General features: G+C 36.7%; 1 protein-coding gene across 1 annotated transcript; it reads right to left on the bottom strand.

The window, feature by feature from the left end:
* Window positions 1-44840: 44840 nt before the first annotated feature.
* On the bottom strand, window positions 44841-58573 carry LOC129754688 (WD repeat-containing protein on Y chromosome). Its single transcript, XM_055750889.1, has 5 exons — window positions 58149-58573; window positions 57981-58092; window positions 56037-57927; window positions 55776-55976; window positions 44841-45400 (listed from the first exon to the last, which is right to left on the bottom strand). The coding sequence occupies exons 1-5, from the start codon at window positions 58533-58535 to the stop codon at window positions 44878-44880; spliced, it is 3114 nt and encodes a 1037-aa protein (XP_055606864.1). The 5' UTR covers window positions 58536-58573; the 3' UTR covers window positions 44841-44877.
* Between the last annotated feature and the right edge of the window lie 13516 nt (window positions 58574-72089).

Here is a 72089-nt window from a genome sequence, read left to right as displayed (position 1 = left end):
CTCAGGATAACATTTTCTTGATGTTGTTTGTAGCACCGTGTGCATATATAATCATGGGTTTTGCTTGCAATGATCGCGGTTTTTGATTTGACCATCTCGAGGAAGTGGCCGCTCGATTTTTGGGAACATCATGCGGATGTCGGTTTTTTTTGCTGCCGCTGCACTATCGGCTGATATAGATTCGCACTGCTGCAGGTGTTGTTTCCCGCTGCTTTCGGTAGCAGGGTTCTTCCTCCAAACCTAGAACAATGTGCGGTAAAATCATTAAATTCTTCGTGGAACAAAATAAATTAGGTCTGATTTAACTTACCTTTACGCTTACGTTCGGCTTGAATTTGGAAAATTTACACGAACAACACTCCCCGAAGAACTTTTTTTCTCAAAATAATCTGACCGCGTGTTCCCTGACAGCAGATACATTGGAGCGTGTTGCAAAAATGCGCAACTTATTTTGAATACCATTAATTGTATCTTTCAGAAATAATTTTTTATCATTTCGGCACGTTGCAAAAATTATCAATTTGTGTTTCAGAATATCAATCGTATCTTCCAGAAATACTATTTTATCCTGTCTAGCAACGGCACGTCTAGTCAAGACGCCTCAGTGAACGTTACTATTAATGTAATCAGAAAGGAATAATTCAAAGGATTTAGAGTATCGTATCAACCTATGCGGGTAGTCCGACTAACTCCGTTACACGAGAATTTTATGTAATAGATTTATTAAAAACTACCCTTGCATAAATTTATGAAGCTTACCCATTATAAAACTTATCATGAAGGCAAAATATGTCTGAATGAAACTATTACTGTCTTTTTGATTTCAAAAATTGATTTCCAATGTTATTAATATTCAAACATTATAGATTGCAATTGTAATTCGATTGACATTATGATCACTATATGTCACAAACAGAAACCATCTTCAGCCATTTCTGGCAGAACAAAGTGGAAAATGTCTGTTGAAGAATCGATACACTGCTGCTTGTCACCAAGGTTGCCGAAATCACAGAAAAATCTGTAATTTCACAGAATTTTCAGCAAATTTTCATCACAGAATCTGTGTCACAGAACACAGAATTTTGAAATATTCACAAATTTCACAGAATTTTTGAATTTTGGGGAAAGTATGATGAGATTGATGATTTGAATTGATCTTTCCCAACTAAAATGTTAAAAATACCCAATTTATCATGAATTTTCAATGAAATTAAAGGAAATAGCATCGCAGAAAACCGTCACAGAATTTTTGGATTAAATCACAGAAAGTCAGAATTTTTTTTCCTAAAAACACAGAATTTTTTTCGGCAACCTTGCTTGTCACCCGCAGGAGTAACTATGGTACCATCATTCATTTTGTTGCTTTTGTAAAACCCACTCTGCTGGGAGTCTTCTGTGTCGATGTTGCGAATTCAATAAACTCGGATTGGATTTTGTTCGACTGCATTGTGTCGAATCGCGCGTGTAAGCTATCCCAGCCAGGTAAATCCCAAAGAAGAAGGTGGAATTCAATTTTCTAGAGCAACTTCGCAGCTACCAGAAACATACAATCCTAGTATAAGGCAGCATGAATCATGATATGATGGTGACTGCTCTACGGTTTGTGTATGTAATTTCACAGAATTATAGATGTGAAGAAAAAACCTCGATGCCAACCGTTGATGCCAATAACATCAGCTTCAAGTTGACATTTTTTTTCTGATCACCCCACAAAAGTACACGTATGTATGTATGTATGTAGTAGGACTGCAGCAGCGAATTTACACCGAGGAATATTTCCCTGACATCTATCGGTGGTGGGTTCTTGAAAAGAAAAGTGCTGGTGCATTTATAGACGGTACGTGTTTGTATCAAGTAGCTAGCTGGAGCTGTTTTCTTTATAACTTTTCATCCGGGCGTCCTCAAATGGAGTTATCTCGGCATGTTCTACTCTTCCTCTTTACTTCCTTGTGCAGGATTCTTCGAAAAGAAAGAAAGCACTTTGAGTCACTACATACTGGCAGACATTTAACTATCGTTCCTTTTACTCCTGTTTTTTATTCCACTTCTGACGGTCGTTGGAACATTCAACAAATTACAAGCATCTGAATGAAATTGAACAGACAACATTCTTGAGATTTTTTTCACATTGAAATATTTTTTTGTTTTTTTTTTTTAAATTAAGTATTTCGAGTTAAAATTAAAAATTGTAATCCTAAACGTCCTAAATATTTTTACAATACTTCTGTAACACCTTTTGAAAACTCAAACGTATTTTCAATGTTTGAAGGCACTCACTTCATTTTCCAAACGCTTAAAATGGCTGAATTCTGATGCAGTTCCCATTTGCTGCACATTGTACTTTTTACCTTCTCAGTTGGGTGCATATACTTTTTGCTCACTTAGTCACTTGCTGCAACTCTGCACAATGTCATTGTGAACATATGAAAGAACGGCACAAAAAGGGCGAAATGAATAACAATGTTGTGGCAAGCCTTTGTAGTTTTTTTCCCCCATTTTCTTTCATTTGGTGTGTTGTGAGGAATGGCTGCTTTCCCGTTTTATGTTGATCCTGGCACATATGTGGAGCATGGGGCCGGACAAATCCTTCCGGTCCTGTTCTGTTTTAGTCCCGGTCTTTGGATAAACATAAAAATATTCAAAACTCATTCGAACCAAATCGAAGAGAAAAAACGTTGCTATTTTTCCGGTGCAAGTTGTCCTGGTAGTCCACTAATAAGTGGTGCAGCTAGCAAACTGGGAGATGATTTATTTCTTTCATGTATTCATGCATGAAAAGTGTTTCGTTGATGCGATACAAAAAGCTGTGGAAAAAAAACTTAAATTTTCCAGTTCATTATTTCGTGTTTGTGATGCAAAGGTTTTTGTGAGATTTGTCTGAAAATATTATGTCAATTATATTTTTTGTACTTCATAATGGAGACAACAATTCGATATGTACATTAGACTGAGTCGATTTGGGGTCATTTTGGAATTTCTCAAACCCTGGGAATTTCTCAAACGTCTTGGTCCAAAACTCATCCATGATTTTTTGCAAAATTTTTAAGTAACGTTTACATGAGTAAATTTGAACTTTTAGGTTTGTTTGGGAAAATCGAATATTTTGTACTGAAAAATCAACACCATTTTTGTTTCGTCACGCAATACCTCGCTAGGCTCCCTGCAGGGATGTCAATTGCATTTAATGTTTATCAGTGCAAAAAGACATACCCCTGTTAAACAGCTCATAACTTTTTTTTAAAATAAGATACGAAGTTACGGTCTTCGACAAAGTTGTTCAGCGGAAAATTTCCTTTAGGAATTTTATAAATTGGCACAAAAGCCATCAGCTGGCTCGGATCCACACACGAAACAAAAATAGTGTTGATTTTTCAGTACAAAATTTTTAATTTTCTCATACAAACCTAAAAGTTCAAATTTACTCATGTAAACGTTACTTAAAAATTTTGCAAAAAATCATGGATGAGTTTTGGGCCAAGACGTTTGAGAAATTCCCAGGGTTTGAGAAATTCCAAAATGACCCCAAATCGACTCAGTCTAATGTACATACATTAGACTGGTTTTAAAAAGACGAAAAAGGTATCAAACGGGTTCGAGTCCCTTTTGGACCATTAACATCTGTGCAAATGTTCATGGCTCTTGAATTTGACAAGGGCTGTATAAAACAAATTCATTTTTTTTGAGAATTTGTGGGAAAAAAAGATTATTTTATTACAAAAATCTATGAAATAAGGAAACTCCTATTTCTACCTTTCAGGCTCCGGTAAAAAGCTCTAGAGCTGTCTGAAACTAAGTCGAAAGCTAACTTATTTCCCTAGCTGTTATTCCTGTTGTATTAATATATTCCCAAGAACGACTTTTCTGAATAAAGAGACAGATGTCAGATGTGATTATTGAAGAGGTTCGTTTTTGGAAATTCATTAATGCAATTCTATACTTTGCCTCATATTGATTTCAATATATCAATATCTAAAACGGTTTTCAAAAACAAACTAAGTGTTTACATTAAGCTTACCAGATTGCCCGTTTTTTTCCGGGTTTGCCCGGATATTTGATGCAAAATTTCGATAAAGTCAGGTTCGGCCCGGTTGCCCGGATATCGTGAAAAAAGACCGGATATTGCCCGGATTTTTTCACAATTTTTACAAAGAAACCAAATAAGAACAAAGTTTTTGAGTAAGTTTCAGCAAAATCGATTAACGGTATGGAAATTTTCAACGATTGTTTCAAATAATTTCGCCGATTTACTTTTACAAACCTTTGAATATTTAAGTGTTCCAAAAAGTTTTTGAAAGTCTGCAATTACATTAATTAAATATTAATTTATTTTTTTTTGCATTTTTTCTTTGCTTTTATGTATTTACACCTAAATTTTGCCCGGTTTTTGCCCGATTTTTGGATATGAAAAATTGAAATCCATGCCTGGTTTTTGCCAGGTTTTTTTGAAAAAATGACCGGAATTGCTAGGCCCGGATGGGAGTGGAAAAAATTCTGGCAACGTTGGTTTAGATGATTCGTAAGTACAAAGAATAACAATCATAGAAGTAATTTTTATTTTCAAACATCGAAACCATTAAAGGATTGAACACGATGTAAATAAATGTCACCTCTATTGTAACGCTCAAATTGAGATGAAAAAAAAATATTTTGGCGCATATGAAGAACATATCAGCACCAACACGTGAAAAGGGTCTATGTTCATTTATGACGTTTTGAGAAAAAAGCGTTTGAAAATTTTACATCCTTTTTAAAATCGCTAATTAAAATTCACGATGAATTTTCCAAGTCTATATGTTCAAAACGGTGCGTGATATCATTCTAAATATGTTTTTATCGATATGAGGGTTTATCATGCAAGAATAGCTCGCAATTGTTTATAGAACCTAGTAGGAGTATGAATTTCGTCTGAATGTTTTATATACCCTTTGCTTTAAACTGAATGTCTTATAGGTGTGAGTGAGATCGAGATAAGGCTTCCCCTATTTTTGACAAACGCTTATGGTTATTTATATAGGAATGAGTGAATAGCTTTCCGCATTCTTCCCCTTTTAATGTTTTGCATCTAGACCGTTTGCTTTGTTACAGAGTAAAGGGTGTATAAAACAATTGGTTTGAGGATAATGTCATCTTATGGCTCTAAATTTTTTAGATCCTTTGCTCAAACTGCATTATTAATCTTACAAAAACTGGTAAACTAAAAACGGTTTTTTTTTGTTAAGTTGAGCTCATATTGAGCTTTTTGTATCCACTGAAAACGGGTTTTGTTTACTTTGTCTTTTATACTCATTTCACATGTTGGTGCTGATATCATTTGAAATCCTGGAATTCTGCGTCGCAACTGAAACAGTTTGGTTTTAAACGTAGTTATTCTATTTTAATAATCCTCAATCTTAACTAAAGAGTGATTTGGTTAAAATTTGGTCAAGGGAAAACGCGTGTAAATCGGTGAAATCGTTTATTTAAAAAATCAAATTAAACTTCTTTTTCAAGTTTAATTAGTATAAAATTCAGGAAAAATATTCAGTTAGGTTTCCGCTTTTCCAAATCCGAATTGCCGGGCCTTACGCTTAAACCCTGCCATCAGATTTTGTACAGCCACCTTGTCCATCTTCTTCGCCGGAGAAAGCCAGTTTGCCTTGAACTGCTGCTCGTCCTTAGCGGTTTTTTTTGTTCTTTTTTAGGTTCCGCTTGACAATAGCCCAGTATTTCTCAATTGGGCGGAGCTCTGGCGTGTTGGGAGTGTTCTTGTCCTTGGGAACCACCTGCACGATGTTGGTGGCGTACCACTCCATGGCCTTTTAACCGTAATGGCAAGATGCCAAAATCTGCAAAAACAGTACGTAACAACAGTGTTTCTTCAGGAAAGGCAGCAGACGTTTATTCAAACACTCTTTCACGTAAATTTCTTGGTTGACAGTCCCGGAAGCTATGTATATGCTGCTTTTCAAGCCACAGGTACAGATGGCTTGCCAAACCAGATATTTCTTCGCGAGCTTTAACAGTTTCATGTGCTAGAAAATATCTGCTACCTTTCCCCTTCCTTTTGCCGTATGAAACTCCCTTCCCGGAAGCTGCTTCTAGTCGGCTTTGACGTAGGTTTCGTCGTCCATTACCACGCAGTCAAACTTCGTCAGCATCGTCGTGTACAGCCTCCGGGATCGCGCCTTGGCCGTCGTATTTCTTCTTCTTCTTCACTACCTTCTTGTAAGTCGATAGTCCGGCTCGTTTTTTTGGCTCGATGCACGGTTGCAGACGATACACCCAGCTTATTTGCGGCATCTCGGAGAGAGAGGTTAGGGTTTCGCTTGAAACTACCGGCAACTCTCTTTGTCGTCTCAGCGGCTTCCGGTTTTCGATTTCCCCTCGATCCAAACTTCCTGGCTGTCGACGAACGTTCCCCAAACACTTTAATTACATTTGTAACGGTTGATTTGGCAACTTTTAGCGATTTTGTCAGCTTTGCGTGCGAGTAGCTCGGATTTTCGCGATGCGCGAGCAAATTTTGATACGCTGCTCTTCTTCCTTGGACGGCATTTAGACAACTGAAGAGTGAATTCCAAAATCAAAATAGGAGCAACATTCTACACACACACCTTCAAAATAAGGGGTGTTCAGGTCTCAAGTTGATATTGACCAAATTTTGACCGTATCACTCTGTAATTTTTGCAAGATGCGAAAAATGGATTCAAGAGCACCAATTCAAATAGTTTGGCTATCGCACATAAGGCAGAGATTTCACGGTAGTTGTTGACATCTCTCCTATCTCCTTTTATCTGTTCCGGGCTTCCTTCCATAGTAAAGGGAAGTAGTTTTATCAAGCGAATCTTAAAAAATGAGCCGCATAGGATTCACCAAATTAGGCATGAAACATTTCGAAAAAGAAGCAGCTGGTGTCCCGCCCAGGTCCGTAGAAACGGAATTCTTGCTCTGCTTTAGAGACCTCCTCGCTTTTAATAGCATTTATTGAAAAGCCCAATGGCAAAATGTTCATGACAGGGCTAGCTAAATGTTCTGGGGATGTTGAAGCTGAATTAAAGATACTAGAAAATATTTGGGCGAAGAGATCGCAGATTCCACGACCAGAGTTCACCGTAACGCCATCCAGACACATGTTCGAAGGTACACTGCAAAAAAAAAAAATGTAACGATGGACAATGTAAAATCTGGAGACGATGTTGTACTACGGATTTCTGTTCCAATAATACATCTAAATGATGTACACAACGCGAATACGTCGTGAAGTGTAATATCACAACTTTTTATGTGATATCGAATCAAGTAGTCAATGTTTTCTCTGTTGACGTTCAAATTTAATTTCATTTCGACAATTAAGAAACGCATTACGGACCTCAGCTGTATTTGTTTGAATTGTAAGTACTATCAAAACTAATTAAAAATATAAACAAACCCATAGCTTCAAAAATAATTTCATTATTTTTCATTTTTTAGGAAATTCGGCCCATATTGATCAGCGGTACGAAACACATTCTTTGACTCCAAACAGCAGGATACATCAAGACAATGTAAAATTAGGTACCATTTGCGACTCAAGTTATGTGCGGGTATTTGATGTAATATCGCAATACTTTTTTCGCTGTGTATACTAGGTTCTTTCCGCTGCTTGTCTTTGTATTACCAAAACGATTTTGGGCAAGACTATAGGTTACGTTGTACGCGATATTGATAGATATGGAAACAATGTTTATTTATTTATTTATTCATTTATTTATTTATTTGGTAACAAACCAACGGATCACATGTTGATCCCAATGATCAAAAGTATATAAAACAAGTCTATTAAAATTAAATATAAAAACACTACACAAACTACACAGTTCTAAACGTAATTAAAAATTTTTCTTCAAAATAAATCCCTCGATGCATCGAATTCAAAATGCTCAGAAAATCGGTTGAACGTCCTGATAACGCCGATTAAGTGCACTATAAGCGCCGTAGATGTTCTGACGAAGAGAAGCGTAGAGCAGTAGATTCCGGTTTCGTAGTCCTTGGGGTCGAACACTCAGATTAACTAATTCCAAAAGCGAAGGACAGTCAATTCTCGACGCCATGATATCGGGGATAAGTAAGGCCCGTGTAGCTGCTCGGTGGGCTTGTAGCGTGCCTAGGCTAATGAGGTTGCAGCGGTTCTCGTAGCTTGGAAGGTGGAACGGGTCAGACCAGTTCAAATGGCGAAGAGCATATCGCATAAACCGTCGTTGCAAAGCTTCGATCCGATCAGCGCCATTCTGATAGAAGGGGCTCCAAACAGCCGACGCGTACTCCAGAATGGAGCGAACTAAGCTGCAGTAGAGGCTTTTCAGGCAGTACACGTCTCTAAAATCCTTCGTCTCGCGGAATATAAAGCCCAAACATTGGGAAGCTTTATCAACTATGTAGTTAGTATGCGTCTTGAAGTCAAGTTTCTGGTCAAGAACCACACCTAAATGTTTTAAGTGGTCCACACGAGTGATTAAATGGTCTGAAAGGAAATAATCGGCGAGGATGAGATGCCGTTTGCGCGAAAATGTCATGATAGAACATTTACTGCGGTTCAACGCCAGGCAGTTGTTGTTGCACCAGGTAGCAAAAAGGTTGAATTGTCTTTGCAGAGAAACAGTGTCTTCAGGACCTTTGATTGCGTTAAACAATTTCAAATCATCGACGTAGGCAAGTTTTGGTCCATCAAGCAATAGGAGAGCGTCATTGAAATAAATAAAAAAAATAATCGGTCCTGGGTGGCTCCCTTGCGGAACTCCGGATGTGGCAGGGAACTGTCTGGATAACGGATCCGCAAATGTTCACTGGCTTATATTCACGATATATATTCTCAGTGCATGATGATTTTTGCTCTATTTAGTTTCGAAGGGCACACCTTTTTGCCGACTTCAGTTTTCGCAGTTCAGTCGTGACCGAGGGAATTCGTATATTTTCACCGCTAGAGCCTTTTGGAACGTGGCGATCGATGGCATAATTCGAAGCATGTGAGAAGGTTTCAGCGGCAGCGTTGGGATTAGATAAATCAAGCTCAGATACCCAGTTGCCAGGATGCGAGAGATGTCGTTGTAGTTAGCGTTCTTGAAGTCGAGGTAGTTTTTCTACGTTCAGCCTTGTTACTTCAAGCGATACCAATAGAGCAGCCCAGACAACCATTTGGTGGGTATATCAAATTTGCAACACAAATATTCGTGCAAATATACGTGTAAACATTAATGTACATAATGCGGCAAAACCAGTATATACGTATCATTTTGGAGGCCATATAGGTACATTAGCACACATATTCTTGATTTGGATTGTTATGTCGTAACAAAATCATGCAATGTATTTAAATACGATAAATAATATGCATGGGACGCACATTGTAGGTGCATATATACGAATTGTCGTAATAAAAACATGCAATGCATTTAAATACGATAAAGGATGTGCATATGCCGCACATTGTTGGTGCAGATATACGAAAATGAGTTTAAATAACATTCATACGATATAATCTGTAAAATAATAAACGTCTTCTGGTTGTCTGGGAGGGTGTCCCAGTTAACAAGCGGTACAGGAGCGAATTCGATGGTCGGTAAACGAGATCCAACGTTGACAATGCTGAGATCTAGCGTACGACCGTATACGTTCCCCATGCCGTTAATCTGGCCCAAGGTCGCTGCATTCAGGGAGTCTAATGTTATGTTTGAAGGCGCCAGAAAAATAAAGCGTGCTGGGACCGGGTACATGGTACATGGGTACATGGTTGGATCACCATTTCAAACTGGGCAAATTGAAGTCGTCAATGACAGAACTTCGAAGATGTAGCGTGAAAACGACCCAGCGAGGGCAATATCTCTTGAGCGATTGGGTGGCTGGTACAGTACGCATACGTACTGTTTTCGGTCTACATGATCAATGCGAGTCCATAAAAGTCCTAGATTGCACCAGAAATTATCGTTGATGAGCTGCTCTGGGAGATTCGACTTTACTGCAAGTAACACTCCGCCTCCGCTGGACTATGGTCATAGTGGAAAACTGCTTTAATCGGGCTGAGGATCTGACTCGATAGTGTGCGGTCATACAGCCATGTTTCCGTGAAGGCGATGGCGACATAGCAGAAACATGAAGATGCGGTCAAGCAAGAATTTATACCCCCGACATTCTGGTATGGAATCTTAAGGTCCCGTAGCAGAGGAAGGGAGAATATCATCAGGCGCGGGAATGCAATAATGAGTACCATACTTGCCTGAATTCACAGGTGGAAGAACCTTCGCTGTTGAACGCGTAGGGTGAAGAGTATTTACTCCACGAAATACTCTCGGGTAGAGTGACTTCACGTCGTCGGCCGGTGAGTCACTCGAGTCGATGTAGGATGTCTCCGCCGGGAATCATCCGAGTAGCTTTTCGTAAAGCCCCGGACGTGTACTGTGACAGGCGCCAGTCTAGGATAAGCCACTCTCGATTCGGCACACGGACGGGCAAAGAAGAGAGGGCCTCGAGTCAAACCAAGCGGAACCAAGATCTCAAGTCGTTAGAGGAGAGGTCATTGGTCTCTTGCAGTGGTCTCGAACAGAGGCGGAGCGCACGATAGCCGTGCAGACCAAGCGAGCCTCGAGTTAGGCTGGACCTCGAGTCGTCAGAGGAGAGGTCCTTAGTCTTGAATCGTAACAAGAGGCAGGGTATATATTAGAGTGCCCCAAATGACCCGACTTTTGAAAAAGTTATGCGCTGCAGGCTAAAATTGATCCTTGGCCTAGTACAAGATCTCATGCCAAATTTGGGCCAGATCGGATCACGGGAAGGGGTCGCTCAACGAGCCTGAAGTTTGTATGGGATTTCGAGACATTTTGTTCGGGAGAAACATGGAAAACCAGTTTTTCATTAATAACTTTGGTTCCCGTCTGCCGATTTCTTTCCAAAACGGGTTTTCTTAAAGCCTAAATTATGAAAAATATTTCATCCCAAGACTGCATTTCGATAAGAGTTAAGATAAAAAAGTTATTAGGCTTCAAAAATGGGCTAACTTTTTTAACGGTGGTATTCAGCACTGTTAATGAGGCGTCAATATGTTCGACCGCCTCGACTCATTAACAGTGATGAATACCATCCTTAAAAAAGTTAGCTTTTTTGAAAGAAATCGGCCGACGAGAACCAAAGTTATTGATGAAAAATTGGTTTTTCATGTTTCTCCCAAACAAAATGTCTCGAAATCCCATACAAACTTCAGGCTCGTTGAAAGACCCCTTCCCGTGATCCGATCTGGCCCAAATTTGGCATGAGATCTTGTACTAGGACTAGGAACAATTTCAGCGTGCAGCGCATAACATTTAACAGGTTTTGAATTTCCCATACAAATTTGGGGCAGTCTAGTATATATGCTGGAGTTTTGACTTGAAATTGAGTTAGCTGATGAGCGCTTAAGCGCGGACTTGGTCTCCCATCACGGGTACAGCCTTCGATGCAGGTCTGGATGGGAATTATGACCAGAGGCCCCAGGTGGACTTTATGGCGTCGTCGGGAATCATCTGAGAAGTTGCGTTAAGTCTCGCTCGTGTGCTGTGACAGGCACGAGTCTAGTAATAGCTACTCTCGGTCGGCACACGACGGGCATAAAGGTGGCAAACCTCGAATCCTGGAGATAAGAGGTAAGGCTTCGAGTCTTAGAGGAGAGATCAGTCCTCGAACCTTCAGGAGTCTCAGGTTTGTGTGGTCAACCCCGAGTCTTTACGATAATATGTCGGCTCTCGAGTCGCAAGATGAAGGATCATGCCTTTAATCCACAAGAGGAGAGGTGTAAGTGGTTACCTCGAGTCATTACGAGGAGAGGTCAGATCTCAAGTCGCTAAAGGAGAAATTGGGCCTTAAATCGTGCAGGGAAGAGGTCAACCTCGAGTCGATGCGTGAAAGGGTCGGATCTCGAGTCGTTAGAAGAGAGATGAGGCCTCGAGTTTATATGGGTTTAGAGATTTATATGGGAATCCCGAGTCATTGCGAGGAAATGTCGGTTCTCAAGTCGTTAGAGGAGAGTTCTGATGTCAAGTCGTAAGGATAAGAGGTTTTGCTGAAAGTGGTCTCGTTAATGAGTATTGCCTTAGAGCGCACTAGCGTGAATAGACCTCCCGCTATTGAAGGATAGTGTGTTAAGCAGTTCAAGGTGGGAACTAGTTCTGTGGTCCCAGGTTTAGGTTTAGTTTAGGGAGTAGGAGGTATAAACGGAGTATATCATGAGTCTGCCTATTGTACCCATGGAACCAGAGTTGTAAACTGAGGAGGTGCAGTGGTTCGCCGTGCCTTGAAATGCAATCCATAAACCGGGATCTACTACCTGGGTAATCAACTAAAAAAAGGCTGGATAACCCCTTCACTGCAGCCGAACTTGGGGTCGGGACGACTGATGGCGATTGCTGGAATCAGCGTGACTGAGTTGAAGGGCTCTGAGGTCTCCGAAAAACCTGAACTATACAAATACTAGATACATTTCTCGTATCCAAATAACCACTCATGTCTAATTTGGTTCCATTCGCTAGATTAGTTCGCGAATAGTTCTCGAAATATTGTATGGGAGCCCCTCCTCCTACTCTATCTCGCCACTGAAATGGCGGAGGGGTCTCTTACCATCCTGAAAATATTCACCCAACTCAAATACCCTCACATGCCACATTTGGATCCATTTCCTTTATTAGTTATTAAGATATTCAAACATGTTTATTTTGTTTGTGAGACCCTCATCAGCTTCCAGAGAGGAGGACTTTTGTCAAAATGAATTAGGGATCTTCCCTGGCCTTCAATGTGACCTCCAATTCAGACAGACAATAATGGTTGAAATTTATCTTGGTTAGGCACCTACCTACTAACTTTTGTCACTAGACTGTATAGAAAACCATAACCTTATCAGAGATCTTAATTTATAAATATTTCCTTACATAGTTCAAGGTTGAACCCTCGTTTCGGGTCTCTGCTATTATTGCATACGCGATGGGATATCTCACAAATTATTCTAAAATTAACTTTTTTCACGAAATAACGACTTTATTGTTAATCTCCAGATTCATTGAATTGCTTGATCTATTAGACTTGAAATTTTAGAGCAAAAAATTAAATATTTGTTTCTTTAATAGGTTAATATGAAATAAACTTTCTGAAGTTCCACAATGAATCGAAAGTCTACATTGGATTTATCATAAAAAAAAAACTCAATGAATCACTACCTTGTTATTCGCAGAGCAGGCATTCCCGACCTGATTTATTTCCCTCCAAATTTACATATTTTGTTGCAAAGTTGGAAAAACAATTTCGTCCACGAAAACTGTGTGGGGTCTCACAATTCACAATCCGAACAGGAGTGAGTGGGTCCACCCACATTGATGGCACTGCCTGTCGCACACAAAGTCTCATCCAATATTCAGCGCAAGGAATCGATAAGCGTGTGAAATGGGCGAGCTCAGCTCAGGTTTTTTTCTCTCTCCGTCGTCACCATAATGCTAAGGAACTTTACGAAATCTAGATGTTCGGCGGGCGTGGTTCCTTAAGGCTAGAAGAAAAGAGGAAGTAACCCCAAGCAAAGCGGAACCGGAACAACGAACGATACGGAAACGTTCGAACCCCGGGTACGTGTACATGTTAATTTCGAACTGCCACCAAGATGTCGTACTTTGTAGTCAGTTGTGCTGCTGCTGCTTCTGGTGTAACTTATACCAGGAACGCTGGAAATGAGGATAAATTGTGGGAACACATTACAGGAGCACACATACAGGAACATGCACTCCCACACACACAGACTAACATGCTAATGCTGCACACATTATGGTGCTGAAGCTGGTCCAGAACGTTCGGTGCTGGTTCCAGATATAAAGACATTACATGTTGACATGCGAAAACATAAACTGTTTAAAGATTGCGGAATTTTGGGCAGCTTGTTATTAAATAAGACATTGAAAAATTAATGCTTATTTAATTCCCATCAAGACTTGATATTCAGAATCAAGATTCAGATTTAAAATTTGGATTCCAGATTCAGATTCAAGATTCAGATTCAATATTCAGATTCAAGATTTGGATTCAAGATTCAGATTCAAGATTCAGATTCAAGATTCATATTCCAGATTCAGATTCAAGATTCAGATTCAAGACTCAGATTCAAGATTCAGATTCAAGATTCAGACTCAAGATTCAGATTCACGATTAAGAATCAAGATTCAGATTCAAGATTCAGATTCGAGATTCAGATTCGAGATTCAGATTCAAGATTCAGATTCGAGATTCAGATTCAAGATTCAGATTCAAGATTCAGATTCAAGATTCATATTCAAGATTCAGATTCAAGATTCAGATTCAAGATTCAGATTCAAGATTCAGATTCAAGATTCAGATTCAAGATTCAGATTCAAGATTCAGATTCAAGATTCAGATTCAAGATTCAGATTCAAGATTCAGATTCAAGATTCAGATTCAAGATTCAGATTCAAGATTCAGATTCAAGATTCAGATTCAAGATTCAGATTCAAGATTCAGATTCAAGATTCAGATTCAAGATTCAGATTCAAGATTCAGATTCAAGATTCAGATTCAAGATTCAGATTCAAGATTCAGATTCAAGATTCAGATTCAAGATTCAGATTCAAGATTCAGATTCAAGATTCAGATTCAAGATTCAGATTCAAGATTCAGATTCAAGATTCAGATTCATGATTCAGATTCAAGATTCAGATTCAAGATTCAGATTCAAGATTCAGATTCAAGATTCAGATTCAAGATTCAGATTCAAGATTCAGATTCAAGATTCAGATTCAAGATTCAGATTCAAGATTCATATTCAAGATTCAGATTCAAGATTCAGATTCAAGATTCAGATTCAAGATTCAGATTCAAGATTCAGATTCAAGATTCAGATTCAAGATTCAGATTCAAGATTCAGATTCAAGATTCAGATTCAAGATTCAGATTCAAGATTCAGATTCAAGATTCAGATTCAAGATTCAGATTCAAGATTCAGATTCAAGATTCAGATTCAAGATTCAGATTCAAGATTCAGATTCAAGATTCAGATTCAAGATTCAGATTCAAGATTCAGATTCAAGATTCAGATTCAAGATTCAGATTCAAGATTCAGATTCAAGATTCAGATTCAAGATTCAGATTCAAGATTCAGATTCAAGATTCAGATTCAAGATTCAGATTCAAGATTCAGATTCATGATTCAGATTCAAGATTCAGATTCAAGATTCAGATTCAAGATTCAGATTCAAGATTCAGATTCAAGATTCAGATTCAAGATTCAGATTCAAGATTCATATTCAAGATTCAGATTCAAGATTCAGATTCAAGATTCAGATTCAAGATTCAGATTCAAGATTCAGATTCAAGATTCAGATTCAAGATTCAGATTCAAGATTCAGATTCAAGATTCAGATTCAAGATTCAGATTCAAGATTCAGATTCAAGATTCAGATTCAAGATTCAGATTCAAGATTCAGATTCAAGATTCAGATTCAAGATTCAGATTCAAGATTCAGATTCAAGATTCAGATTCAAGATTCAGATTCATGATTCAGATTCAAGATTCAGATTCAAGATTCAGATTCAAGATTCAGATTCAAGATTCAGATTCATGATTCAGATTCAAGATTCAGATTCAAGATTCAGATTCAAGATTCAGATTCAAGATTCAGATTCAAGATTCAGATTCAAGATTCAGATTCAAGATTCAGATTCAAGATTCAGATTCAAGATTCAGATTCAAGATTCAGATTCAAGATTCAGATTCAAGATTCAGATTCAAGATTCAGATTCAAGATTCAGATTCAAGATTCAGATTCAAGATTCAGATTCAAGATTCAGATTCAAGATTCAGATTCAAGATTCAGATTCAAGATTCAGATTCAAGATTCAGATTCAAGATTCAGATTCAAGATTCAGATTCAAGATTCAGATTCAAGATTCAGATTCAAGATTCAGATTCAAGATTCAGATTCAAGATTCAGATTCAAGACTCAGATTCAAGATTCAGATTCAAGACTCAGATTCAAGATTCAAGATTCAAGATTCAAGATTCAAGATTCAAGATTCAAGATTCAAGATTCAAGATTCAAGATTCAAGATTCAAGATTCAAGATTCAAGATTCAAGATTCAAGATTCAAGATTCAAGATTCAAGATTCAAGATTCAAGATTCAAGATTCAAGATTCAAAATTCAAAATTCAAGATTCAAAATTCAAGATTCAAGATTCAAGATTCAAGATTCAAGATTCAAGATTCAAGATTCAAGATTCAAGATTCAAGATTCAAGATTCAAGATTCAAGATTCAAGATTCAAGATTCAAGATTCAAGATTCAAGATTCAGATTCAAGATTCAGATTCAAGATTCAGATTCGAAATTCTTTAAACACGAACACAAACACATACTGGATCTCAATGAAACATGAATTTCCTCGAAGAGATAGATACCTTTTTTCTTAACTCTAAGCGTACATCTTTCGAGGATATGATGGCTAGCAGATTACAAATGCTAAAACCACCCACCGAAAGTTTACTATGTATGCCGTGACCGGGATTCAATCTCATACCCCCTGGCTTAGAAGACTTGAAGGCTATCCTCTACGCCACGGGCGGCGGCAAATTCAAGATTCAGAATCAAGATTGTTACTTTCGTTGTTTTTCTCATTTTTGTAATTTTTTGTGTTTCTTGTGATTTTTAAATTTTTTTTTTTATTTTTGTGATTCTTAAAATTTTTGTGATTTTTGTAATTTTCAATTTTTTTTCCATTTTTGTCATTTCTGTCATTTTTGTCATTATTGTCATTTTTGTCATTTTTGTCATTTTTGTCATTTTTGTCATTTTTGTCATTTTTGTCATTTTTGTCATTTTTGTCATTTTTGTCATTTTTGTTATTTTTGTCATTTTTGTCATTTTTGTCATTTTTGTCATTTTTGACATTTTTGTCATTTTTGTCATTTTTGTCATTTTTGTAATTTTTGTAATTTTTGTAAATTTTGTAATTTTTGTAATTTTTGTAATTTTTGTAATTTTTGAAATTTTTGTCATTTTTGTTATTTTGGTCATTTTCGTCATTTTTGTGATTTTTGTCATTTTTGTCATTTTTGTCATTTTTGTCATTTTTGTCATTTTTGTCATTTTTGTCATTTTTGTCATTTTTGTCATTTTTGTCATTTTTGTCATTTTTGTCATTTTTGTCAGTTTTGTCATTTTTGTCATTTTTGTCATTTTTGTCATTTTTGTCATTTTTGTCATTTTTGTCATTTTTGTCATTTTTGTCATTTTTGTCATTTTTGTCATTTTTGTCATTTTTGTCATTTTTGTCATTTTTGTCATTTTTGTCATTTTTGTCATTTTTGTCATTTTTGTCATTTTTGTCATTTTTGTCATTTTTGTCATTTTTGTCGTTTTTGTCATTTTTGTCATTTTTGTCATTTTTGTCATTTTTGTCATTTTTGTCATTTTTGTCATTTTTGTCATTTTTGTCATTTTTGTCATTTTTGTCATTTTTGTCATTTTTGTCATTTTTGTCATTTTTGTCATTTTTGTCATTTTTGTCATTTTTGTCATTTTTGTCATTTTTGTCATTTTTGTCATTTTTGTCATTTTTGTCATTTTTGTCATTTTTGTCATTTTTGTCATTTTTGTCATTTTTGTCATTTTTGTCATTTTTGTCATTTTTGTCGTTTTTGTCATTTTTGTCATTTTTGTCATTTTTGTCATTTTTGTCATTTTTGTCATTTTTGTCATTTTTGTCATTTTTGTCATTTTTGTCATTTTTATCATTTTTATCATTTTTGTCATTTTTGTCATTTTTGTCATTTTTGTCATTTTTGTCATTTTTGTCATTTTTGTCATTTTTGTCATTTTTGTCATTTTTGTCATTTTTGTCATTTTTGTCATTTTTGTCATTTTTGTCATTTTTGTCATTTTTGTCATTTTTGTCATTTTTGTCATTTTTGTCATTTTTGTCATTTTTGTCATTTTTGTCATTTTTGTCATTTTTGTCATTTTTGTCATTTTTGTCATTTTTGTCATTTTTGTCATTTTTGTCATTTTTGTCATTTTTGTCATTTTTGTCATTTTTGTCATTTTTGTCATTTTTGTCATTTTTGTCATTTTTGTCATTTTTGTCATTTTTGTCATTTTTGTCATTTTTGTCATTTTTGTCATTTTTGTCATTTTTGTCATTTTTGTCATTTATGTCATTTTTGTCATTTTTGTCATTTTTGTCATTTATGTCATTTTTGTCATTTTTGTCATTTTTGTCATATTTTTAAATATTGTATTTTTTGTAATAATTGTACTTTTTGTCATTTTTGTCATTTTTGTAATTTTTGTCATTTTTTTTCATTTATGTAATTTTTGTCATTTTTGTCATATTTGTCATTTTTGTCGTTTTTGTCGTTTTTGTCATTTTTGTCATTTTTTGTCATTTTTATCATTTTTTTCATTTTTGTCATTTTTGTCATTTTTGTCATTTTTGTCATTTTTGTCATTTTTGTCATTTTTGTCATTTTTGTCATTTTTGTCATTTTTGTCATTTTTGTCATTTTTGTCATTTTTGTCATTTTTGTCAATTTTGTCATTTTTGTCATTTTTGTCATTTTTGTCATTTTTGTCATTTTTGTCATTTTTGTCATTTTTGTCATTTTTGTCATTTTTGTCATTTTTGTCATTTTTGTCATTTTTGTCATTTTTGTCATTTTTGTCATTTTTGTCATTTTTGTCATTTTTGTCATTTTTGTCATTTTTGTCATTTTTGTCATTTTTGTCATTTTTGTCATTTTTGTCATTTTTGTCATTTTTGTCATTTTTGTCATTTTTGTCATTTTTGTCATTTTTGTCATTTTTGTCATTTTTGTCATTTTTGTCATTTTTGTCATTTTTGTCATTTTTGTCATTTTTGTCGTTTTTGTCATTTTTGTCATTTTTGTCATTTTTGTCATTTTTGTCATTTTTGTCATTTTTGTCATTTTTGTCATTTTTGTCATTTTTGTCATTTTTGTCATTTTTGTCATTTTTGTCATTCTTGTCATTTTTGTCATTTTTGTCATTTTTGTCATTTTTGTCATTTTTGTCATTTTTGTCATTTTTGTCATTTTTGTCATTTTTGTCATTTTTGTCATTTTTGTCATTTTTGTCATTTTTGTCATTTTTGTCATTTTTGTCATTTTTGTCATTTTTGTCATTTTTGTCATTTTTGTCATTTTTGTCATTTTTGTCATTTTTGTCATTTTTGTCATTTTTGTCATTTTTGTCATTTTTGTCATTTTTGTCATTTTTGTCATTTTTGTCATTTTTGTCATTTTTGTCATTTTTGTCATTTTTGTCATTTTTGTCATTTTTGTCATTTTTGTCATTTTTGTCATTTTTGTCATTTTTGTCATTTTTGTCATTTTTGTCATTTTTGTCATTTTTGTCATTTTTGTCATTTTTGTCATTTTTGTCATTTTTGTCATTTTTGTCATTTTTGTCATTTTTGTCATTTTTGTCATTTTTGTCATTTTTGTCATTTTTGTCATTTTTTAATTATTGTATTTTTTGTAATAATTGTATTTTTTGTAATTTTTGTAATTTTTGTCATTTTTGTCATTTCTGTCATTTTTGTCATTTTTGTCATTTTTGTCATTTTTGTCATTTTTGTCATTTTTGTCATTTTTGTCATTTTTGTCATTTTTGTCATTTTTGTCATTTTTGTCATTTTTGTCATTTTTGTCATTTTTGTCATTTTTGTCATTTTTGTCATTTTTGTCATTTTTGTCATTTTTGTCATTTTTGTCATTTTTGTCATTTTTGTCATTTTTGTCATTTTTGTCATTTTTGTCATTTTTGTCATTTTTGTCATTTTTGTCATTTTTGTCATTTTTGTCATTTTTGTCATTTTTGTCATTTTTGTCATTTTTGTCATTTTTGTCATTTTTGTCATTTTTGTCATTTTTGTCATTTTTGTCATTTTTGTCATTTTTGTCATTTTTGTCATTTTTGTCATTTTTGTCATTTTTGTCATTTTTGTCATTTTTGTCATTTTTGTCATTTTTGTCATTTTTGTCATTTTTGTCATTTTTGTCATTTTTGTCATTTTTGTCATTTTTGTCATTTTTGTCATTTTTGTCATTTTTGTCATTTTTGTCATTTTTGTCATTTTTGTCATTTTTGTCATTTTTGTCATTTTTGTCATTTTTGTCATTTTTGTAATTTTTGTAATTTTTGTCATTTTTGTCATTTTTGTCATTTTTGTCATTTTTGTCATTTTTGTCATTTTTGTCATTCTTGTCATTTTTGTCATTTTTGTCATTTTTGTCATTTTTGTCATTTTTGTCATTTTTGTCATTTTTGTCATTTTTGTCATTTTTGTCATTTTTGTCATTTTTGTCATTTTTGTCATTTTTGTAATTTTTGTCATTTTTGTCATTTTTGTCATTTTTGTCATTTTTGTCATTTTTGTCATTTTTGTCATTTTTGTCATTTTTGTCATTTTTGTCATTTTTGTCATTTTTGTCATTTTTGTCATTTTTGTCAATTTTGTCAATTTTTTTTCTTGTTAGTTTTTTTATATTTTTGCTGGGTGTTTATTGATTTATCTCTTTTGTTTCAAATTTCGATTTTTTGAGTTTTATTTGTGTGATTCATTTTGTGTGATTTTTCCAAATTAATGTTATTAGCTGTTCCATTTTCATTTCACGTTGCTTATCACATCCCTTTTAAGCCCGTAGGAATGTGTTAATTTTGTAAATACTTCTGCATTTTTCAAAAATTTCAAAACAGAAAATTTCGACTCAATTTAAGAGAAATTTAATCAAGACATCCCAATCAAATTGAAATATATCGCCAGCTCGCCATCCTTGTCTACCTGAACACATTTTTCAGTGTCAAACGGTGTTACGTGACACTTCAAGGTTTTCTGGAAAAGGGCGCACCGGAACATTCTCTCTCTCTAGTCGCCATGACAAACCTTGCTTCACCTTTCTTGCGAGAAAACTCATTTGTAACCAGCAGCAGCAGAACTCGGCAAGGCGAGGCAAAAATAACGACGACTCGGCAAATGTGTCCTCGTTGCCACCACTATATTTCGATGAAAGCTGCCGGCCATCATCCGCCGGAAGTCCGCCACCGCTGCCAGAAAAACATGTTTTCTTCCTGCTGTTGCTGCTGCTTCTGAAAATCTATCGATAACCTTTTTCTGAGCTTTATATTTTTTTTTCTCTAAAGGATAAACCGGAAGTTCAGTTTTTAAAATATCATTTGGATCAATATTTGATCTGTTGATTTAATAATAAATAAATAACCGGAACACACCTAGCTGAGCACTGTATAGTTGTCCCATGCAGGAAACCGAAAGATTGAACACCTCGAAAATTAACCTCTATCCTTGGGTGGATAAAGATATTGATTTTAAATTATTATACCTAATGAAATATTTTTACCAATCATGGCTAAAGGCAAATTGTGTCAATATTTTAATTTAATTTTTATACAGGTTTTAACGATATTACAATTTTTTTAAAACTCTTTTCAATTTGGTGGTCTACGATTTAGGAACCGGTATTTTGAAACTTAAAATAATTTGATATAATTTTTTAACATTGATTGTAGACTTCTCGTAAAAGTTTTTACAAGTGAATGGAAACACTTATCAGAAGCTGTCTGTTCAAGTTATCACTGGAACCGAGTTAATTATCAATTATAATGCGATCACGTTTCAGTACAAATGTGCAATTGCTTCGGACATTTGATATCCAACCAACGACCACAGCTTATCTCGAGAGCAGAGAACATAAAAATCCAACCGAAATCAGCTGAGCTCATATGGGTTAACCCTTTCGTGCCCGTTGTTGTAAAATGAACTTTTTAACTTTTCTTTGAAGAAAGTCTTTCTTCAACTTCCTGAACAAAAGTGTTATCTTAAAAAAAAAATGTTTCACACCTTTTCTGAAAACCCTCCGAAATCCCCAAGGGCACTAAATGGTTAGCATCAGATAAAACACTTCTCATTACTGCACTTTGTCGAAACAGCGCGCGTAAATTCTCTTCCCAAAGTTCCACCCAACCAGCTTCCGGAACCACCGCCCCGGCCGATGAATATTTGATCCGGACAGATTAAGACGAAGAACAGAAGGCGGCAGTAAAATCGATTCCATTTGATGGACGGACACAGGCAGACGCTCTTTGACAAAGTGCTACTACCCACTGACTGCTACTATGCTGGTCGGAGCGATTTGGATGGTTCGTTACACTGTCGGTCGTAAGTTTTAACACAAAATCAGATCCTATGAGCGAATTGGAAATTTGGCTCTAAATATCATAAATATTTTTTTTATTATTTAATTATATATTTCTTTTTTTAAATCTTGTAAATCGCAACTGTTGAATTAACTCCGGAAGTTCATGTAGTACAACAAGAGTGTCTCTATAAAATATAACATGATAAATATGTCACGAAGCAGGATAACATAATTATTGCTCGGTACGACCCTGCTCGTCTCATTCCTACCGGATTGACAGCGAACACCTGTTTTGCAGGACAGTTCTCGCAACATGTCCTATCCAGCGTATCCGTCCAGCTTTCATCACCTTCTGGATACCGGGTTCGCCGTAGAGTCGCGTGAGCTCGTGGTTCATCCTTCGCCTCCACACTCCATTCTCCTGCACGCCACCGAAGATGGATTTTTACACTCGTCGCTCGAATACTCCGAAAACTGTTTGCTTCTGGCTTTCAGCGGCGGAGTAGGATTAGGGACAGCACTAAATAGGAGACATTGAGGACAGTGATCGCTAAATAGTTCTCACAGGCCAGGCACAGGCATATTACCCCCTCTTTCTACTACTTCGGTAGCTGTTTTTTGTGTCCTGGATCCGGTCTATCAACCGGTGTAGGCAATAGACCAACTTGCTCGGGCCAATTTTGATGAGTTAAGCTGCAATGCCATCCTTCCCAGCCAACTTGTTGCTATTCAGCTAAAGAATGGTTTCTAGACTGAGTCGATTTGGGGCCATTTTTGAATTTCTCAAACCCTGGGGTCTTAAAAGCTTCGTCTTGGTCCAAAACTCATCCACGATTTTTTGCAGAACTTTTAAGTAACGTTTACATGAGTAAATTTGAACTTTTAGGTTTGTATGAGAAAATTGAATATTTTGTACTGAAAAATCAACATCGTTTCTGTTTCTTTTGTGGAGCCGAGCCAGCTGATGGTTTCTGTGCCAATTTATAAAATTCCTAAAGGAAATTTTCCGCTGAACAACTTTGTCGAAGACCGGAACTTCGTATCTTTTTAGGCAAAAAAGTTATTAGCAGTTTAATAGGGGTATGTCTTTTCGCATTGATAAACATGAAATTCAATTGACATCACTGCAGGGTGCCTATCGAGATATTGCATGATTAATTTCCATGCTATACTTCGCGAGGCTCCAGCAGTGATGTCAATTGAATTAATGGTTCATCAATGCCAAAAGACATTACCCTGTTAAACAGCTTATAACTTTTTTGCCTAATCTATATATATAAAAATGAATTTCTGTCTGTCTGTCTGTCCGTCTGTCTGTCTGTCTGTCTGTCTGTCTGTCTGTTCCCTATAGACTCGGAAACTACTGAACCGATTTACGTGAAACTTGGCTGGTGGGGGTATTGGAGGCCGGGGAAGGTTCCTATTATGGTTTGAGACCCCTCCCTCTCTCAATAAGGGAGGGAGGGGCCTCCCAAACAAAAGACAATTTTTTGCATAACTCGAGCACCCATCAAGAAAATGGTATCAAAATTGGCATGGGGGTGTATTTGGGTACGAAGAATATTCCTATGAATATTAGGTACCCCTCCCTCCTCTCAGTGGGTTGATAGGAAGGGGGGGGAGGGGGGCTACCTTTCAATTTTTCATATAACTCGAAAACTAATCAAGATATTGGAACCAAATTTGGCACGGGATGGTATTGGGATACGAAAAATATTGCAATGATTATTTGAGACCCATCCCCCTTTTTGTAGAAAGGGGGAGGGGGCCTCTTTCATATTTTTTACATAACTCAAAAACTAATAAAGCAAATGGAATTAAATTTGGTATGGGAGGGTATTTGGATACGAAAAATATTTTTATGATTATTTGAGACCCATCCCTCTTCCAGTAGGGAGAAGTAAATGGGGGAGGGGCCTCTTTCATATTTTTTACATAACTCAAAAACTAATAAAGCAAATGGAACCAAATTTGGCATGGGCGGGTATTTGGGAACGTGACATGTTCTAATGATTGTTTGAGAACCCTTCCTTCTTCCAGTAGGGAGAAAGGAAAGAGGGAGGGGAGTTTCATACAATTTTTACATCATAACTCAAAAACTACAACAGCAAATGGAACCAAATTTGGCATGGAACGATATTTGGGTACGAGAAATGCTTCTATGAATATTTGGTATCCCTCACTCCTTAAAAAAGGTGAATGAAAAGGGGGAGGAAAGTTTTCCCTTACAATTTTCAGTATAACTGGAGAGTTAATCGAGCAAATTGAACCATTTTTGGCATATGAGGGTATTTGGATTCGAGAAATGTTTCTATCAAAAATTGAAGCCCCACCCTTTTTTCAGCAGAAAGATATCAAGAGGGAAAGGGGAGCTTCCATATAATTTTTTTTTGCATAACTCGAGAATTTATCGAGCAAATAAAACCAAATTTGGCATCAAAAGTATTTGAGTACGAAAAATACTTTTTCTATGTGCAACAATCCCTTTCTGGCAGTAAGAGAATAGAATTAAACTTTTTTTTACAAAATCCGAGGAATGGACCAAACTTAACATGGAAAATCATTTTGATATGATTTTATGATTATCTGCCATCCCACCATCCTCCTTTCAGTGAGTAGGTACATAGGACGAGGGAGGTGAGCCCAATACAATTTTGTTAGCATAAGTTTTTAATCAATGCTAACGAAGCCATCAAATGGAAACAAATATGGCATGGAAAGGTACTTAGTTACACGCTTTACAGTGTAGAGAGGGAAAGAAAGGATTTAAGTAATATTTGTGTTTCAATTCGAAACTCCAGCTGCAGCTCTCATTGTATAACTGTTGCTTTTGAATTATGTAATAATTTGGTTTAAAATAATACTAACAAAACAATAAAAATTTGAATTATTTCTGAAAATATCATTTATTGTTGAAGGGTGTAGCAAAGCACACCGGGTCAGCTAGTCTATATATATAAAAATGAATTTCTGTCTGTCTGTCTGTCTGTCTGTCTGTCTGTTCCCTATAGACTCGGAAACTACTGAACCGATTTGAGTGAAACTTGGTAGGGTGGGGTATTGGAGGCAGGGGAAGGTTCCTATTATGGTTTGAGACCCCTCCCTCTTTCATGAAGGGGGGGAGGGGCCTCCCGAATAAAAGACAATTTTTTGCATAACCGGAAAACCAATCAAGCAAATGGTATCAAATTTGGCATGGGGTGGTATTTGGGAACGAGGAATATTTCCATGAATGTAAGGTACCCTTCCCTCCTCTCAGTGGGGTGATATAAAGGGGGGAGGGGGCCTACCTTACAATTTTTCAAATAACGGGAGAAATAATCAAGCTAATGGAACCAAATTTGGCATGGAAGGGGAACGGAATACGAGAAATGGTTCTATGATTATTTCAGACCCCTTCCTCTTTCCAGTGGAGATACATGAAGAAGGGAGAGGAGGGCTAAACCTTTTTTTATTGCATAACTTGAAAACTATTCAAGCAAATGAATCCAAATTTGACTTGGAAGGGTATTTGGGAACGATAAATAGTTCTATGAATATTTGTGTACCCCTCCCTCCTTCCAGTGAGGAGATAGAAAGTGGGGAGGGGGCTTCGTTACAATTTTCAGAATTACTGGAAAACTAATCAAGCAAATTAAACCAAATTTGGCATTGGAAGGTATTTGATTACTATGAATGTTTCTATGATATTTTGTGAACCCTCCGTTCTTCAATTTGGAAAATCTTAAGGGAGGAGGGTGCTTTTTACGCCACTCGGGAACTTACCCAGCAAATAGAATGAAATTTGGCTTGGGAGGATATTTGAACACAAGTAATGTTATTGTGAATATTTGGTATGACTGCCTCCTTCCAGTGGGGTGATAGGAAGGAGAGAGGGTGGCTCCTTGACAATTTTTCGCATTATTCGAGAACTAATAGGGCTAATGGAAATAATTTTGGCATAGGTAAGCATTTGGAAACGTAAAATAGTTATTTGCTTATTTCAGACTTCTTTCTCCTTCAATTGGGGATACAGTTAGGAAAGACGGAAGCTCACATACGATTGTTTTGCATAAACCATGAACTTTTCTTACAAATGGAACGATCCACTCCTTCCAGGTAGGAGATAGGTAGGAAAAGGGGCTTTGATATAAATTTTATAGCATAACTCGACAACTAATAAAGCAAAGAAACCAATTTTCGAATGAGAGAGTATTCGAGCACAAGAAATGTTTTTTCCTGTGCTTTAGCAACCTTTCCCTCCATTCAGTGGAACGATACAAAGTGGGAAGAGGGTCTCTCATACACTTTTTTTTAATATTTCGATAACTAATCGAAAAAAAGGAATCAAATTTGTATGTATGGAGCATATTTGTGTACGGGAAATGTTTCTTCGATGGGTTGAGACACCCTTCTCTTGCCAAAGGGGAGATATAAAGTGGGGAGAGGGTCACCCATTTTTTGAATAACTCGAGAACTTATCGAAAATGGAGCCGTATATGACATGGGATTTATTTGTATACAAGAAGTGTTTTTCAGATGATATAAGACTTCCCTTCCTTTCATTAGGGATAAAGGAATGGGGGAAATGGTCACTCTAACAATTTGTATAACAATTCGATAACAAATAGGTAAAATAAGTGCCCCGTTACGTTATTTGGTTAAAAAAATGTTTCTGTGATAGTTTGAAACCCTCTGCACATTATAAAGGGACAACGAAGATTTCATATACAAAAAAATATTTTGGCATAAGCTATAAACTTATGAAGCAAAGAAATCCAGAGTCATAAAAAGGATTAAAACACTGATTAAAAAAAATTAATAAAGATTTCAAAATAAAAAAAATGCATTTTTTTTAGAAAAAACATTTCAACAATTTTGAAATTGAATTTTAAAATTTTGTGCAAATAAATGAAAAGTTAATAACTAAGTACCAAAAATTTCAACAACTTCTGGAAGGTGTAGCAAAGCGCACCGGGTCAGCTAGTGAGATATAAAGTTGAGGTCTTGGACAAAGTTGTTCAGCGGAAAATTTCCCTTAGGAATTTTATAAATTGGCATAAAAACCATCAGCTGGCTCGGCTCCACAAAAGAAACAGAAACGATGTTGATTTTTCAGTACAAAATATTCAATTTTCCCATACAAACCTAAAAGTTCAAATTTACTCATGTAAACGTTACTCAAAAATTCTGCAAAAAATCGTGGATGAGTTTTGGACCAAGACAAAGCTTTTAAGACCCCAGGGTTTGGGAAATTCAAAAATGACCCCAAATCGACTCAGTCTAATGGTTACCTCAACTTCACTCATCGTTGGTAATGGCTCCACCTCGTCGTTGGCTACGCCGGCGATGTACTTTCCCTCACCGTCTTACTCTCCTGCATGTACGCCGTTCAGGTGTTCATCGAAGTGCTGCTTCAATCTTTTGATCACCCCACGATTGTACTTCAGGATGCCTCCATACTTATCACGGCACATTCCGGCTTGCGGCACGAAGCCTTTGCGGGATGCGTTGAGTTGAACAATGCTGCTGCTCCAGCTCCTCGAGCTCCTCCTCCTCCAGCCGGCGATTTTTCGCATGGAAGATTCAGACTCGCTGCCCCTTCCGCTGGCGGTGATTTTCCACGTTTCAACGGGTGCTTCTTTGCACTACTGCCGTCCGCGCGACGTTTTCTTAGTCCATTACTCTCCTACACTCCTAATCAAGTCACCAGTCGTTCTGTCGAGTTCGTTCCACATACCCTATGGCGATCTCCGCAACGCTGTTTATGGCTGTCTTGATGGTATCCCATCAGTTCTCGAGAGGTGCTTCTTAAAGCTCGTCGGCAGACAGCGTTTCTTCGAGCGATTGCGTGTAATCTGCCGCGATCTCCGGTTTCTTCAGTCATGCGATATTTAACCGAGACGGTCGTAGGTTTCGTATTTTGTTCACTACAGAGAATTTTGGGCGCATATTCACCATCACCAGAAGTAGTTTGACTCGATGTTGGCACCTCGACAGGATCTGACGTTGATGATGTTCGAGAAGTGCCGGTGTACTCCAGGTGTAGGCGGTATAGGAAAAAGATAGTACGTACTGCCATTCGTTTGGAGGCGGCGAAGTCTGAGGCCGTTTTCATTGGTCAGTCGGTGCGTGTTAAACCTTCCAATAGTCGGTTTGAATTCCTCCTCCTGGCCGATCTGAGTTTTAAAATCCCCGATGCCATCCTGATATCATGTTTTGGACAGCGTACGTTCACACGTTCCAGCTGCGCGTAGAATTCTTCGTCACCGGTACTTTCAAGGTGAGGTTTGTGCACGTTGATGATGCTGATGTTGAATAACGCGTTTTCTCATCTTCCTCACCACTATAACAGCTGTTCCAAATTCGTGTGTGTTGCTGCAGCACGTGTAGCCCTTACAGCATACCTCCTGCAGCGCTATGATGTTGAATTTGCGGCTCTTCAATTCGTTGGAGAGCACGTGGGTACTGCCCTTGAAATTAAGAGTACGGCAGTTTCATGTTTCTATTTGCTGGTCTCTTTTTGTTGCGTGGGTCTTTGCCGGTTTCCATCCGAAATTTGTTCGCTGCTTGTGTTTTTGTGTAGTCACGGGCTCGCAAAGCCCGCAGTTAACTCCACTATCTCATAGGAGAACCATCGTGATGTTGCTGTTTTCGGTTCCGAACAGCACCAGGACGTTGTTGCACTCCGCACGCCACCCCTGACATAGAGAACAGACGCGTTTGGAGCACCTATCTTAGTCAGCATGCGACCAAAGCATCCACCGGGGTTGGGTACCCGATCTTTGCTAAGGTTTCTCGCATCTCAGCTAGCACCACGAGGAGGTAAAGAATCAGAGTTGTAGTTGTAAGACAAGAGGTGGTATGACCATTACCCGAAAGTTGGGTGTATAGCGTCACAAGTTGCAGATTGTCTATCGTTCGCTATCCACAGCGAACGAATTGGTGTCGAAAATTTTCCGGCTTTTTTATGGTATAGGTTAAAACTGTTTTCATAAGCATCCTTTCTGTTGTTTTTTGAGCGTAACTTTTAAGATAAATACTGCAAAGGTGTCAGCAAAGCTTAAAAATTCATCATCTACCGGTCCAGACGGGATACCAGCTATCTTCTTGAAACGTTTCACGCATCATTTGCTGACTCCCATCAGACATATTTGCTGGACTTTGCAATCTTTCCCTCGCTCTGGAAAGAAGCTAACATGTTCCCTGTTCACAAAAAAGGAGATAGATGTGAGAGATGCGAACAACTACAGCGGAATATCAGCTCTGTGTTCGATAGCCAAACAGTTCGAAATGGTTGTTCTGGATCCGATTTTCTTGTCCTCCAAGCAACGATCAGCACGGATTTTTGCCGAAACGATCCACGACAACGAGTTTGCTGACTTTAACATCGTTCGTGCAAGATAGCTTCACTATGAAGTTCCAAACTGACGCCATCTATACTGATCTGTCTGCTGCTTTCGATAAAGTAAATCACGGTATTTCTATCGCTAAACTCGAACGCTTAGGATTCTGTGGATCCCCCTTCGATTACCTATGCTAGCGGACTGTAGAAAACTAGCTTTGATCACAAAATCACTCCACTTGTTACTGTCAGATCCAGAAGGGATCCAGCCTAAGCCCTCGAGTCCCTGGTCGTTCCTCTGGAGACTCAGTGGAGGGTGGGCACACAAGGCCTTCTTTTGGTTGGCTGAGCTCGAGCGTGTGATGACGGAGATCCCAAGGTCGGCTCCTGGATCTATTGGGCAAATCGGAGTTCCTTTCCAAAATGAATGAGCAAAGCTTATTTACATTTTTAATTTTATTTTCCCTAACCTTACAAAATTTGCTTGTGTATGTGTGTCAGTGTGTTTTGTATGTGTGTTTTTATTCACAGGTACCTGTTTTGTTGCTGCTGGCTGCTGGTCTCGATGGCTCAACGGGAATTGACTGGTGAAGATGATTGGTTCAACAAGGATTCCACTTGTTAGACCGCATGTGCTCTAAATATATGGGAGGAGCAGTTCGACGGAATTTTCGGCTACAAGGGTGGCAGATCTTGTCGGATGGTGTCAGATCTCGGCAGATGGTGCAGGTTGTGATAACTCGTGAGGGGCGGATTAAGGATGCGAGATAATCAAGCCGGAAATGGTTGTCTAGGCTATCATTTGATTCTCGGGCTGAGACTGGTTTCGATCACCCAGCTAAGGCAGGCCAATATTTTCGGGTCCTGATCCTTCCTTTAAACACTTTATCACGCTCGACTTTCACTTTAGTTCGATTAGGAAACGCCTCGAACTCTGCTGCACTGAAGTCCGCCAACAAGAGATCGACTAGCCGTGTTCGATATCTTATCGAACCCCCTATTTTCCCTCCTAAACTTTCCATCTCTCTCTTTCCGTTATCTTTCTCGTTCATATTTTCCTTAGACCAGTGTTTTATACAACTTAAGTGTTATACTGTCTGTAGTGAGGGGTTTGTCTGTAGTGTTGTATAAATTTAAATATAATTCAAATTAAGTCTACCTTAAGTTTAGTGGGAAACGAGCACAAACTCAAGACTCCATAAATACGAACGGTAACACACAGTAGAACACTTTGCTTCACTAAAATTTTCCCACCCTGGGGAACAACTTATTTTCACCCGATGGTGGATTTTCGGATCGATTATAAATTCGCGTACGCGCTCGTGTGTGGTTGGATCAGACTTGATAAGTTTATTTTCCGTTTGCTTTCCTTCCAGTTCGGCTCTCTGGATCTCTCTCAAACATAAGAACGGTGTAACAGTGAGACGTGAGAAATTGAGCAAATCTATGAACGTTAGCACGTCTCACTTGGGGCTTCTACAAATTACGGAATCTAACTACCATTTCTAAACAGTACTGGTTTCGAAGCTACTTAACGGGACGAAAGTTATCAGTACAAACTGGAAATTACTTTTCAAGACAATGCTCTGCTTGTTCCCCAGGGAAGCCACTTGGGACCGATAATTTTTGTCATCTATTTAATGGATGTATTCACTCTTTTGGACGGCCCAAAACTTGCGTATGCCGACAATCTCAAACTTTTCCACACCATCATTGGCCAAGACGATATTGATCTCTTGCAAAGGCAGTTCTACATCTTCGCTCACTGGGGCTTGTGATATAGCTCAGTTGGCAAGTCAGTTGTCTCCTGAGCCGATGTCCACGAGCTCGAGCCCAAAAGTAAACATTGAACACAGTTGTACCGGATAAGCTTTTCAATAACGATCCGCCAATTGCAACGTTAATAAAGTCGCAAATGCCATAAAGATGGTAAAACGACTATAATCGAAACAAAAAAACAAAAAAAAAACCTTTGCTTCCTTGTTTGACACCAACTGCTTGCCTCTGAACCACAGCAAATGTGTGGTCATTTCATTTTCTTGCAAGCGGAACCCTCTTTACGCAGAGTACACTCTCGGGAACAAAACCATCGCCCGGGTGAACCACATCAACGATCCGGGCGTAATCTTCGCCTGGAGTTTAAGACTCATACGAATTATTTACATCGTTGATAAAGTATCTAGATGCCTTGGCTTCTTATTTCGCGTAACAAAAGAATTTAAAGATGTGTGTGTACTGCCTAAAAAGCCTATATTGCAGCATAGTTCGCTCAACTCTTGAATATGCACCTGAAGTTTGGTGCCTATTTTACCAGAACGGAGCTGAAAAAATAGAAGCTATCCAGCGGTGCTTCATGCGGTATTAGACTGGCCCATAACAAAAAATATCCTTATATTCCACGCGGCACCCCCTAGGTTGGCGCCTTTAGGGGAAAAAATTACTTTCTGAAAGTTTCAGGTCATTTGGCAGAAGCACGAGCTGGCGCAAAGGACTTGAAATTTGTATGGAGGTTTTGGCAAAATATGTATGTATGTATGTATAATCCATCCAACGACCCCCTGAGCTGGCAGGTATGTTATGCAAAAGAGCCAATGTTAATCTATTTGATTAACATTGTTCAATCGCGGGTGCTGGTGGTGTTAGCTCTATTGAAATTCCAGTAGCCCATTTCAGAATGGCAGCTGCACATCCCGAGGCTACTTTCATTGCCAATAAGCCCCGCCCAATCATAGCTGCATGACCAATTGGGTCATGTAATTATGATTAGACTTTCCATCTTTTATTGTTGACATATCCAGATACAAATTAAATATAGTTGTCTAACTATATAGAATTGGCACCCTAATAAGTCCAATAAAAGATTGACACGTATTTAGTTGATGGTTTTATTCATTTATGATTTTCATAAAGATATAAAAAATATTGAAAAATAAATTTATGAAGAAAATACGTGAGTGCTGATCAGACCTGTAATAAAAGTATCGTTAGTTATTTTGAAAATGGTTGGAAATATAGTATCGCTTGCGAAGACCATCCATGCTCCGACACTACCTGATGGAATAAAAGGTAAATATTCATGTTACCTGTTATGTTATTGTTATGTTTATTTATTTTATAATTATATAATTTAATTATATATTTAAATTATGCTATGTTTGTTAGCCACCTTGGGTGCACGGTTGTAGCGCAGTTGCGGCTAAGGCTTCAGCAACAAGTCATCATAGGAAATATAATTGTTTAATAAACGTATGCATAGTTGTAACATTTTTTATGAAATATCGATGAATATTCCGTAGAAAGTGTATGAATTAAACATTTTATAAAATCGAAGATATGATACTGAAAACTGGAACCGAAACTGCAAAAAAAAAAATTCAAGTCAAAATAACTATTCGATATCGAATTTTGAAAAAGAGCTATACAAACAACAAAACAAAAACAATACATACAAACAGAGTTACCCACTTTGTGAAAAAGTTAGTTTGCAGATCAATATTTTGAACGTTCAAAGTTATTCGTAAGATATTTGGTTTTTGAGAAATAACAATCAAAACAAACTAATACTTTCGCTGGAAAGACATAGAGCCGAACGGGTTTTTATTTGGTGTCGCATTCGCCGTATTCAAAATTCGATACAGATTTGACATATAATGTTATGACATGATCTGATTTTCTATTAGTATGTTACAGCATTTTAAAACTACAAACGGAAACAAAAATAATACAGAACAATCTTCGAAAGTCTGAATGAATGATAAGCTGTAAGTAAAAAATTGTGTTTGTACATAAAAATGTTGTTGAAAATTATTAATGGCGAGTTCGTCCGTGATGGGCTGTTTTTCATAATTTGTGACCGTACAAGATAAATAAGCGCTTTTCTTTTATCATCGTAGTTGTGTGTCAATAAACTTCACTTCTAGGAATGAAATAATGCGGTTTATTAAGAAACTATGATTAAAAATATGAGTGGATGAAACCTAAAATGAGGAAATTTCATGGAATAATGAGATTTTTTCAATTAAGAATATAACAAATAAAACTATTTCCAGTTAAATTACAATGAGCTGAAAATAAATATCACATTAGTAAAATTAAATTGAAATATATAAGTCTTGGTTATCAGAGGCTTCTTGTAGTTTAAATGATTATGTATTCACAATTGTAAACTTTGACCATATGACACTACGGCTGAAAGATTTATTAGATTGGTCCAACTTACATTACTTATTCACACGACGAACAGACACATCGAAATTTTCCTGACTGCAATCCGCAGAGTTTATTTTGAAATCCGCAGAATAATTCTAACAACTTGTTTCTCAAAAAGCACCTAAAATAACATAAACACACCATCAATGGTTCAATGAATTGCAGTATCGATGCACATAATAAAAACCAATAACAATTTAAATTATATTGTTATCAAATAAAAGGAAATATCTAGTAATGTACAACAATATCACAGAGTATAATGGTATCAAAGTTGTTACAAGGTTGTAATTTATCAATAAACATATTTGTGTCCGGATGGCTCTTCCTCATGCCCGTCAAAAAATTCAATAAAAAAAACTTTATAAGAACAGAGAGACTTTTTGGTAAAGATGGTCAAATAAAAACTATGGAAATTAAATTTATTAATTACTTCCTGTAGATAATTCCTATGGCTGAAATTTAAATATTGCTTGGTTTCACTAAATATTATCATTCATTCCGCAATATTCTTTATTATAATATATTTGTTGTTACGATATGACGAGACTAGCGACCTTAAAATATCTGCTGATAGTTATTTATGCATAATAACCGTGACAAACGCTTAGCTTGTAGGGGTTGCCTTCGAAACAAACGCTTGGTCTCGAATGTGTTAAAGCAAAAAGCAAGTATGAATATTAATAAACTAACAGCCGCACGCACACCTAGATGATAATCAGAGAAAAAAGAGAAAATAATTGGAAATTTCTCACCAAATTATGAATTGCAATGCCTGCTATGATGAAATTCGCCTTCTTCCAGTAACTGCCAAGCTGTTCTAGCAAACGCTTCGGGAACAGATGTATCCCACAATTCTCAGCCAACACAAAAAAAAATGATTAAGGAGCATCTACACCATCCAAACCAAACTTTCACTCTATCAATGCTTTCAAAGTTTTGTCTAACAGACTCGCCGTGTATAAGCACTCTTCGAGCAATTAATGCTGCTTATGTCGCTGCATAGGCACTCACACAATCACAGGAGAACAGTAGAGGTACGCCAGTCCTCAGAAAATTAACTTCGATGAGAAGATTTCCCTTTCACCGTAGGAAATTGATTTAAAATCACACGAATAATCGCGGTTGCGTAACAAAAACAAAACCCCTTAAGCACTAAAATTCACTTTTTTCCCTCCTCCACCTTCCATCCTGCTCAAATTTCTTCCTCAGCCATGCCAAGTCGAGAAAATTCACTTCCATCTTTCGAGCACACATTGATGAAAATTGCTTCTTCTAAGAATGTCCGCTTTCATAACTATTTCACACCAATTCTCTCACTAGTTCTATCATGTTAAATTGATGAAACCAGGCAATTTATTCAGCATCACTTAATCATCCAACAATTCGGATAAATTTTTAGAATAGAAACATATATTCAACACTTTTTACGACCAAATTCATAGCGTAAATGAGAATCAAACCGAACCGCACGGCACACAATGCAGCAGTTCATAGATTTTCAACCTGTCTTTCAACTTTTTGCAAAGATATTTGTTATAAAATAAGCTACAACTTTTCTGAGGACACAAACTTTCTATCTGTTATTCTCATTGTGAGACAATGCGATCAAGTTAGTACTAATAATCCACCTATAGATACACCGTTCACGATACATCGATGAAATGCGAAAAAAATCACACATTCAATTGCTGATAACTCATCACAGTCAACTGGTATCGCGTCACAATCTTCTACAAACTTGTTTGTCATTGTTTGAACTACAATTCCTGAAATTCTGAGCTTTCTAGCATACTGGAAGCATATTTTAGAACACAAAGAGTGAAAGTATGTCGATTTTTCATACATTTTGCCGAAAATCTCCATACAAATTTCAAGTCCTTTGCGCCAGCTCGCGCTTCTGCCAAATGACCTGAAACTTTCAGAAAGTCATTTTTTAACCTAAATGCACCAATCTAGGGGGTGCCGCATTGAAAAAAATGTTGTAAAAATCTTCCCATATAAATTTGGGCCAGTCTAATGCTGTATTTAACCCGGTTTCGTTAACCCAGTTACGAAAACCCGTTGCCGCCAAATTGAGTTAGACACGCTTCAATTTTGTCGAGCCGCTGCACGTGATTTCGTCGTAGCGTATCTCCCGAGGATTAAGGAACCAAAAACTGCAGCTCAATGTTTCCATCTGGCTGGATAACTATGGAGCCAACAGCGTTCTAGTTGGAATTTTCTACCTTGCACCTGGCAACGATACCACGCCAATGATGTCAATTGTTGACTCTGTATTCCTGGTTTTGCCTATCCCCGATGTTGTTGACTGATGTGTTCCCGTATTCGATCTTGCTGACCACGCAACCTGAGTGTTAGCGTGTACAGGCCCGTCTGGTTCAGGTGACACGATATTCGATGGTGCCGGACATCTTGCTGACCACGCTGTCTGGGTGTTAGCATGTGCAGGTCTAACTGGTTCGGGTAACACCGTATTCCCTTCGAATACGTCGAGCTGTTCGTGTCCTTAACTTATGTAGTTTTAAATATCGCAGTGAAGTAAAATGATGGGTGATGGTTTTCCCCAAATAATGTAGGCTTCAAAGCCGACGACAGCGCCACAAGCCACCGGTATGCAGCCAGGAAGCTTCAACACGTCACAACCAGAGGGCCATCCACGGTAACCCGCGCTGTTTGCTAACCACCCGATCGGTAGCGACGCCCGACGAGTTGACGAAGGCGAAGCGATCGTGTCCGCCATAATGAGGGAGCAACGACATGTTACTCGCGATTCAAGGCCGCTCAAAGGTGACTTCCTGGTGCTGGCTGACTTCTAATTCTACCACGACATTGTGAAGTTTAAAGTGCATGATACATCCAGCACACAAAACCCTTCTAAGTGATAAAAGCCAGACAACAGGTAAGCCATGCGACGCCGAACCGCCATTTTGTTCCCGCTGAAATACATTAGCCTGATTCCTCAACAGGACCCCTGAGTATTGGCCATAATAAATCATTTGGCGGGACAAAATCCAACCTTCGTCCTTGATTCCTGGTCCCTGAATCAGCCTTAGTATGGTCACAATCGCCACGGATAGCCGTTACCATCCGGTGATCATTGGTTGAAGGTTGTGGTCGATTCCAAACTAGGAACCTTTGGATCGACCAATCAAGCTCTTCAATCTGTTCCTCCGTCCTCGTAGCCGAGATTCCCGGAACGAACATTCCGGTTTCCGGTTGGGATTGGCCGACAGAGCAGTTGGTCAGCAGCAGCAGCGTCGCTCTCATAGAAGCTCCGCCATCTTCACACCCAACAACCGGGGTGTGGCCCTTAGAAGGTACCGTAACCATTTTGTTGAAGTGAGCATTTGTTGTGGCAGTTTGTGAAAAAAAATTCGAGAAGTGCATATTTGAGGTTTTCCCTGATCTTAGAGTTCGAATTCGCTGCGATTTCCTTTGGTTAAGCGAGTCGCCCTGAGGCCTATTAAAGGGAGTCCCTGTAACGCCGATGGGTTGGTAGGTTTTAAACTTATAGTTACGAGAACTTAGCAGATTTAAGTAGTTTAAAATCTTTATTCTATAAAGTTATCATTATGATCAAAATGTGTTCCATTGATGTTTTTACACAAATCAACAAAGCTTTCAACTACCGGTCCTTAGTAACGTGCTGAATTCGTACTTTACAGATCACTTTTGCTCAGGAGGATTCACAGCTTCATCCATAAAGAGTAGTTTTGGGGGAGAGAGTAGAGAGAGAGAGAGAGAGAGAGAGAGAGAGAGAGAGAGAGAGAGAGCATGCTGTGCTTGGTTGCTTAATAGGTACTAAAGGACGAACACGAAATTATTGCGACACATTCAACAGGGCATAACTTTTTTTTAACATTGGGTAACAATCAACCCAATTTTGCACACTTTCTCATTGATGAGTATGGTTTACATGTTGTCAAACTCGAAGTCGTGTATCTCGTTTCAACGTAAATGAAGGTGAACCAACGCGAGTCGAGAGAACAAATTTTTTCCCAAGACCTGGAATTTTTGTCGCACCGGCAGTTGGTAAAAATATTGAACACTTACCATTCAACCGTCTCCAGAGTGTTGAAGCGGTTCCAGAAGCGGTTGACGTTTGACAAGGGCAAAGGAGCTGGAAGGAAACCAAGACCGGAGAACAAAAAGACGGAGGGAAAGGTGAAGCGGATAATTAGAGCAAATCTCAACGTCTCTAGCCATGATTTGGTTCAAAAGATCGGCATGTCGCAGTGCTTCTTCCAGAATGCAAAGAAGAGAACTGGACTACATACATACGAGGTACAGAACTTCTTAAACCGCGATGAGCGGCAACAATCGACGGCTAAACCTCGGACACGGAAGCTCTACGAGAAGATGCTGACAAAATATGGCTGCTGTATGATGGACGACGAAACGTATATGAAAGCCGATTTTAAGCAAAATCTGGGGTTGAAGGTTTTTACCGACAAGAGCATGTTCGATATGGACGACAAATTTAAGATGAAGAAAATGTCAAAGTTCGTCTCCTAATATCTCGTTTGGCAGCCCTCTGCTCTCACGAACTGAGGAGTGAGCCTTTCGTGATGAAGGGCATTGTGAATGGCGAGATCTACTAATCTGAGTGCCTCGAGATGCGCCTTTTGCCGTTCTTGTAGCAGCACGACGAAGCTCCACTATTTTGGGCAGATTTGGCATCATGCCACTATTCTAAAAGTATTTTGGAGCGGTATGAGGCCAAGTTTATTTATTTTTTTTTCTAAACGACATGAAACCCACCAAACTGTCCGGAGTTGCGCCCGGTGGAGCAGTATTGGGCAATAATGAAGCGGGAACTTCGGAAGAGCAAGAAGATAGTCAAAGACGAGAAGGACATAGAAAATGGGGGAACAAACTGAGAAACTGGTACCGGATAGCACTGTAAAGACTTTGATGGAGGGCATCCAGCGATAATGTGTTCAACTTTACACTCAAGGCTCCATCGATTAACTTTTCTTTTGATCTTTGAAGTAAATATATGTATAAAACAACCATAAAACTTTGATTTGACTCTAAACATTATAAGAAAATCGGCATAACATTTTCGGTGTCACAATTATTTCGTGTTCACCATTTAGAGCATGGGTGGCCAACGTTTTCAACAGGCGGGCCATATTTTGGAGATGAAATGGGTAGGCGGGCCACATCACCATCTTTTTTTGAAAATTCGGAGCGAATAAATGAATAACTGATTTAAAATGATGATATAATAAAATAATTTTTGTATTCAGGTTTCAGGTTCAGGTTTCTGATGTTTCTATTTACATGGATTGATTTGAGAAATAATTTGAAAAATTACTGAGAGCTTGTTTCTCAGACCAAATTATTGTCTTCATTACTAAATTAGAAACATTTTACGACTTTAATAGCGTATGTGTTCATCCAGACCAAATTTAATATAGATAGGGGAGATGAGGGCATAATGGGCACCTTAAGGAAAATGCTTATTTAACCATAGAGAACAGCTGTAATATGTGAATTACATCATTGTTTCGTGTTCCGACACTCAAATAGTCTATTGTCTAATTGGATGAAACTTGAAAAAGTAGATAAAAACGTTTAAAGATGCATTTTAAAAAAAATTGCCGAAAGCTGAAAACCAGTCACTGTAGAGGCATAATGAGAAACCCCCCGAGGCAGTATGAGCACCATTAATGAAGGCATAATGAGCATTTTCTGCCGGGGAATCTAGCAGCGAATTCGACTCGATGAAGTCAATTGAGTAATAGAGCTACAGCTCAACTTGTATCGTCTGACGATTTGGCCTATTGGTTAGATGTCGGAGAGATAATCAGTAGGCTCGAGTTCGATTCCTGGTGGAGGTGATTTTTTTTTCTTCTTTTATCATTTATGATCATGATTGCACTAAACGGTGAGGCGTAGATTCATCAAACAAAGCAAAAACAAAATAATCTAGGTCTGTTTGTAGAATTCAAAGAATTAACACATGTTCATACATTATGTTTCTGGTGTTTTGTTTGACGGATGATGCTTTGATGCTATTAGCCGTATAATGTAACAATAAAAAAAAATCAATCATGAATGGTATGTGCAAAAAAAAATCCCCTCGAACTGGAATCGAACTCGAGTCTACTGATTACCACTCCGACATCTTACCAATAGGCCAAATCGTCAGACGATACAAGTTAAGCTGTAGCTCTATTACTCAATTGACTTCATCGAGTCGAATTCGCTGCTAGATTCCCCGGCAGAAAATGCTCAATATGCCTTCATTGAAAGTGCTCTGTTCGCCTCTAGTGAACAAATTAAAGTAAAAACGCGTTTTACAATTGATTAAAGTGAAAAATCAAAAATTTTATGATGCTGAAAATTGAAAAACAATGTGTAGATCATGTTGCAGTGCGTACATTTCAGATCAAGATGATTTAAAGGTCATAAAAGCTTATTTGGTGGTGCTCAAAAATTATAATATTTTCTTCACTTGAGAACCTTGCTGGTTATTATTCAATATTTCTGTAAATATGAAAAGGATATTTCTTTTTTGGTGAAAAATTAATACTATAGGTAGTACGAAACAAGTCCTCATGAAAATTTGTTTAAGAAAATACGTACTTATGTAGAAAAATGGACTTCTCATTATGCCTCGGGTGCTCGTTATGCCCTCATCTCCCCTAGGTACATATATGTGTATGGAGCAATACTGCCGCTGGAAGCATAAATGTCACATGTTACATTTTGATACGTGAGGTATTTTGGTATCTACCGCCTCGTAGCGATGAATATTTTTATTTTATTTAATAAAAACATGTTTTCCAGAGTGAACTTGATGTTTCTATCAAAAAAACGGCAAACTAAAATTTTGAAATAAGTCCTCTAGACACCAAAAAGTAGGAAATTTCAGAATGTAACATGTGACAACTATGCTTCCAACGGCAGAATAGTTATGTCAAATATATTAGTTTTGAATTTCTGTTGGGTTCATTTGTTGCAAAAATGTCTGATAGTATCGGAATTTCTGAGTATGTACATTAAATTTTGTTGACGGTCTTACAATTTTTCAAAACTCGATTTCACGGCTATTGAACCATCTTCTCCATAGATAGTAGATCTTCAAATGTATTCAAGATGAACTAATTCCTTTTTCATTAGAATTTCTCGCTGAACTCTGAGACTCTCAAGATTTGCTTGACATGAAATATATCTTGCTTGGCAAAAAATATCGTTATACTTAAAAAAAATGATAATTTTAAACTAAGAGATGTCAAAAACAGAACAGATCTGGACCATTTTTTTATTTAAGTTTTTGAGAGCGGTGTTTTAATTTTTTTTCAACAATTTGCACAAGTTAATAATCATGGTTTAAAAACAATTAAAAAAAAGTAATCAAATATATAATTTTGATCATGACGGCGCGTTTTTAACAAAATATAATAAAATAATCGTTTTAACAGAATAATAATAACAAAGGTTTTCAGTGGTTTCGAACTTTTGCGAATCATTGACAATTTTAAAATCTGACGGATTTGTGACAAGATTTTTCCGTAAAAAAAAAGAACTTTATTTGAAATCCACAGAACTTTGTAATTTTCAACAGATATTAAAACATGGCACATCATTTTCAAAGGAAAACATTTATAACAGTTAGTAGTGTAAATATATTTGAAAAATTATAAATAAGCTGCAAAAACTGTTGAATGCTACCGTCTGCAAAAATGAGCAAATTTTAAATTGGGTCAAAATCTGAAGAAATCTTTCGAAAATTGTCATATAATGTATCTATTTTCCCATGATATTTACAGTGAAAATTTCGTTAGTTTCAATGGAAGCTGATAAATGAACTTCGCCCTGAAATACTTAAAATACTACAATTTGGCAAATTAATTGTTTAATTCGTAAATAAATGTGTTTTGATATACGGTATAACATCGTACTGAATTTAACCGAGTTTTTTTTTAAATATCATATTATTCTCTCCGTGAACCCTTAAAGCCAGTCAAAATTCAAACTGGTGTCATGCATCCATTTAGGATAAGATTGTCAGAAATTTTTCAGCATTACTCAGTTATTACTTATCAAAACTCAGCACTCAACAAAAGATTTTTAATCGTTTTCTAGCCTTCAAAAGTACCTTTAATGTTAATTATTTTATAAAAAAATCATTTAGGACGCATAAATTAAATATTTCAACAATCAGAGGCGAACCAGCCTGCGGCTGAAAACCTCTTGAATAAAGACAAAAAAAAAATATTTCAACAACACAATTTGTATTTTTTTTTTGTTCAAATTGAAAATCCGGATAAAATCTGGGTTTCTTTTCATTGAAATTCGGACTTTTCCCTAATTTTGTAATAAATTTCCGGGCAAACCCGGATAAAACCAGGAAATCTGTCAACCTTAAAATAGGAGCTCTTATCACTTTAATTATAATGGTACAAGCAATCAAACAAGAAAAATTCATCGTTATACACATTTGTTATTCGAAGGTATGTTCATGTGTCAAATATTAGAAAATTTAAAAAGTATACAGGTTTGTTCTCCAACTTTTGTTTCGAACTCTTTAATGATTGATACAGATTTTGAATAACTTAATCTCAAAATGGTACAAATCTAAAGATTTAAGATTTAAATGTTGTCATTCTGGAAAAGGCTTAGCGGACCACAAAAAGACAGCCACGGGCCACATGTGGCCCGCGGGCCATGGTTTGGCCACCCATGATTTAGAGTATCTACGGTTAGAAATAAAAAAAACGACTATTTTGGAAGTAATTTGTCTGTCTTATCGAATTTTAAAAAATCGGCATAAAATCGGTATGATATGCAAAAAATCGTTTTACGGACGTATCGATTCTTGGTCGAAAATTTCCTCAAAAATCGGTATCAATACCGCTAAATCCGTACATGTGGCATCGCTAATGAAAATGTTACTAAATTTCACAATTCGCACAGTTTCTCTCTCTCTGAGCACAGGTTTTTCTCATTTTTACTCAAACTTACTCAATTGGGCGCAATCCAACAAGATTCCTATCCAGTGATGTCAACCTTCCAGATTTTTTCTGGACCTTCCAGACTTTTTGGACTTTTGTCAGAATTTTTTTTTAGGTTTCCAGACTTTTGTCATTTCTTCCAGATATTTCCAGACTTTTGAGTTTCGACAGGAATTTTCTGGCAAAACAGTAAAAATTCAAAATGTTCGTTGCAAAATGATAGGAAATGATTCGAATTAGTAATTGAAAAGTGAGGAATACCACGAAGATGATAGTTTAACAGGAAGTAAAGCATAAATGTAGTATTTACCACCGACATCACCACCAGGGTTGCCAACTGTTTTTCGAAAAAGTCTGGAAGATTTTGAAAAAATGTCTGGAAATATCTGAAAAAAGTCTGGATAGCTTACTTTTGGGAAGGTGGTGACCTTTTTTTTTGGTCGCCAGATCCCAATGTTGCAGATAGCCACAAATCGTTTGTCGTTTTCTGTTTGACTCTCAATTTTACGTTCAAGCAATCGTCATTATTCCTAGCTTTCAACCACTTCTGCATTCAAAATTCATTAAATCTAATCATTTACTGCCATATTTTACCATGACCATTTTGAATTTTCATAGTTTCTTAGAAAAATTTATGTACGTCCTAAGCCAAAAGTCTGGAATTGTCTGGAAGAAATGTCAAAAGTCTGGAAGGCTGGAAACCTGAAAAAACGTCTGGCAAAAGTCCAAAAAGTCTGGAAGATCCAGACAAAATCTGGAAGGTTGACATCACTGATCACCACAATAGTCTCAGGTATTTAAAGTGCATAGAATGTATGACTATGGATGAAGTAATAAGTGCTATTCCCTAGACTTGCAATATTACAATGTAGCGACCAAAAAAAAAGGGTCATCATCTATAAACTTCCATCCATCCAGTCTTTTCCAGACATTTTTCAAAATCGTCCAGACATTTCTGAAAAAACAGTTGACATCACTGTCTCTATCACTCATTGGCAACACATTTGTAATCATTTGGACACACCATTTTTCATACTTCTCCCAACTTTCGGTCAGCGATGTTCCCACCGAAACACTTTCGCTCACTGGGCCAAAAAGCGTTCTATAAATAATTAACTCGCTTTATCGTGATGTTTTTGTTGTATGTAAGATCCGTCGCTCGTCCGCTGTCTGATGTTCATCAATGGATCGTACCGAAAATGTGTCTTGGAAGATGTTTTTCTCGCTATCACTTACAAATGGCAGAGGCACATGATGGCAGCAGCGGTAGCTCATTATTGGTACCGTGATGTTGCTGCCAGTTATTTTCCGAAGGGGTGAAGTATTTATCTTTTGCTAAGCGGATTGGATGCTTTTACTGAAATTGACTTAGATTAGCGGCGTTTTATGTTCTCTTTCCGGCAAGCTTCTTACTAAAGGAAGAAAATGTGAATGGTAATTTTGATGTTCTTTTGATTTGTCATCACGGAGGACTACCATAAACCATCTTATCGGAAAGGTAAATAAAAGTACTGTTTCTTGTTACCTTTGTTCCAAATTTAACAGTTCAAATTAACGATGAATCCTTGCAAGTCACTGTTAGAATATGCTTTTACACTTAAAATTACGTTTCAATGTGTCAAATAGCTCAACATTTTTTAAAGGTTGTGGGATCGTCAAGTGCCTTTTTCAATATTTAAATCAAATAATTATAATTGGTAAAATATGTGCGTGCATAACTTAAAAACTCATACGCCATGATCAAATTTTATCAGCTTACTTTCAACATCTTTCTACATTCTTTAACATCATTATGTGGTGAGAGACGATTTTCCTGTTTTGGTTTCCTCACATAATCCTGGGTCAATAATCACTAATCATTTATTTTAATAATCTTTTCACCATCCCAAACGGATGCGAACGTTGATTGGATGATGTGGTGAAATTGGGAAAATCGTATTAAAGGAAAAACGAAAAAAAAGCGCAACATCATTCATCGAAAATCGACTGCAGAAATGGACCGAACGCTTCCCCCAGCACAGAATCAATGTGTTCTGTAATCGATGGAGTGGCGATGGGAAAACTTGAAAAATAACTTTGCTGTGTGGTAATTCGATTTATAAGTTTTCCATAGAACTGGAACGTTTATTTGTGTTCTGACAGCGGATTTGTTGTGGGCTAAATTATCTTTAAAACTACTTGAAAACTCTATCTTTTCTTTCCCGATAGCAATTGATTCTGTCCCCGTCTCTTGAGAAGTCAATTTTCTTAATTTTGTTAAGTGCTGCCTTCGAGTCGACAATCTTAAACCTAGTGAGGTTCGGAGTGCTGAGATGCTCGAAAATGGGAGTGTCTCGGAATGTGTAATCCAGCTTAGGATCCGGAACATATCCGGTCCTTTGGGCAAACGGAAATTTCCTCTCATCCAGGAAGGGCGGCGCCAGAGGTTTGCCGTAGGTTTCGATGACTTCTCCGCGCCGCCTCTCGTTGGCATCCTGTAGGATTCGACTTTTGACGTTCATCATCCTGGTGCCTCCTCGCAGCACCTGGGCGGTCGTGAAGCTAACTTCTCGCTGCAGATCCGGAGGGATGCGGAATCGATAGTTTTGAGGCAGCGGCAGGTCCGGTCGAATTTCTGGCCATTTAATTGGACTTCCTAGCAGACCAATGTAGCAGCCTGAGAGGCTCCACATCCGGATGGTGCGGTCGCTGCTGGACCTGAAAGATTAAGGGAACATTATATTTGTTGAATATTGTAATGCAGGAATTCAGTACAATTATTTGAATCGCTTTGAAACAACACTGGATGCTTTAAGTGTGAATATTCATAAAGTACATGTTGTTCAGTCATCAAGATAGTTTAAAAACTATGAACACTGTTTACCTACAGTTTTTCGTGGATGGTCTAGCACAACACGAGCGAGATCGGATCACATTTAAAAGTCATATAACGAGCCTAATATTTAGAAGGTATTTTTAAAGATCCAAATCGGGTAAAAAACCTTGTTTTCAATAGAAGCCTCTTTTTTTTACTTTTCGATATTTTTTTTTTAATATTTAGCAGTTTTGAAGTTAAGCTGATTGTAGAATCTAATTTTTTTTTTTATTTTCGTTCTGTTCGGTTATTGATGCAATTCAACGCTGAAGAGTCTAATTTTTGACACTGAGAACAGTATCAAAATGTGTTATTTTTCTTCACTGTATTTTTGCTTTCAAATGTACAGTCCACGATCTACTTGATCTTATATTTTCAGTAATTGGCATGGTCGGTGTCATACGATTATTCATTGAAATTTGCTTTAAATTTAAAATACCGTAATCCGAGATAATATTGATCACTTTTTGCAATATTTTTTGATAATTTTTCTATAAAGGGGAATGTGGCATGTTTCATATTTTTAATACCAGTACTGGACTCCTATGAACGTAAAACATGGTTGCAGAAATTCATTAGACTACTTTAAATTTGATTTAAAAATCGATTTCGTTTCTGTTTAGAATTTGATGCTTTGGGGTTACATTGATCAGTCTCTATTTTAGACGAACCAGCCAAAGGCTGAAAGTCTCTCTAATAAAGACAAAAAAAAGTCTCTATTCTGACGATTTTAACGAGTTTTCGTGGCCATAAAGGATACAAAACAACTTCATACTATTTACAGATAGTTTATGAATTATACCTTGCTTTTTAACGTTTTATTTTAGGCAAAAATTTAGGGGCAAAAATTAAAATAATCGTTAAATACTTTGAGCTACAAAATACAGATGAAATTTTACCCTCACACATTCCTCTAGGCCATCCCACAATTTCCATTTGATTTTGAAATTACATTTTAATTATCTGAAAAAAAAAAATCAAATACAAACCAAATTCTGCCTTTTTGATACTCAATAAATAGGCTTTTAAACGTAAAAAAACAGTTTTCAAAAATTCAAACTATAGACTGATGTATTGATGATAATGTGCAAAAATTTATTGTAGGTCAAAGTTACCCTTGTGATCAATGTTACCTCGTTTTACGGTACATGAAACTTAAACTGTATCGGTTCAACGTCCTAATCCCTGCGGAGAGGTTTTTCAAGAAAATCCGTCTGCATTCGGTAAGAAGTATTTTAGCACACAAAGTAATTCTCATGCTTTTCCGAATTCAATGCTTGTATCTCACAGATTTATAGTTCTTCTTATTCGTCTTAAGAAATGCCCCACTTCGTTGACTCCCCAGCAGTTGACTCCCACTCTTAGTAGTCCCGTTCTTCTATTCAATCTATTTGCCATTATGTGGAAATGAAACGCACTCTACGCCTCGAAACGTCGTCTCCCAACACGAAGTGATCTCAAATATTTCGAGTTGGCTGCAATTCAAACAAGATCTGCATATGTCTTCGAATCAGTAACCCTTTTTTATTGTTATACCTGTCTAATAGTGTTTTCGTTTATTAGCAGTGGCAACCTAGTTATCCACGAGTTTTGCCCTAACTGCTGTTTTTGTGTTCGTTTATTAATTCAGAAGTCCACTAGAATTGCCCGAGGTTTGAACCTCAAGCAGGCAGTTGCAACCCGTAAAATTTGTCAGTGTTGTGGGTAAGCATAAGGTTGACTATAGCAACCATATATTTGCATCGTCCCGGGTGACGATTCTGTTTGTTTATTCAGAGAAAGTTTTGCCCCGCGCCAGTGGAGAAAAACGAAAACGGCATAAGTAAGCATAGCTGCCACCACACAGCTAGCTGTGGAAGCTTAGCCACAGCCCGCAACCCGTGGCGTAGAGGAAAGCCTTCAAGTCTTCTAAGTCAGCGGGAATGAGATCGAATCCACGGCATACATAGGCATACATAGTACACTTTCTGTGGGTTGGTGGTTTTAGCATTTGTAATCTGCTAGCCATCATATCCTCGAAAGATGTACGCTTAGAGTTAAGAAAAAGGAATCTCTTCGAGGAAACATCAAGTTTCATTGAGATATATAAAAAGAAATAAAAAAAGTGGAAGAGGTTGTAATTAAACTACGACCGCTAAACGTAGAATTACGCAATTCTTTTCTTCAATAATAGAACTTATGGTGTTTTTTCCGAAATGACCAACATATGACAGTGTAAAAATGGCAATATATGACTGACAAATTTCAAACATAAAACAGAATTTAACCATGTGACATAAACTTATCACCAGAAATAATCTGAGCAAGCAGTCCATGTGACATAATCGGACCATGCAACACAATCTGAATATGCAATATAATCTCGACCATGTGACATAATCCGATCATGTGACACAATCCGATCATGCAACGTAATCGACCATGTGACAATCCGACCATGCAACACAATCGACCATGTGAAATAATCCGGTCATGCACCATGGATAATCAGACCAAGTGAACTAGTCCGTCCATGTAACATAATCCGACCATGTGACATAATCCGACCATGCAACATAATCAGACCATGTGACAATCCGACCATGCAACATAATTGGACTATGTTACATAATCGACCATGTGACATAAATCGACCATGTGACATAATCCGATCATGCAACATAATCGGACCATGCGACATAATCCGATCATGCAACATAATCGGACCATGTGACATAATCCAGTCATGCTACATATTCGGACCATGTGACATAATCCGGTCATGCTACATAATCCGACCATGTGACATAATCCGACCATGCAACATAATCAGACCATGTGACAATCCGACCATGCAACATAATCGGACTATGTTACATAATCGACCATGTGATATAATCCGATCATGCAACATAATCGGACCATATGACATAATCGGATCATTCAACATAATCGGACCATGCGACATAATCCGATCATGTGTAAATCGACCATGCAACATAATCAACTATGTGACATAATCGGATCATGCAACATAACCGGACCATGTGACATAATCCGGCCATGCAACATAATCGGACTATGTGACATAATCCGACCATGCGACATAATCCGATCATGCAACATTATCGGGCCATGTGACATAATCCGATCATGCATTAAATCGGACCATGTGACATAATCCGATCATGCTACATAATCGGACTATGTGACATAATCCAACCATGCAACATAATCGGACCATGTGACATAATCGTATCATGCAACATAACCGGACCATGTGACATAATCCGGCCATGCAACATATTCGAAATATGTGACATAAACCGAACATGCAACATAATCGACCATGTGACATAATCCGAACATGCAACATAATCGACCATGTGAAATAAATCGACCATGTGACATAATCCGATCATGCAACATAATCGGACCATGTGACATAATCGGGTCATGCAACATAATCGGAACATGTGACATAATCGTGTCATGCAACATAATCGACCATGTGACATAATCCGACCATGCAACATAATCCGGTCATGCAACATACTCGGACCGTGTGACATAATAGGATCATGCAACATAATCCGAACATGCAACATAATCGGACCATGTTACATAATTTGACCATGCAACATAATCGAACCATGTGACATAATCCGACCATGCAACATAATCGGACCATGTGACATAATTTGATTATGCAACATTATTCGACTATGTGAAAGAATTTGAAAAACAACGCCACTTGCGATGACCTGTAGGATCCACTGGACGCCTCCGCCGCTGGCTGTCAACGCTGCTGCCCGTCATCACTGCTGCCCGTCATCGCTGCTGCCCGTCATCGCTGCTAACCGTCAACGCTGCTCACTGGTCCACGGTTGCCACTGAACTACTGCAAATCGATATCTTAGTCGGATTACCACTGGTGGGGTCCACACTCAGATTGAAGCGCAGCAAACGTCTCTCAGTTCGAAGGCACCAAAGAGCCCTTTGTTTTATACCTTTCGCAGGTAGGGAAAAACAAAACCCATCAAAGCAGGCGTCGGTGATGACGTCATAATCCTTTAGATAGGATGTCCGTGAAATGGAAAGTTTTCGTGACGCGAGATCTGTTCGCAAATTTCAATTTGCCCCCCTATAGTGTTGCCGTAAAACGTAAATCTACGTCAAAAAACGTAATTACCTTCATCAAAGCATGGTAAACATCCATCCATGAAGGTCCTCTTCAGAGAAGAAAGGGTAAAGGAACAGTTTTTTTTTTAAAGAAACTGCGTGGCCCATTGAATGCTGCTGAACATGCCAAGTTGGCATTCCGTATACTAAATCAATTGGTAGTGTGGTAATACGCGACTAAATTGCACGCACACACAACGACAAAACTTGCTGCGGAAAGTACGGGAAGCCCAGAAACAACTTGGTCTGTAGTATGTCCCCCGGTCGAACCCCCCAACAAGCGTCGATAAAAAAAATTCTGTAGCAAAATAGGTAGTTTCTTTTTCTCACTAGTAGGGTAGATATTCTAGATTTCGACAGGAGCTAGTTTTCGACAATTTTTTAATGAAGGGCTTATTTTTCTATTAGAAGGGTCAACCTATCTATGTTCATATTTTTCTATTTTTGCTCTCCCACTTTAGTATGGGAGAGTGGGGAATCATGGGCCACTTTTTTACGATGTTCCATAACTTCTTTATTATAAAAGATAAAATGATTATAAAAAATGGTATGGTTTTCTATATTTTCAAGGTATCATAAGGTGTTTTTTAAAAATTTTTAAAAAGTTATTTTGCCCAAATTCTGACTTTTTGAAAAAAAAAGCAATATTTTTTGAATTTTGAAAAATGGTGGGGAATCGTGGGCCACCAAATCCAAATTGACCAAATAACATGCAAAGTTTATGAGTTGACCCAAAACTGTGATTTCCTAATTCATTTCGTTATTTTAAAGCAATTTCAGATGATGAAATGAAAAAGAGTGCTGTGTATGATCGCATAGATTCCGAAATCTGGCTCGCGAACGTTTTGGCAAAATTTCTTATATGGGATGGACAAAATATTTTTCATAACTCTTCATTTGGCATAAGAAAACTTTACAGATAGGTAAAACGTATTTTCAGTTCTGAATGTGTATAAAATCATAAAAATATAGGTGAATCAAGATGTGTGGCCCACGATTCCCCACAAGGTATGATTTGCAAATTGGTTGCGTTTGTGTGACTTATTGAAGTTTCATCAAAAATTCCTTTTCCATGTGAAAGATCATGACAAAACTAAGATCATAAGCGTATGAGCATATTTTTGTTATGCACTTTAGGTTCCCCATCGATGAAATTAGCGGGTGTTTTTTTAATTATGTAAGCAAATTTTTCTAACTTTTTTTAGCTTGATAAATAAAAGAAGCATATGATACGTATTTCAGTCAACAACATATAGGAACATATGCTCACGCAAAGCGACGACGATGACAATTGGTTTGAGATTTTTATCTCAACACACATCTGAGATATTAAAAGTGGCCCACGTTTCCCCATGGCCCACGATACCCCACTCTCCCCTATACGATGAATATAGAAATTCTTCTAAATAAATTGTTGAAAAGTAGTAAATTAATAACTTAATAGTAACATTCTAAATCACCTGTGAAATTCAATGCCATCGACCAAATAAGAATGATTTTGGATCATGAAAAAAACTCCCATTTTATTCGATTAACAGCAACATAAAGGAATCAATGGATGGATAAGGTTCTGAAATCAATCTTTTCGGTAATTTATTTTATATTTTTGCTAACATTTAATGAAATTTCAACTGTTTTTGAGCTGTCGAAAACTAGCGCCGAAAATTCACCTAAAAATCTATTTTTCGACACCCATCTTCTTGGGTATGTTTATACTGTTTCCATGGTGTAAAAAACGCCGTGAAGTAGACAAGCAAATATTCATACTCCTGAGCTAATAAAGGAGGTGGAAATATGCTTGTCGAAAACTAAAACTTTTTGTGTCGAAAACTAGACCAAGATGAAAAACTTTAGTCAATTAATTTATTTACATGGTTTTTCTGACAAAACAAGCAAAAACTGTCGAATTCTAGGTATTTTACCCTTTATACAAGACCAGAGAACAGACGTACAAGCTCGAGCAAAAAATCTTCAAAAAAGTGTGTAAAATTTAAATGTAGACATCCAAAAAACATGTTGAAAATTGACTTTAAACAGTGGCACCTATTGCACCGTTCAAAAGTTAATCAAATCAATCGAAATCAAATTTTCAAGTGTACAGTTTTCGAAAAGGCGTAATCGTACATATGAACTCATAATTAAACTAATGTCGCTGGAAATTTTACACAAGTTTCGTGGGCTAGCTTGTACGTCTGTTCTCTGTGATACAAGTGCGAATAATAATAACCTTCTATACGAGTGTTTTCATGATTCTCTGAAAATGAATATTTCTTGTTTCGATTATAGTCGTTTTACAATCTTTATGGCATTCGCGACTTTATCAACGGTGCAGTTGGCGGATTGTTATTGAAAAACTCATCCGGTACTACTGTGTTCGATGTTTACTCTTGGGCTCGAACTCGAGGACATCGGCTCAGGAGACAACAGACTTGCCAACTGAGCTTTATCGCAAGCACAGAAAATGAATATAATGTAGTATTTGATAAAGGTTTGAAAATACTTCAATGGAATATTCGTGGATTTAAAAACACTGAGAAGTTCGACACACCCAAAGACCTCTTAGATATGTACTCGAAGAATATCGACATAATTGTGATGGGCGACGTACAAATTCACTATAAATATATTCGATGCAATATTTTTCTGTCACGAGAAATCACATGAGGCATCGGCCGTATACACACGTAGCGATTTGAACGCTGACATCGAGAAAATAGAGGAGGTTGATGGTTTTCACTACATACGAATACTTATTCCCTTGGGTAAAAGCTCGTCACTTCTACACGCTGTATATCGTCCAGAGTATCATCGCATAGACAATGAATGAAACCATTTGCATGGATACAAGCGACGATAGTATGATCGTTACTACTCATTGTCAACCAGTTCCGATAAAAAAAAAACCAATCCCTGAGCAAAAGCATCGTCAACCACCAGCAGCTAAACACGGAATTTGCGGAAGCCGTAATGTCCTGGAACGAACGGGTCACCATGAACCACCCTAAGAGACGAAATGACCCAGAAGCAACATTGTGATGCTGCGCGCATTAACAGCTGAGATACGCGCCAAAATCATCGGCTTTTCCTCGGCCAAGAAGGGGTTTTCCGAATGGTCCAGCCAAAATCACCCCAAGGCTCGGCCTCTTTTCCCAGCCAACCACCATCAGAGACGGATCACGGTAACAAGTCAACATCCCACAAAACTTATTACTTAACGAAAAAATCATTTTTATAGCTGACAAATATAACGACATTCTAAATTGCGCCAAAAACAGTAACAGTGAAAACAAAGGTGAAAAGGAACTGCCTTGGATGACCTTCGACGTTTGGGAACTGATATCAACTAAAGACAAGATGAAAGCACTGTAAACGGAATCCTGCGGACGAACATTCAAAAGCTGCTCTGAAACGTACCTATTACTTTCGACTACTGCAAACGGAAATCCCGAAGCAATCCTGAAAATTCCTAAATAAAACCCTGGGTCGTAAGTTCAAAGACCACAACCTCATCACGCTCAAGTTTGGTTAAGAAGTACAAACCGACCCAGCCCAAGAATCGAACAGTATCAAGAGTACTTTTGCAACGTGGATACCGGCATCCGTGAGTCCGGCATCCTCAAGTCAGGAGATAGATCAAATGTATCAAACTACCGTCCAATCTCAACGCTCTCTGCCTTGAACAAAGTAATCGAAAAACTACTTGTCTTTCGAATAAATGAATATTTAACAAGATATGAACTTATAAGCCCATGCCAGTATGGTTTCAGAAAGGGATGCAGCACTCTAACCTCAACTACCGAACTTTTGGAGGTCGTGTACGATGACCTGGATAACCGTAGGTATGCTGGTGTCTTATTTTTGGACCTGAGAGAAGCGTTTGACACCATTAATCTTGCCTTGCTGTTACAGTAATTGGAATGGTATGGATTAGATGGACAACTCCTTGGGTAATCGAAAGCTACTTAACAGCTCGACAACAATTTGTTTTCTTAAAAGAAGCCTCAAATACTAAAAGATTCATTTCAACGGGAGTATCACAGGGAAAAAGCTTGGGTCCGCTGTTTTTCGCGGTATTCATCAGCTATATCTCCCCATTCGAAGCGCACAGGGGGCTTCGACACAAGGTGATGGTCTATCCTGCATGATGTTCAACGTGGCGCTAGAAGGTGTTATTCAACGAGTGGTGGGCAAAATGCGGGGCAAGATTTTCAACAGATCCAGTCAACTTATCTGCTTTGCCGATGACATTGATACAGTCGGCAGATCAACTGCGGCGATGGAAAAGATCTACCGCAAACTGAAACGCGAAGCAGGAAGGATTGGGTTGATGGTTAATACGTCCATGCCGAAGTACATGCTGGCCTGCGAATCCGAGACCGACCGAACCCGCTTGTCCAGCAATAACATGGTCACAGTCAACGGCGACGAGCTGGAGATAGTCAAAGACTTTGTCTATCTCAGCTCACTGGTGACCGCAGATAATGACACAAGCCGTGAGATCCGGCGGCAAATTATCAGCGGAAGTCGTGTCTACTATGGCCTCCACAAGCAACTGCGGTCGAGAAGAAGCACTCGCACGAAGTGTAACCTGTATATGACGCTTATTAGACCGGTTGTTCTCTGCGGGCACGAGACATGGATATTGCTCGAGGAGGACCTGCATACACTCGGAGTATTCGAGCGACGAGTGTTAAGAACCATCTTTGGCGGCGTACAGGAGAACGGAGTGTGGAGGCGAAGGATGAACCACGAGCTCGCGCGGCTCTACGGCGAACCCAGTATCCAGAAGGTGGTGAAGGCTGGCCGGATGCGCTGTTCGGTACATGTTGCAAGAATGCCGGACGACTCTCCTGCAAAACAGGTATTCGCTACAAATCCGGTAGGAACAAGACGAGCGGGGGCACAACGAGCGAGGTGGTAAGACCAAGTGGAGCGTGATCTGGCGAACGTGGGGTGCCCGAGAAATTGGAGAACGGTTGGCATGGACCGAGTGAATTAAAGGAATTATGTTCGTCAAGTTATGTCGTGAGACGGTATACTATGTAAAATAAATTCGGTGGAAGGGATACTTGTTCCAAAAAACTGCCGTATATCAGTGTACTATTTTGATCAGTCCAGAAGTTTAAGACCTAATAAATGACACACAGATTTACGTCTGTGAGTCGTTTGCATCGACTAAGCTTTTGAAAACAGATCGTCATTACATATAACTAAGCTAAATTTTTTTAATTCGATTCTTTTTTTCATTTGTTGAATCAATTGAAAGAGAATATATTTCAATATACGTCCTTCCGACATGTTAAGTCGCTTGATTTTCGATTTGACAGAACCAGAAAAAACTGGCACACGCGATTTGTATGGGAAACGTCAAGTTGCCAGGGGATTGATAAAAAGCGACTTTCAATCGTAATGTCTCTGGATAGGTGAAGATTGGACCTCCCAGTTGTCGTGAGTAACACTCAAGGATCATAGTGAGTGAGTATTCGCGATGCCAGGTAAATGTTTGACGTTTTGTAGTTAGGAAAAAAGGTAAACAAAAGGGTGTAAATTTTCGATTAATTTAAAACTAATTTTACTAAGGCTTTTTACTTCAGAGCAACTTCTAGGTCTTCTTCTACTGTTTTAAATATTTTTTGAAAAAATATTGATAGCTACTAAGCGATAAGTTGAGTTTCAAAAACGGGTGTTTTTCTTGCGATTGAAAACACACCTCAGTATTATAAAAGTTTTTGAATGAAAAAGTGATATTTTCACAAAAACATTCATTCAAAAAAAATTGTTGGAGATATTTGTAAGCTAAATTTACGAAATTTCTGTTTTGGAAAGCATTCTAACAAGGAAAAACCTGGTTGAAAAAACTGAAAATGTATGAACGGCAATCAAGATCAATGATCCCAGGTGGATTTTAAGGCGTAGGGACCTTATCGAAGTTCATTATTTTTATTTAGTGAGATTTTGATTAGGCTAATCTCTACAACAACAGAACCCCAATCTTCGGTTTGGTCAGTATGTTGGTAGGTAGCACGCACAGCATAGGAATACACAAGAAATACTTACGAAAGCAAAATTTTGGTGGCTTCAATATACTCCAAATCGGTGATACAGTTCCGGTGCGCCTGGTACGAACTCAAAAGCCACGGTTTCGGTTGTTTGGCTACCGATCGCTTTGCACGACCTGGTACGATATCATCCAGCAGAAACGAGAACATCAAGCGCATAGCGGGCTTATTGACCGGCTCATACTTTCCCTCGGGGATTCTAGATATAAAAATGAAGTCAATTTCAGATTTTGTCAAAATTCTGTGGTGAAAAACTCACAGGTAATCTTGCAAAAGCCATATTTTAATGTACCCCAGATACGTCCCAGTGAAGAGAAATTGATTTTTAGAGTCGGTAGTCATGGTTATAACGCGATCTCCAGCCATGTGGACAGCATTAAATTGTCCAATGTAACCACCGTCCAGATGATGAGAATAAACCTGAATCACTCCGGTATCCAGTGATGCCAGCAACGTCCCATAATCGGGGTGCATAGGTCTCGATTGCAGGAACAGCAAATCGTGGATGGTGAGCTGCCGGAGCTCTTCCGCACGTTTTGGTAGAAATATTCTAGAAAGTCGTCGCTGCTTCCAGTGTTCGTGTGGTTGGAAAATGGAAACCCTTGCTGGTCTGATGTTTGACGGAGTGCCTTTTTTGCGTCGAAAATTGATAGGGATTTTGATCAGTGGCTTGGCAGCATCGAACCTTCGATACGGTTGACCTGTTTCCATCATCCAGAATATGAGCTCACCGGTGTAGCTGCAGGTGGCCATAGCATGGGGATGTTGATGAGTCATTGAGGCACATAAAATATCGTCCGAGTGAAGATGCATCCACTTGACCCCGGCCGAGAAGTCTATGCTGTGAGTTCCGATTGGATACTCTACGATCACATGGTTCCAACCCATTGCCAATATGCTAGTGGGGCCCCAAAAAACTTCTGTTACCTCACAGTCTGTCTCCAGAAGCAGAGAAACCATCAGGGAACCACTGTTGAAGTTCCAAATTTTCATCGTTCCATCTCGTGCTCCAGTGAGCAAAAGTTGCAACTTAGGGTCGAAACAAGCGCAAGTAATTTGGACCGTTTCTACCAGTCCGTTTATAACTCTCGTATGCGCTTCCTGGATTATGGTGAGCTTCCGGTTGACGGTATGATCCCAAACGATGATAAAACTATCGATACCGCAACTGACCACCACTTTGAACAGAGTATTGTACAGAAGCACTGAAATCGGTAGCGTGTGACTGTCTCCATCAGTAACCTCAAGTGGAATTTTGGGACAACAGATAGCTCCAAGAACCTTGTTTGCTCCAACGAGTAGTTCCCGATTACGGTCACTGTAACAGGCACATGCTGGAATAGTTTTGTACAAATTCGCTGAAAACTGACCGTACGACTGAATCAACACTCTATTGTGGACATCCCAAATCTTGACAATTTTTTTCGTATCCATACTGTAAAGCTTCTGAGCTTCATCTTGTAAAAAGAGAAAAGAAACTCCTGCATTATGTCCGGAAAGGGTAACATTACACTTTTCCGGTCTCCGAACATCCCAAAGTCGAAGGCGGCCATCAGGACCCCCGGTAGCCAAAAAATCTTTTGAGTTCTCGAATGCAAAGCAGGTTACTCCTTTGGTCACTTTAAATTCCGTTCGTTTATCCATTTTTATGGTATGCTGAATGACCAAAGACTTTTGCATTTCTTTCCTCTTGTATTGCTGAACTAGTGGATCATTCTCTGAACAGGCCAAAAAACTGTTCGTCACCTCTACAAACTCGATCTGTCGCACAATGTCCGGCAGCAATCGACCATAATCTACGCACTGCATCTGAGGACAGAGGCCTTTCATAAGATCTTGAAAGCTAATTCGAGTGATTGTTGATCCGGCATCAAATTTGAAAGGTTCTTTTCTTTCCGGATAAAACTCTATGATTCTTATATGTCCAATATAGTCCCCAAATATGAGTTTACTCCTGGATGTTGGAGAAAAGTGGTAACAAAGAGCGTTTATGGCATGCGGAATCCTGTTGATAAGAGTCTTCAAAGTAAATCCCGAAGCAATAATGTCGTAGAATCGAAGCTCGCACTCCAAACAGGCGGCGCAAAAGTAATTCTGATCTGGCATTACAGCCGTATCCAAAAGCACTGCTTTGGCTCGCTTCAAGTCGACTGCAAATGGAAACTATTGAATATGTTTGTTACTTTGAAAATGTAGTTATTACCGCTGAAGGCCTTCCCTAGCTTCTCAAACTTCCAATCCCGTTTCCAAAAGGTGATGACAGCTTCCCGGGTTGAAGTGACCCAGCAACCTTGAGACCAATTAACTGTGCCATCCTGGAAAACTACCAAAAATTAGCCCCAATCACACCCTTGCAACAAACTCACCATACATAAGAAACCACAGGTGAAAATTCGATCTTCATCACAGGATAGGTTTGCCTTCCCAACTTCAACGTCATATCCCCCGAAATGGGAAGATCCAGCGATTCCTGTACCGCCAATGGATCATCGTTCTGAAAGCCCAGAATCAGATAGCTGATCAGTTCATCCCACTGGCAGTAGTTGTCCTGGTCGGTGTTGATTTTCATAAAAAGCGTTTCGAATTCATCGTCACTGAACTGGATTCCGGCCAGGTCGAAAAGTTCCTGCCGTAGTTCTTCCGGCAGAAGCCGCTTCTTTTCGATGAACAGCCGATGCAGCTGATCGACATGATCCTGGTTCAGAAAACGGTGCAACAGTTGGGTGTTGGGTTTTTGGTCCAGTTCCGGGAAATCCATTTTGTGGTAAATATTTTTATTATGGTTATTATGGGTTCCACTGGACGTTACACTAATTCCCAAACTTTTTTAAGGTTGCTTAGTTTTTTAGCAATGTTGAATAGGTGATGGAAGCGCTACCGAATTTGGGTGGTAGTTTTGAATTAGTTCAAGTTGGATGCAGATTAAATTTTATCCTACTTTGTTATGACACGTCCTACGGGTTTTTCTTAACACATTACGGACGAAACACGAGATACCTCGTTATTAGTTTGCTGCGAATGTGCTACCTGTATATTTACCTAAGCGTTTCTCAAATTTTATTAGTTAATCATGAAACTATATTCTACCCAATTAAACACAACCCTTTCAGTAGCTCAAAGATACAAAATTTGGAGAATTTGATTCATTGAATTCTGAGGTATAAAATGCCGAATATCAGTGTATTTCGGCTTCAATTTCTTCGCGGTCCCTAATGTGTTAAGAAGAAAAAGAATAACTTTTCGGTTCCATCGCCCATTTATGAACCAAGGTTGCCGAAATCACATAAAAATTTGTAATTTCACAGAATTTTAAGCAAATTTTCATCACAGAATCTGTGTCACAGAACACAGAATTTTGAAAAATTCACAGATTTCACAGAATTTTTGAATTTGGAATGGATTTCCTAAATTGTGATTTTTTAGCCAATAGAAAATTTAGAAATTTTTACTTTGAATTAATAACGTATGATAAGCTATGTAATTTAAATTGATTTCGCTAAATTGAAGTATTAAAAAGACCAAACTTATCATGAATTTTCTATGAAATTAAAGGAAAAAGCATCACAGAAAACCGTCACTGAATTTTTGGGTAAAATCACAGAAATTCAGAATTTTTTTTCTTAAAAACACATTTTTTTTTTGGCAACCTTGTTATGAACTCATTTGCCGAAATCTGAAGCATATTTTATTTATGACTTACGCTAGTTTGATTAGGCGCGGTCCTAGGTTTGGCTCTTGGGAAGGGGGGGTGTTGGGGTGGTTGATTTTCCAAATTTTGAAAAATAAGTCAATAAAACAGAACGTAAATATTAGGTGAAAAATCGTTAAATTTCATAGGGCGAATCATATGGAGGATAGGAGAGGCCCACTGCTCCTCCTTCTTCTCCTCTGAATTGTATTGAGCAAAATCAAATTTATTTTGAAAAATATGAAACTAGAGAAGAAAAATTGAAATTTCAACAAATTTCTTAATTTGATATCCTATTATATTTATAAATTACTAGCTGACCCGGTAAATTTAAAAAATCGTTATAAAGTTTTAATTTCATCTTCTTTGTGCTCGTTTATCATTTTTTTTTGAAAAACGTAACACAATTATTCGACTTGTGTTCCATTTTAAGTTGATTTGGTATGAGAGGCCCCCCTTCTATAAAAAGTGAGATTTTTTATCTATTATACACACAAACCATTTCTGACCCGAAAAACACTCGGATACCCAATATCACTTCATTCCGATCGTTCGTTTATACGTGATGGTGTTACAAAGAAATCGCCTCTATTTTTATAATAAGATTTTAAAAACATTTCGCGAATCTAAAATATTATCTGCAAGAAAATGTTGACATAAAGAACACAAGGGAACAGCCTATGTTATGTTAGAAAAATTGATTTTGGAAGATTTTGACGTCCTAAATTTAAATCGTTTGTCACATTTTGTCTTACACCTCTAGTTTTGATGATATGACGTTGAGAAGTTTTAAAAGTAGTCAATTTTGAGTGAGATCAATCACTGATAACTGTCAAACAAATAAACCCACATGAAAAACAAAAGTTGATTTTAAATTTTTTTACTGCACTTCTTTGACACCCTCCCCCTTAACATGTCACAAATCGTAAAGCTTTGACAACCCCCCCTGCCATATGGAAATTACGTAACGCTGATAATTAAACCCCTCCTCCTAGTTTCTCAAGTTTTGAAATGCTGATTTTCGATGATCAAAAAAGATTTTAACATAATTTTTTTTAACGTTCTTGAAAACGGAATTAATATCTATTCAAATCCCTTCTTAGTACTCATTGACGATAACTCTCTGATAGAATTGTCTTATTATGAGTTGCTCTTTGCTTGTTCACTGATGATCTACCTTGTTTACTTCATTTTGTTTAAGGAACATAATTTATTATGCAAAATATACTTCACTTAGTATTATTCGTCGGAATAATGAAAACTGTATTTTTAAAATCGATTGAGAATAATAGTAAAATTTCCGTCATTAGGATTAATTTAGTTCTTGGGGGTAATTGTACCTAATATTCGGTTTTCCGACGGTTATTTCACGGATATTCAATACCCATTCTAAGGAGTCTATCTCAGAGTCTTTAAAGAGGAAAGGTTAAAAACCAGTTTCAATCATGTTGAAGCTGGCAAAATTCAAGCTAATTTATGTTTGTTTATCATTCTGCAAAAATTCTTTGACATCAAAATAGCGTTACGTAACGACGAGCATAGCTCCCCCCTCCACTACGTCACAATTCGTAACGATCAAGGTTACTCCCTCTCCCTCTAGGAGCGTTACGTAATTTATGGATGCCCCCTTTTCCTGCATTCAATCGAGAATTCAGATGATATTCAGATTTAAAAAAAAAGGTTTAAAAAAATTCTATCATGTCTTAAAGATACTATCACAATTATTCCAGACAAAATGAAAATTTTGGAGTATTTGATATGAAAGATTCCAATTCATGTAACAACTTTGTTCAAGACTACAAAACAATTTGAATTATGTTTTGAAAATATCCTAAATTCAATTCAATTTAAAACTTCTTTAAAATTTCAGCAAAACTCATGCAGTTTTGAGAATTTAGAAACATTAAAAAAAAATCTATAACTTTTTTCTTAGCAGTCAAAACTTTTCACGGTTTTTAAGAGAGTTGATAAATGAATTAAAGTTTTATAGATACATATTCTAAATGTTTTTAATGTTTTACAGTTTTGCATAAAAAATGCAAATTATTACCTTCATTAAAAACATATCTCGAAAACAAGAGCTTTAAGAAAAAAAATCAAATTGCATATTTTAAATCAGCACCCCCAAATTAGTCTAAATTTAGATTTTTATTTCTTGTGTATCTGGTAGTTTATAAATTGTCACCTTCTAATCTCTAATTTTTTAAATATAATATAAAATATCTAGTTTTCGACAGTTTTTGCTTGTTTTGTCAAAAAAATCATATAAATAAATAAATTGACTAAAGTTTTTCATCACAAATGTGACTGGTTCTAAGAATTCTGATTCTGATTTTATTCTTTATTTTCCAACTTTTTTATTGATCAAAAGTCTCAAAATAAAGTTTTTAATAACTTTTTACTAAAAATTCTCGATGGTCTAGTTTTCGATGCTCAATTTTAGTTTTCGACACCAAAAGTTTTAGTTTTCGTTTAGAATAATGTTTATGCTCAACACATGCTAAATTGGGAGAGCAAAAATAAGAAAATATTAACATACATAACTTGAGCAAACAAATAGAAAGATTATCTCTTATTTATTATCATAGTTAAAAATCTGTCGAAAATTAGCTCTTGTCGAAATCTAGAGTGTCACATTTTGAGAGCAGATAATGTTAAAATCATTCTTCACGTCATCTACATTTTTTTTCCTGAGCTTCTTCATATCAGCAGTTGGCTTGATTCTTTGTGGCTACTTTACGTTAGAGAAATCAAACATTTGTGAAAAGTGTTTTTAAATAAATGATAGAGATTTAAAACTGCTGGCAAGACTCTGATCTTGAATTATTTTCTGACGTATTTGTATCGTGATTCGAAAATATTGTATTATTACTTTAAACCCTTCTTTCGATATTTAAATTTTAAATATAAGTTTTATTCTAAAATAAGACTATTCAATTCAGATCCTGAAGTTTGAAGCTATTGGCAATTTTATTTTCATTGTTTTTAGCTTGAATTTAAAGCTGTCGTACTAGATTTTATTCGAACTGAAAAGAATGAAATAGGAACAAATTCGCAACAAAATAAAAAATTTTGTATTATTTTCAAATAAGAAAATTAAAAAACAGGTTCATTTCTGGCTGTTATTTTTTTTTTAATTCTGAATCAATTGCAATTAAAAAAACCAATTTTCAGAAGAAGGGTGGCTTTACAACTTTAAATCTGAACCTGAATATCTGTTTAAAATTTTATTTATTATTGTGTGGATGGAAAAATTTTAACATAAGCACATTTTTGGCTCTGAAATTTTTAAATGAACGCAATATTTATAACACACATTCTTCTCTTTTGATTTATTGTTGAAGAATCTGGACGAAATTTGGAGAAGAGTCTTTAAAACTATAATCCTTGACTTTACGTTTGTGATATTTTTAATTTTATTTCTGGTTTGCAGCTTCTCTATTTTTTCGGTTATCCATAATATGAGTAATAAAAGTGATGGATTTGGAACGTCATCAAATCGGTTAGAAAAATTAAACTATGATTTTTGGCTTTTAAAAGTGTATTTCATTTTGAAAACATCATTTTTTAATTAGCAATCTAATAATGAATTCTTTGTAAACCCAAGTGAATTTAGTACTGATATTTGTAGTTAAGATTTTTTTTATGAGTTCAAACATCTTATTTGACTGTATTATGATTTAATTTTTTATGCTAATTAGCTTTTTATTCTGAAATCAAAGCAAAGTAATAATATTTCCATTTTGATTTTGAATTTGTGATTTTCTTCAATTTGAAAAAAATATTTTGTAACACAAACAAAAAATACTGATAGCAAACCTTCCGTTCCACGAAACATTCGTTCATGTTACGATTGAAACTTTATGGTGTATTATCAATTATCGAAATTTATTGTAAAAATTGTAATCGTTATTTGGTCATTTACTACTCAATAACCTTGATTTTTCATTTTTGTAAGCCTACATTTGCCAAGCAAATACAAACAAATACAAACAAAGATCATTTTCTTATCAAAATGTTCCAAGATAAACATCTTAACGTGAATTTTTGTTTTGTGTATGAGAGAAAAATGAAACTTTTATAAGTTTTTGAGAACAGTGCTGGTTCGATCTGGGTCTGAGCTTATTTTTGAATCTCTTAGGTCGATTTCTTAAATATTTTTTGTATTTTTTGATCCTGTAATTTGAATGTTTCTCCTTAATTGAAACCGTCTTGTTAGTTTCTGTTTCTGTTTCTGTGAAAATCGATACTTGCATAAAAATTACCAAGAAATTTGAAATTGAAGATTATTATAAAGTTATCATAAAGTATAAACAATTTTAAATTCTTTTTATGTTTTCTTTTTAAAACAACTTTCATCGGAAATTATATATATAGGGTTAGTTGCCCTACTTTGGACCCTAAGCGGCGGTTTATAAATAATCATGTTTTTCTCATAAATGGGCGTGAGGTTTATATTTGTCAGGAAATTTATTTATAGTTCATGATCTAATTTGCAAGTTTCAATGAAAATTTTCAACAGAGGTTTCGCCGTTATTGGAAGATTTTCAATGATATGGATAATCGAAATTGCCAACTTTGATCCTACTGTTCCTATTTTGGTTCTGAACTGGTTCCTTTCGTTGGACCTAGATCTAAAACTCCTTTAAAAAGAATAATTTCTTGAAATAAAATTAAAAAAAAACTCATTAAAAATGTAATTATTTATCAAATATTATCATAACATTTATTTACAGATTTTTAACGACTTAAAACACTTTAATTTTTTTATGAGTATCTCAAACACTTTCACTCTCCGTTAGCTCTATCAGCAGAACAATATCTGACACTTATATTTGTTTACTAACTCGTTGTTTATTTGCGTAAAGCTGACATTTTTTAGAAATGTTCAATATTGGTTTTGTATTATGCCCCGAATAAAAATTCGCACCTTTGTTGATTTGTACGTATTGAAACAATGTTTTTGTGATGTCAGGTCTAAAAAAGGAACATCAAAATCAAAAGTCTCCTATGTTTGGACCCTTCGCTAATTATTTTAGGAAAATCAGGTTGTATGGTTCATATTCTTCGCAGTGAAAGTAATTTACCTTCTAACTTTGGCTTGGACAGTAAAAAAAAGTTATTTTTCCTTATTTACTCTGATTTCTCAAACCGCGCCCCACTATGTAAGCTGTCTGAATTACCACTGATTAAAAGGTACATTTTTAAAACCGTTGAAAATTTTATCAGGAAGACTTTTTATGGGAAAAAGCGGTATGGTAGGATTCAGGAAGAATAAGAACTCATTGTGTGCATAGGAATATCTTTATTTTATGCTAGCAAAATTATTTACAATTTTCGGCAAAGTAGGAGCACTCACCCTATTGCCAATGCAATTGAAATAAGAAAATTTCGCGTTGGTGATTGGCAACATTGACAATCAGCGACGATAAAAAATTCATCGAACACTTCGACAATCTTTGGAAGATGTTTGATAGATGTCTGGTCAACTTGTAATGTCGTCAGTGATGTCGCCGTTGCTGAAGTTGACGAAAGCTCTGGTTTTGGAATTCAGCGACATTACATTGAGAAAAATCGCTATTACTTTGTTATAAATACACGTGTTTCTGTTGTGAGTTTGTAAATTAATGATGTAAATCAGAAGTCGAATTGCATAAACATTTAATAATGGCTAAAATGTTGAAAAAAAAAGATATTTAATACAGTTAGAATGTCAATGAAAGTCTTACGTTTCAAAAGTGCCTACTGGAAAACTGATCTCTCTAATGGAAAATTTATCTGTCAATTTATATTTCTTACTAAAAAGGCAATTCAACACTCAAAGGCCCATCGTCTTTTCTACTTCTTAGAAGGACCAAGAAATATAGGTACATAAAAAAGTATTTTTTGTTTTTGAAAATTGAAGAAAATTGTAAATCACATATGAACAGTAGGCTGGCAGCCAATTGGCGCATGCCGAATTACGAAAAACGACCATTTATATTTTTTTAGATTGGCACAAAAAATCTGACTTGTGCAAGACTTCATGTCAATGATTAAAAAGGAAATCGTGAAAATTGAAATTTTAATTTCGAAGCAAAATGACTTCAAAAAGCAAACAACTTCGATGGGGTTATCTTAAAAAAATTTTTTGTTGTGAAAATTTACTTTAAAATTTAAAAAAAAAAACATCTAGGGGGGATTTCGGAAATTTGGAAAATCGACATAATAATCTTGATGCCAAATCATTTAGAAGCATAAAACTTCCAGATCAGGTGTTCTCTCGAAAAAAAAAATCAACTTATTGGCTTTCCGAAAAAGTTCCAAAAAGTCGAGTTTTGCCCAAAAACATTTTTTGTCGAGATAACATCAGATCTCGACGTTTCATGCATTTCTATTTGGCATCAAAAGAAAAATTTCGATATTTATTCTGAATTCCCTTTGGTCCCCCACTAGGCGATTTTTTAAATTTTAAAGCTGATTTCTGACAAAAGAAATCTTTTCGCAATAACACCAGATTAAGAAGTTTTATGCATTTTTAATCCACTTGGCGTCAATATTCAAATTTTGTTTTTTCCGTTTTCCTTTGGCCCCCCTCTGGTCATTTTTAAGGGTAAAAAACCGAAACATTGAGCGCATTTAGTACCCCTAAATCTTGACCGATCGAGCTGAAATTTTTCACAGGTCACTTTTCGGGCCAATCTACATTCTATCATGAATTTTTTTTTCATACATCCATTGCCATCCTAATGTACAGTACATTTAAAATTTTACGGGAATCTTTTTGTATGCTTCTAAATATGTAGAAGCGAATATAAAATATACTGCATGAAGGCAATAAATGTATGTCGTGAGAAGAAAAAAAAATGCTTTAAGTTATTCAGTCTAATACCCAACTTCACTTCTTTAAAAATTTGTCCTCAAAATTCAAAAGAATATGTAGCATTAAGAAGCCTAGAAGTTAAGGCAAACACATAATTCATATTTATTCATATTTCATTATGAAGCTCAAGTGTAGGATAAATAACTGGTCAGCAGATTCGAATTCAATACTCTCTCTACAAAAGTGATGTGGTGAAATTCGGTCAAGGGAATTGCATGTTACAACTGTATAAGTTTGGAGGACTCTCCTTTTTCAACCATAAACTTTTGAGTTGTTAATAAACACTTATATTTAACAAACACGCCCATGGAGTTGAAAAATTTTCAATTGAAAAGTACATCAACTAAGAAAAGTTTTAAATTTTTATAAAAATTCCAGCGTTTTTTATCACCCTGCACCCCCATAGAACCGCGCATGATTTTGATAATAAATAGGTACCTTATTTTCAAATTTCTTAATATTTTTATAAATTTCACTGTCGTATGGATACCAAAATAACGTTAGCATATTTCGCTTATAACCATTTTCAAGAAACAAAACTAAAGGACATGTATCCGAATGGAAATTAATCTTCGGCCAGTTGAGTCCCCCCAGCAGCATCAACAAAGTTTGCCGAACAGAATCTGCACGTTCCAGAAACTATTTCACTAATGGCCATTTCCTGTCTGTCAAGTACTTTCGGCTACGAACGGGCTTCAACTTCCAAGGCACGTTTCATTGGCGACGTCCCGAAAGTCCCGACCGACGACGTTGAGAACGACGTCTTGTTTGAATATCTTCTTTGTCCCGAGATGGCATCCTACTTGCTGTCTTTCGTACATGTGGGTGGAAGGTTATCCCTACGAATGGAATTGCATTGAGCTCCTAGGCCACACGGCAATTTCGGATGGAGTACTGGCAAGAAAGCAAAATGTAATAAAATTAAGCTGGGAAAACAGAAGAACGAAAATCTGGAATGGACCTGATAACAAGATAACTAACTATGTTGCCTCCATTAGACGAAATTTTGGACAACGACTAAGGAATTTCTTTGAATTTGTTGTAAATATTTGAAATATAAAAGTGTCAGATAAACAATCTTAAAAAAATCTTCCTTTTACTTCTTGGAAAATCACAGAGTGTGAAAGTTCTGGAGGTTTTATTATCCTTTTCCAACTGTTTCCATTCAAATTTAAACCTAACCTGGTTTAGCAGTACAATCACGTCAAAGTCAAACAATGGACAGTTGGTTTTTTCAGTCCCTTTCTCTCAGTCAAATGCCTTACAGTATCTTACGGTCTGAATATGTACCCCGTCACCATGTAATGTGTCTTCATGATTTGCGAAAAAAGCTTTCTCTACTTATCAACCCCCTTAAACTCTACCCACTACTCTTCGAAGCTCCTGATTCAGGATATGTTTACCCCCTCCTCACATGTAACCCCACAAAACGGATAAGATTCTGTCTCTTTGTTAAAGAAGAAAAAGCTTCAATGTGGCTTAGCTAGCCAGCCATCACAAAGAATTGAGGCAACGTTCGAAGAAGAAAAATAGAACATAGACCAATCGTTTTGAATAAGTTGTCGTCTACTTGCAACAACAGAACAACAACAAAAAACCAAGTAAACCCCAAGCCACTGTCTGTTGGGATAATTTGTTCTCCAGTCATTTTTTTTCTCCTATGATGCTCTAAAGCCATCACAGTAAAAAGGGGGATAATTTCTTGTCATGGTCTGAAGGAAATGGAACTTTGCTGAAGCCTTTATGCTAAACAAATGACACTCAACTAGCCTTTGTAGGTCACTTCCATCTGTACCGTTGAGCCGTCAACACGTACGCCGGAGCATCGTATCGTTGCTGTGTACCTGCAGGAACATTTTACATTATTTATTTTTTCCTTACCTGTATTTCAATCAGCACTTTTCAGTGCTAAAATTATTTTCATTTTCTTTTATTCATATTTTCTCTTTTCTTTCCAGCATGGGGAAGTCATCGGCCGGGTCAAGGGCCGGAAGAAAACGGATTGCCGAACCTAATTCAGGTCCATCGCCCAAAAAAGTTGAAATTTCCAATTCATTCGATGTCCTTCATAACATCGGTGATGAGGAAATATTCATATTTAATTCTGATAAGAGTACTAAGAAACCTTCTTCTTCTTATACTCTTAAAAACGAAAAGATTCCACCAATAACGGTCACGATTCCTGACTTCAATGCCTTTCGAAAAGAAATCGTCACTTCCGTCAAGGATGTGAAGATTTCTTTTCAGATCGGTCGAAGGGGAACTGCCCGTATATTGGCGGAATCTTTCAATGATTTTCAAAAGGTTTTAAATTATTTGAATAATAAAAAACACCAATTTTTTACGTACGACACTAGAAGTGATCGTCCATTTAAAGTTGTACTTCGTGGTCTCACTGGCGATCAGACACCGGATGAGATCACAGCTGAATTAAATTCTTTGTTAGGTTTTTCTCCAATTCAAGTAATTCAAATGAGGAAAAGAACCAACACGAATAATACCAGTAGTGTTGGTTTTGCTCCTGAACTTTATTTGATCCATTTTAAAAAGGATCGGGTTAATAATTTAAAAATTCTGGAAAAGGCTCGTCTTATGTTTCATTGTCGAGTAAAATTTGAACCTTTTCGTAAATCTACTACCAATTTTTTACAAAATATTACGCAATGTCGTCGTTGTCAAGCTTTTTGTCATGGCACTAAAAATTGTAGAATGAATGCCAGATGCATGTTTTGCGGCTCATTCGATCATGAAAAATCTAAATGCCTTTTTGGTGGTGATAAGCCAAAAACAGAATTTTTTAAGTGTGCGAATTGCGCAGGTAATCATTCCTCGAATTCTCTAGACTGTCCCATCAGGGCAAAAATTATTGCTTCTAGGAAAAATCTCAAAGTTTCCAGAAAAGTTTCTTCTCCTCCTTCCTCTTTTTCGTCTTCACACGTCGGGCCGGCAAACAACCTGCCTGTTCGCAGTCAGCCTCGGCCTACATTGGAATCACGGCTGGGTAATACCCGAAGTGATTTTAATGTTACCTGGGCTGATTCTGCGCCACAGACTCGTTGTTTATCGTTCTCAGAGGTGGTTGAAAATGGGTTGCCTTATTCAGGTTTAACTAATAAAAATGGGAAAAAACCAAGTCTCAACGTTCATGCGAAGGCTTGGGAAAATCCCCGAAATTCAAATACTTGTTCTTCTCCTTCATTTTCTGATCCTAACAATTTTGTTGATTTGGGTGAGATAACTGAGGAAAAATTAAAATTTTTGCATCAAAATTTAATGGAAATGATGCAACTTATGTTGAAAGCAAATTCAATGTTTGAAGCTTTCCAAACTTCTTTTAATTATGCTAACAAAATTATTATGACTTTACGATTCCCTCATGGATCCAAATAGATGTTTAAATATTATGAATTGGAACGCTAGATCTTTGCTGGCTAACCAAGACGAGTTCTTTTTATTTTTGAAAACTCAAAACATACATATTGCTGCCATCACTGAAACTTTTTTAAAGCCAGACAATAACTTGAAAAGCAATGCTTTCTTTAAAATTTTACGGAATGATCGACTTGATCGACAAGGTGGGGGTGTAGCTATTGTCATCAATAGTCGTCTCAAATTTAGACTTCTTCCTTCTTTCAATACAAAAGTCTTAGAAACAATTGGAATTGAATTAGAAACTTCTATGGGGAAAATTATAATTGTTGCCGCATACTTGCCTTTTCAATGCAGCGGTGAACAGAAAAATTTTTTGAAGGGAGATTTACAAAAACTCACCAGAAATAAATCTAAATTTTTTATTATTGGTGACTTTAATGCAAAACACCGATCTTGGAATAATATTTCATCAAATTCTAATGGGAATATTTTGTTTAATGATTGTTCTGCAGGTTATTATACTGTTGAATATCCTAATGGGCATACTTGTTTTTCTTCGATTAGAAATCCTTCCACAATTGATTTGGTTCTAACGGATTTAGGCGAGCATTGTAGTCAATTAGTTACTCATGCGGACCTCGATTCAGACCACCTTCCAGTAACATTTTCTTTATCCCAAAGTCCCATTGAAAACCCTTTAAAATCAACTTTTAATTTTCAAAAGGCTAACTGGGAGCGATATATGAATTTTATTGAACGTAATTTAGATGTAAACGTTCCACTGAATTCAATAGAAGATATTGACTTGGCTATAGAAAATTTGACAACTTCAATAGTCAATGCTAAAGCCGCTTCAATACCTAAAGTTAAACATAAATTTAATCAACCTTTAATTGATGATGATCTTCAGTTTTTGATACGACTGAAAAACATTCGTCGACGCCAATATCAACGTACTAGGGATCCTTATTTAAAATTTATTTATTGCGACCTTCAAAAAGAGATCAAACGTCGTTTAAATTTCATTCGTAATGAAAATTTTGCTAAAGCAGTAGAGGACATAAAACCCTACTCAAAGCCTTTTTGGAAATTAACTAAAATTCTGAAAAAGCCCCAGAAGCCAATTCCTACTTTGAAAGATGGGGATAAACTTCTTTTAACTAATTCAGAAAAAGCTCAAAAATTAGCCCAACAATTTGAGTCTGCTCATGATTTTAATTTAAACGTTGTAAGTCCAATTGATGCTCAAATTTCCCATGAATTTGATGAAATTCTTTCTAAACAAAATGTATTTGAAAGTTCTTGTGAGACAAATATTGATGAACTTAAATTGATTTTCAAAAAATTTAAAAATATGAAAGCTCCGGGGGAAGATGGGATTTTCTATATTCTTATTAAAAAGTTGCCTGAAAGCACTTTAAATTTTTTAGTTAAAATCTTCAACAAATGTTTTCACTTGGCTTATTTTCCCAATAAATGGAAAAATGCGAAAGTAACTCCAATTTTGAAACCTGGAAAAAGTGCTTCAGAGCCATCAAGTTATCGACCAATTAGTTTGCTTCCTTCTTTAAGTAAACTATTTGAGAGAGTTATTTTGAATAGAATGATGATTCACATTAATCAGAACTCTATTTTCCCTGATGAACAATTTGGTTTTCGTCATGGACACTCTACTACACATCAACTTTTGAGTGTAACTAATATGATTAACGCTAGCAAATCTGAAGGTTATTCAACTGGTGTTGCTCTTCTTGATATTGAAAAAGCTTTTGACAGTGTTTGGCACAAAGGTTTAGTAGCTAAATTAGCTCGATTTGATTTTCCTGTATATCTCACCAAAATTATTCAAAATTATTTGACTAGCCGAACCTTACAAGTAAGCTATCAAAATTCATGCTCTGAAAGGACTCCCATTAGAGCTGGGGTCCCTCAGGGCAGTATACTTGGGCCAATTTTATACAATATTTTTACTTCTGATCTTCCTGATGTACCAGAAGGAAAAGGTAGAAGATTATTTGCTGATGATACTTTGCTTTCAGCCAAAGGTCGAAATTTACGGGTGGTACGCAGTAGATTGCAACAAAATTTAAATTCCTTTTTGAATTACTTGAAAATGTGGAAAATTTCTCCTAACCCTTCCAAAACTCAACTTATTTTATTTCCCCATAAGCCAAGAGCAAATTTTTTAAAACCTAATGAAAATCATTCCATAACTTTTAATGGGGTTTCCTTAGAATGGTCTGATCACGTGAAGTACTTGGGACTCACACTTGATCGGAATCTTACTTTTAAAAATCACATTGAAGATATTCAATCTAAATGTAATAAATACACTAAATCTCTCTATTCTCTCATCAACAGGAAATCCAGGTTATGTCTGCGAAACAAGA

This window comes from Uranotaenia lowii, chromosome 3, assembly GCF_029784155.1.
Source record: "Uranotaenia lowii strain MFRU-FL chromosome 3, ASM2978415v1, whole genome shotgun sequence".
NCBI lineage: Eukaryota > Metazoa > Arthropoda > Insecta > Diptera > Culicidae > Uranotaenia > Uranotaenia lowii.
The sequence above is the reverse complement of the archived record's forward strand: the minus strand, read 5'-3'. Positions and strand labels throughout refer to the sequence as shown.

Coding starts and splice junctions, on each gene's coding strand:
- LOC129754688 (XM_055750889.1), bottom strand. CDS start 58,535: ATGGATTTCCCGGAACTGGACCAAAAACCCAACACCCAACTGTTGCAC. Junction 55,977..56,036: donor TGGCTTTTGCAAGATTACCT/GTGAGTTTTTCA, acceptor TTTTATATCTAG/AATCCCCGAGGGAAAGTATG. Junction 45,401..55,775: donor GCCACCAAAATTTTGCTTTC/GTAAGTATTTCT, acceptor TTAATCTTTCAG/GTCCAGCAGCGACCGCACCA.